A 70777-nucleotide genomic window follows, 5' to 3' on the forward strand; every position below is an offset into this window, starting at 1 on the left:
GTGAAGAGAGAAACAGAGGGAAGGGGGCTGTGTTTTGACTCTTGTGGGCCCTGGGCACTTTTGCTTTGGTGAACACCTTTCTCCATAAAAAGTATTGTAAAATATACTGCATGACTGAATTGGTATAAGGATGAATATGTTGGTATTGTGTGCTAAAACATTTTATTCAACCTAAGATGTCATCTTTCCTCAGCTTTTAAAAAGAAATTAGGACATTTTTGTGTGTTCCTTAAAGTGGCCTGGCTGCTGAGCACTGCACTGACTATATCTGATGGAGAAGACAGACCAGAGAGGGAGTGGCCATTACGTTTTCGGATGGGCTTTGGGTCAGGAGCCACACACACATATAGGCAGGGACTCTTGTTTTGAAGGTATAGTGGCGAGGTGTAGTTCCTAGCTAAAGACAGGAAGAACATGTGGGGTGAAGGTGTCTCCAAGTGTCCTATCAGGAAAACTGCTCAGGAAATAGAAAATGACCTAGCACAGAGAACCATGGAATCCCTCAACAAGGCTCCTCTTCTGATGATCAAAGTATTTTGGACCTTGACTTCATGCCCTGTTTTGTTTTGTTTCAGGGTAATTGATGGCCAAAAGTTGAGTAGCTAAAAGCATACACACAAAATATTAGAGACCAATACATGGTGATACCATTATAACAGGTTTTGGGGTCACATACCCTGTGTCGGGTTCTCTCCTAAGCATATTCCTGGGGTTGGCTAGCTTGATCCTCATACCAGCCCTGTGGGAAAGGTACTACTATTGTCTTCTCTTTATAGAAACAGTGGCACAGATCAGTGAAGCAACTCACCTAAAGTAACACAGCACGTCAGTGGTAGAGTCGGAATTCAACCAGAGGTAGTTTGATCCCATGACTTGTGTTCACAGTGGCTGTACTTTTCAGTACAGGGGCTGAATAAATAGTAGAGAGTGTTCATCCACCTGAGATATTTATTGAACATCTGCTATGATCTAGGCCCCAGGCTAGATGCTAGGGACACAGTAGTGAATGTGACAATCTCTGGCTGCTGGAAGCTTAAAGACTGAGAAGAGGAAACCAGAAACTCAGTGTGATGATACTAGTGGGTCCAAAGAAAGCCCAGGAAGAGACCCCTCACCTAGATTTGGAGTAGGGCTGAAGTCTGGACAAGGTGATGAATAAACAGAGACCTGGAAGTAATGTAGGATTTGGTCGGGAGAAGGGGTAAAAGGAAAGAAAACCATCTCAGGCAGTGATATGGTTTGGCTATGTTGCCACCCAAATCTCATCTTGAACTGTAGTTCCTGTAATCCCCACGTGTCGTGGGAGGGACCCAGTGGGAGGGAACTGAATCATGGGAGCAGTCACCCTCTTGCTGTTCTCATGATAGTGAGTTCTCCCAAGATCTGATGTTTTATAAGGGGCTTTTTCCCCTTTTGCTCAGCACTTCTTGATTCTGCCATGTGAAGAAGGACAGGTTTGCTTCCCCTTCCGCCATGACCATTAAGTTTCCTGAGGCCTCCCCAGCCACGATGAACTGTGAGTCAATTAAACCTCTTTCCATTATAAATTACCCAGTCTCTCAGGTATGTCTTTACTAGCAGCGTGAGAACAGACTGATACAAGCAGGAAAAAAAAATAGCATCAACAGTGGCACCAAGGCCAGAGGTGCCCTGGCTTGTGTCAGGGAACTGCAAGCCGCTCAACCCAGAGGAAGCTCAGAGGGAGAAGCAAGAAATAAAACTCAAAGGGTAGCCAGGACCAGCTCATGAAGGGCCCCGCAGGCCTGCTGGGTCTTTGGACTTTACTCTTTCCCCAGCCAGCAGCGTGGCTCCTTTTCCCCTTCCAGGCTTGGCTCAAATGTCACCTCTCTCGTTGAAACCTGATTAAACTGCAGCCTTCCACCACCCCCTACACTCTACAACCTCCCCCATCATATTTTTCTCCATAGGACGTTGACCATGTGAGATAGGTTTTGGCGGCTCTGCCAGTAGAAGCCCACAAGGGATTGCTGACTCATGTATTGCTCTTCCTGCCTACATCCACTGAACCCACACACCTAGGAGTGCCTGCCCCTTCCAGGGCTCCTCCTCACCGAGTACCCCTCTCCTCCTCAGAACAATCAAGTCTCAGGGGCCAAACAAGCTGTGGAGGGCTGAATAATCCCCCCCACCAAAGCTGTGTCCTAATCCCGGTGCGTGGTGAATACGTGATCTCACATGGCAAAAGGGAATTAAGGTTACTAATAAGATGCCTGTAAAATAGGGGGTTATCCTGGCTTGTTTGGGTGGGCCAGTGTAATCACAGGGGCCCTTCTGTGTGAGGGAGGGAGGCAGATTTGTCAGGGTCAGAGTGACACGATGGAAGAAAGCCTTCACCGGCCATAATAGGCTTTGAAGATGGAAGAGGTGGTGTCTAGAAGCTGGCAAAGGCAGGGAAGGAGACTCTGCCCTGGAGCCTCCGGAAGGAACACAGCCCTGCCAAGACCTTGATTTCAGCCAAGTGAGATCCAGTTTGGACTTCTGACCTCCGGATCAGAAGATGCTGCCTCAACTTCCGGGTGTATGTTCTGTGGCTGCTCCAGGGCTCACAGGAACTCAGGTACTTCCATGTTTGGAAGTCCTTAGACAAGGTGCCTACCAGGTACACTCTTTCCTGCTTAGCGAGCGTGAATCCTCTGAACTGTATGCCAAGGAGCAGCTGTGCTGAGCTGACCTGCACATACCAATCCCACAGTGGGGCAGACGGGGGCTCCAGAGACTGCCCAGAGGCCCGGCTCAGTGTGCTCCGTCCTCCCCACATCTGTCCTTAGTTTCCACTCAGAGACCACAGTGGGCTGTGGGAAAATGGCCAGACATCTCTTTTCGGATCTCAAGTCCCCCATCTGTAGAATGGGGAGCTTGGTACAGATAGCGTCAAAGTGTCCTTCGGAATCTTACTTCCTAGGCCATGCACCGTGGCTCACACCTGTAATCCCAGCACTTTGGGAGTCCAAGGCAGTGGATCACCCAAGGTCAGGAGTTCGAGACTAGCCTGGCCAACATGGTGAAATCCTGTCTCTACTAAAAATACAAAAAATTAGCCGGGTGTGGTGTCTCGTCCCTGTAGTCCCAGCTACTCAGGAGGCTGAAACAGGAGGATCACTTGAGCCTGGGAGGCAGAGGCTGCAGTGAGCTGAGATCATGCCACTACACTCCAGCCTGGGCAATAGAGCGAGACTCTGTCTCAAAAAAAGAAAAGAAAGAAAAGAAAAGAAAAGAAAAGAAAAGAATCTTACTTCCTAACCCTTTGATGAGGAAGATAAACGAGTGGCAAACAAATACATAAAATACGATGAACATCATTAGCCACTAGGGAAATGCAAATTAAAACCACAATGAGATACCCCTGCACACCAGCCAGAGCCAAGTCTCATTTTAAAATGTCGTATTGCAGAGTCCACTAAATTGTGATGGGTTACAGGGAGCCAAAGAAGAGAAAAGGTTTCCCCTTAGAGCCTGAAGATAGAACATTGGAATAACATTAACAAGAGTTTAAAGAAATAACTATGATGAAATTCCCACAGCACCTCATGCAGTCCCATGAAATAAATTCTTGTTCCACTGGATCTCGGATCCGCATTCTCTGCTTTCATGAAGTCATCTGCTTGTGGATTAAAAAAGAGTCCTAGAAATCCTGACTCAGTCCGCTGTTATAATCTGAGAGCTGCTTAAGTGATGTCAGTTCAGATGCCTGTGCTCACAAGTCTATAAAATGCAGACAATTGGAAGTATCTGGTCTAGTCACTTACCACCAGCTCTAAAACTGTTCTTTTTCGTTGATGACACCAACTGCAGCCTGTAGTTTAGAGCAGAACCTTCAAGCAAGCATCAGAGAAAAACAAACACAATCTATAGATGACAGAGACTTCATAGCTGTGGTTAGTTTATTACCATCACCAATAATGTCAGAATGGAGGAGAGTAAACTTCTCTCTTAGGTCGTATCCATCAGTAACCAAGGAGGCAAGCTCGTGAAACCAGAGCAGATTTTACTAAAATGTAATACATTTCATAGTTTCTTTCCAAAATCAGGTATAATAAAACAACATCAATAAAATTCACTTTCCAAATTTTGTCCTTCACCATGTCCTTTCATATTCTAAAACAAACTGACAGTTAGGACAGGAATTCTGCGAGGTTGAAACAATTTTCATAATAATGCCAAAATGTTACTTATGTTACCATGCAATGGGCCCATCACTGCTATTTTCAAAAGAATTCTTTTTTTTTTTTTTTTTTGAGACGGAGTCTCGCTCTGTCGCCCAGGCTGGAGTGCAGTGGCCGGATCTCAGCTCACTGCAAGCTCCGCCTCCCGGGTTCACGCCATTCTCCTGCCTCAGCCTCCCGAGTAGCTGGGACTACAGGCGCCCGCCACCTCTCCTGGCTAGCTTTTTGTATTTTTTAGTAGAGACGGGGTTTCACCATGTTAGCCAGGATGGTCTCGATCTCCTGACCTCGTGATCCGCCCGCCTCGGCCTCCCAAAGTGCTGGGATTACAGGCTTGAGCCACCGCGCCCGGCCACGAATTCTTTTAAACTGCTTCACAACAGTCTGGATCTGTGTTTTTCCTGAGGGTGAAGTTCTGGGCAGTGAGGGCATCGACAAATCGCCAGGGACTTCCCATAAAACACACATTTTCTAAAATATTTAATAATTCGTTAATAACATTTTGTCTATATAACTTTAACCTGGGGAAGGCTGAGCATCTCTTCCAATCTGACAATTCTTCTCATGTAAATCTTATAATAGGAACACAATCAAACAAACCTAGCATCTTTCTTTCTTTTTTTTTTTTTTTTTTTTTTTTTTTTTTGAAACAGAGTCTCACTCTGTCGCCCAGGCTGGAGTGCAGTGGCGCGATCTCAGCTCACTGCAAGCTCCGCCTCCCGGGTTCCCGCCATTCTCCTGCCTCAGCCTCCTGAGTAGCTGGGACTACAGGCGCCCGCCACCTCGCCCGGCTAGTTTTTTGTATTTTTTAGTAGAGACGGGGTTTCACAGTGTTAGCCAGGATGGTCTCGATCTCCTGACCTCATGATCCGCCCGTCTCGGCCTCCCAAAGTGCTGGGATTACAGGCTTGAGCCACTGCGCCCGGCCCAGCGTCTTTCTTTTTATAAGGTGGAAGAACAAATCTCTGCGATTTTCCAAAGCTCCTCTGGGAAATTACTGCAGGTGTAAAAGATCTCCCGAAAATTCCTTTTCATTTTTTCTTTCCTGTCTAATTTCGCAAGGCAACATCTAAAGAGTTGTCAGAGATTTAGATGCTTGATCAACATATGCTCATGGGTGGCTGAGAAACAATCTTTGGCGACTCACTTAATTAAGTGATAAGAAAGCATTTAAAAATAAACAGACCCAAGAGTATTGAAGAGACATACGTCCCCATAAAAACTCGCACACGAATGTTCCTAGCATCACTCATGATAGCTAAAAGTGGGAGCAATCTAAATGCTTATCGCCTGATGACTGGAAAAACACAATTTGGTATACCCATGCAATGGAGTGTCCATCAGCCCTAAGTGGAACAAAGCCCTGATACATGCTCCAACATGGATGGACCTTGAAAGCATTATGCTAAGTGAAAGAAGCCAGACATAAAAGGCCACGTATTGTACAATTCCATTTCTATGAAATGGCCAGAATGGGAAAATCCGTAGAAACAGAAAGTAGATCAGGGGCTGTCAAGGGGTTAGGGGTAGCGAGAGAGTAACAGGAAGCGTGTGCTAATGAGCGTGGGCTTTCCTTCTGTAATGTTCTAGAAGTAAATGGTGGTGGTGTTTGCAAAGCCCAGCAATATACTAAAAACCAATGACCCGTACTCTTTAAAAAGGCAAACAAGATCTCAATTTCTTAAAAAGCCTATGCACACATGAATTGCAAAATAAATAAGTAAAATAAAGAAAGAAGCTTACATACAGCTTGTTCATGAGTGAGGACTTTTTGTTGTGCCCTATTCTAGGGCATTACAAGTTAAACATAAAACACTATTAAGTATTCTGGTATGACACAGAATCTTTGCTATCCAGAATAACCTTTCCTGTTCTAGGCAGTGGTATCCATCAGCAACCAAGGAGGCAAACTCATGAAACCAGAGCAGATTTTACTAAAATGTAATACATTTCATAGTTTCTTTCCAGAATCAGGTATTATAAAACAACGTGAATAAAATTCACTTTCCAAATTTTGTCCTTCACGGTGCCCTTTCACATTCTAAAACAAACTGACACTTAACTAGGACAGGAATTCTGCAAGGTCAAAACAATTTTCATAATAATGCCAAAATGTTACTTATGTTAACACTCAATGAGTCCATCACTGCTACTTTCAAACAAATTCTTTTAAGTGTCTCCTTTCCATTTCTAATGCAGTAAACCTCAATAGCATTAGCCCACATAAACAGAAGCTCTTTGGGAAATCTCAGTAAGTTTTAAGACCGTAGAAAGGAAGGTCATACCTTAAAACGTAGCATTGATTGAGAAAGGAAGGAGGAGAAGAAATGGCAGAATGATACCATCTATGTGAAGTAAAAGTACCTACACATAAAACAGCCACAGTGCTTTGTTAGAGCATTTTTCTAAAGGCGCCCAAGACAAAGCAGAATGATGCCTGCAGTGGGAGAGGGAGGCCTAGGAGTGAGAAATCTCATTCAAAGGGAATAAAACAAGAGGGAGACCTCACGGAGACCCCCTGATCGTGGCCTACCACGCACTGCGGAGTGTGCTTAACTCACCCTCTGCACCAGAGGCTTCCGCCCTCCCTCCCACAGGACAACAGCCCCCTGGATCCTCCGCCCTGCTGCAGCTGCAGTTCCCCAGGACAGAGCTGACGCCATCCAGAGACCCTTCCCTGGGATCCCAGCATCATCTGGGAGGATCTTCTCCAGCAAACCCACACAAGGTGAGGAGCAGGGGCAAGTCTGTCTCCAAAGGAGCAGCATTGCAGGATAGGGAAGGTCGGTGGCAAGGCGAGCATACCGGTCAGTCAGTGGCCACCAACATTGACTAAAGGACTGGGTCAGTTGCAGACACAGAGCAGGAGCGCTGGCCGAAAGGGAAGCACGACAAGCAATGCAGACACAGGCAGAAGGAGACAGAAGTGGACGGGGGACCCACCACACCCTCCTCCTGGTAAGGGCACATGTTCAAGGTGCATGCTTTGGACAGCCCTGTACCCAGGGTGATGGGGAGGGAGGAACAACGAACCCAGCAGCGACACATGAAGAAGCCAGGGTGAAGGGCCAGGAGTCCAGAGAAGAAAGTTCTCTGAAGGCACAGAGTAGTCACAGGGTCCAGTCCCACCGACACTGACCGAAAGGCACATGCTCCTTCGCTTTAAGCCAGCAATGGAGATAGACACTCACCATCAACACCAAACGACTCCCCTGGTTTCCGCGTAACCAGCACTCCTGTCCAGAAACTAGCTGCTTGTCAAAGAAACATACTTTACTATCATACGGTATGGCTGCGACATTGCTCATATGACTTTTTTTGTCATGAGTTGTCATATGACAACTTTTTTTTGAGCATTAGTACAGGCTGTGCATGGTGCTGTGCTCACACCCAGGGGTACAGTGAGGAACAAAGGCAGCCCGACCCCTGCCCGCACACATGAGCCCCATCTGGCGAGATGGCAAATAATCACAGCAATGCTCCTGCCCTCTGGAATCCCACCTGAAACGCCGGCGTCTCATCCTATCCATCCCCTTTGGTCAGCAAGCCCCTCTGTCCCCACTTCGTCATCTTCCCTCTGTCCCCCTCTGCTCTCTCCTCAAGCCCAGCCTCCGTCTCGGCCTAGCTGCTCCCTGTGGCCTTCGTGACCCCCAGCAATCAGCCCAGGACAGGCTTCTGCCTTGGGACTGTCCTCTTTGGGACCAGGGAAATGATTTGTAAGTCCCAGTGCTGAGAGAAGATGTGGGGCCTTCTTCTCCAAAAGTCATCAAACATTAAAGGATTAATAATCATTTAATTAATAATTAAGGCAGCAGCAGAGCATTAAACCAAGCTCAGGGCCAGAAGCCAGCCCTGCCCCCTCTTGAATGTGGAGACAGGAGTTTATCTCCAACCTGGGACCCATTAACATGTCCTGTTGTGAGCAGAGGACGTCGTCAGTCTCATCACTAACTGCTCTCAAAGCAATCCAGAATCTCATCAGCCCCACACGAAGAGCTTGCTGAAATTCATCAGGACAGAAATTGCAAACTGAAATGCAAGGTGAAAGAGAAGCCAGGGTTTTAGATATGAGTTTTAAAAATTAAAGTTTTAAAGAATCCTGCCTGACCACAGAGCTACACCCTAAATCCCAAGAGCCCTTGGCACTGCTGCAGTTGTCCTCGGTCCCCCAAGGCAGGGACGGTGGGACAGGGTGGAGGGTCAGCCAGGGCTTGCTGTGGGCACCCAGAGGGCAGAGGCCTAAGGGCTGTGAGCTGTGCCAGAGACACCACCTTGGGGAGAGACACCTCACTCACCAGGCGGCGCTGGGAGTCCTAGGGGAGGCGACTGCAATGGACTCCCTTTCCACTGTGACTTTCCTTAACCTCTGGTTTTATGAAAATCACTGAAGTCAGGATATTTGCTCAGAAAACAGAATATTTAATCAAGAACCAAGCAGTTAAAAGCATGGCCACAGTCATTGTTAAGAAGTTGCAGACACATAGGCAAAAGTATAGCAGGGGAAAGAGATGGCCCAAGAGGGCAGGGAGGCCACACATCCCAGAGAGGAGGCCCCCTCACCCAGAGCGTGTCTCAACTGTAAGATACAATAAATCTTTCTGAGTTTCTTTTCAAAAGGTTTAGCCTGTTAACTTCCTTATCCTTTGTTCTCAAACTCAACTTTCTTGTTCTTCCTTGGCCCTAGTTACCATAAACAACCTACCCCTTCCCATCAGCTCTAATCAATAACTCACATCTGTTCCCTTGGTTACCTGTACCCATTGTTCCCCAGAAACTGCACATCTCACACGCTCCACCTCTGTACCTCATGTCCCCCTCCTCTGCCATATTTAGGAAAATATGTACAAGTAGCCAATCAGGTCAGCTCAGATTGTGTGGTCCAACCCCAGCCCACGGGGGAGTGACACAGAGATAGGGACTGTTAAGGATAAAAAACCCCTGGTCTCCTTTGTTCTGTGCCCTTGGGATCTTGATTGACACAAGTGACACCCTTCTGCAGAAGTAAATTGCCTTGCTGAGAGGATTAAACTTTTGCCTGAGTGTGGTTTTACTTCCCAGCGCCGAGTATTTATTCCTGGAGTATTTTATATCCAACACAACCAATGAGAGACAGGAGCTGGTGGGTCAATACCCCAGTTTTCGGTGCCATTTGCCATCACTCACTACCCTCATCTCACCCGCCTCACCCTCCCCAGCATCCAAAGCACCACAAGTCAGAAAGCAGTTGAATCTCAGGGTGAGAACAAAGTCTAACACGTCCATTCATGATGAACCCAGAGGGCAAAACACTGTCCATTGTGGTTTAAAAGAGGCGGTCCTCTTTCCTTCCAGATGGAAAGAAGAGGTGTCACTGAACCACAGCCAGGAGAACAAGGGAGGCCCAGGTACAGCCAATGCTCTCCCGAAAATTCAAGAAGAACCTCACACAAGCCTTCAGGAGGCCGTCTACAGCAAGTCATTGTTCTGCAATGCTCTGCCTCACCTGGGGACTGTGCCTGCTGGGGAAGCCCCTCCACTTTGTCCCAGGGCTCACCTGGGGTCTCTCCTGACCTTGCATCTGTGCTTTGCTGCAACCTTCACTTCTGCAGGGAAGTACACAAAAGGTACCGTATCAAAGTATCAAAGAGGAACCAACCCGGTTCCCAAAATGATGGCGAATCCAGGGTCAGCCCAATCATCAGCCCTCAGCATCCCTCCCTGGCTCTCCTGAGTTAGATTCAGGAGACTGGGGTTCCACCTGTGGAGGCTGGACGCGCTTCAACATTGGCTATTCTGTCTGTGTACACAGCAAATGAGAGGACTCAACACTGCTAGGATAATCCACACCACCATCCTCTGTGCAGTGTGCCTGGCTTTAAGAGAGGTATTCTTGGAGGCATGTTTGCAATTGACTCCAAATCTGAAACCCCAGCACTGTGACCACGAAACCCACGGGAAACCAGAATCTCTGTAACAGTGATGACTTTCCACTCTGATTTGGTCTCATCATGCTGCAACCAACAATCTAGTACCATTATTTAGAGAGTCCCAGGATAATAGCCACCTCTGCAGAGAGCTTCTTCAATACCTTGAAAACAGCCAGCAGCATTTCTACAGTAAACACACCTCACCCAACTCTGGACATCTCCGCCTATGTTACCTTTTTCTGTGGCACAACTATGGTATCGCAAAGGTGCTAATTGGAATCTTAAGCACCAAGTTCACAGGACCAGCTGTGCAAATGATGGCCCAGGTCTACATGATCAGAAAGGAGGCTCCAATGGTCGTGCCCCACACCATTGAGACGTTTCTCCTAGAATTCAACTCCATGCTGATTCTTGTAATAGAAAGATATTCCATGTGATACCTGGGGCCCTCAACCAACTTAGGGCAAAAACTAGAACCTGCTTCTCTACGCCGAGGCATGGAGGCGCTCCTAATGTTGCACCAGCTGTGTTTCCAAAGCTTGCTTCTGACGCTCTGTGTCATTCCCGGGACAACCTCAGCAAGGAGGAATTATTATGCTGCCAAACTTGTGACTGAAGGGCTGCCCCAAAGCAAGCTCTGGAGACATCCAGAAAGAAAGCTTCTCCAAAATCTGGAGGGACATTTCTCACTCCTGAGCAGCAACACTTCCATGAACCATATGGAATTCCTGCGGAGATTTTAGAGCAGGTGTATAAGAAGTCAAACAAGATAAGAGCCAAACCATCCATAGAGGATGGTGCAACAAAGCAGCAGCCAAAATCAGTGTTGGAGACCCTCCTGACATCCAGGGCACCAAAAGGAGGTGCCCACGCACTCCCCAGGATCTTTTAGGTCACCTCCGAAATAGTGGAGACTTCAAATGCATCCAACTCTTCCACCTCTGTCTCCTGCTGGTCCTTTTCCATAAGACCCTTCTCCAATCTGTCCCCTGAATGAGGAACTACTAATTCTGAGGCTTGTGGTTAAACAGAAATGTATTCACCACAAATGAAGATTACCTCAAGATCTTGCTCCCCACAAAATCAACCGTTTCATTTTAATTGTAGCTCATATTTTAACTAATAGTAAAGGACTGAAAGATTTATGTTGCACTTAATGCTCTCAAAAACCTTTAGGGTGTGTGTTTGTTTGTTCATTTGTTTAGAGACAGGGTCTCACTCTGTCACCAAGGCTGGAGTTCAGTGGCACAATTATAGCTCACTGCAACCTTGAACTCCTGGGCTCAAGCAATCCTCCCACCTCAGTTTCCTGAGTAGCTGGGACTATAGGGGTGTGCCACTGGGCTCTGCTGAATTTTGTGCCTTGTTTTTTTCCCTCTCTCTCTCTCTTTTTTTTTTTTTTTTTTTTTTTTTTTTTTTTTTTGGAGAGACAGGGTCTCACTATGTTGCCCAGGCTGGATTCCTTTAGGTTTGCATAATGAGAAACACAGTAAGAACCAAGTTCCAGTTGATCAGGCTGTCCCACCAGATTAAGGAACTAGTACTTTATATCCAACGCGGCTGGAGTTTGGAAGCCCTGTTGTCGTCGACTTTCCCTTTAAGCAGTGCACAGAAATAGGAAGACATCAGCAAGGCCCAGAAGAGAAATCTTGCCAAACTTCAACACAGCAAATAATAACCACTTATTGAGGGCTCACCCTACTAGGAACATCACAAAGCAGCAGTTCTCAATTGGGGGCAATTTTGTCCCCTCTTACCTCCCCAAAGACATTGAGCAACGTCTGAAGACATTTTTTATTGGTGAAACTAAGGTGGGGATGAGGTGGAGGGTGCTACTGGTATCTAGAGGGTAGAGCCAGAGATGCTGCTAATCACCCTGCAATGCACAAGTCAGTCTGCAACAACAAGGAATGATTTGGCCCCAGATGGCAAGATTCCCCATGTTGGTAAACTCTGGTCTGAAATAAAGGCTCTTGAAACACGCCCGCGACCCCAACCTCAGGCATCCAGTCTTTATGCCATGATCCCTCTGAACATCTTAGTTAAGCTATTGCCTTTACTCCTAAGGGAAAAAAAATATTTATACACACATACACAGAAACAAAGCTTTGCAATTTTGGGGGGCAAGGTGACAGAGCAGGGGCCTTGCCATCATGGACAAGCACCTCATTTTAAAATTCCTCTTAATCAAAAACTGCCTAAAGCCAAAGGCATCAGCCTAAAGGCTAAGGTCAGCATGATCATAACCCACAAATAACATCTCCAACCAGAAACATTCCAAACTCCCCAACCAGAGACATGCTAGCCCCAAGATAACCCCCTCCAGCTGGGAAGATGCCAGCTCCAAGATAACTAACCTCCCTCCTGCCATAAAGATGTCAGCCCCGAGATAACCTCTCCTCTGCCCAGACACATTCCGACCCTGCTATAAACTTCTTCCTGACCCAAAAACATTCCAAGCTTGTGATAAGCCCCCTCACCCTAAAACCAATATATACTCTTAGTCTGTAAGAGAAAGTGCTCCTGACCAAAATCAGCCAGAAGCCCCTCTCAGGTTTCATCTAAAGTAACCTGTCTTTAAAATTTCATGTTTCTTTCCTCTTTCTTTAACTCTTACACAAGCGTTCATCAATCACTGATGCCCATTCAGGAACACCCTTCAATCCTAGACACCCAGACACTTTTTCTTTATCTCACTCTGTCACTCAGGCTCGAGTGCAGTGGCATGATCTCAGCTCACTGCAAACTCCACCTCCTGGGTTCAAGCGATTCTCCTGCTTCAGCCTCCTGAGTAGCTGGGACTACAGGTCTTGATCTCCTGACCTCCTGATCCACCTGCCTTGGCCTTCCAAAGTGCTGGGATTACAGGTGTGAGCCACTGTGCCCAGCTGAAGTCAGGTACTCTTTTTTAGCAAGTATTCTCATTTAAAAAAAAAATCTTTTTAAATAAAAAGAACCCTGCTCCAAAAAAACCATTTGCATGTATGACCTCATTGAAACCTCAGAGCCATCCAACCAGGTCAGGACTACTCGAATTGCCATGGACAGAGAAGAAGACTGGGGCACCAAGGGATTTAGATAACTTTTCCAAGGTGACACAGCCAGTGAGTGGCAAAGCCACAGGAATGCCACCCCACCCCTTCCCTGGCCACCACCAGCACTCCAGGTTCTGACACCCTGTGGCATGGAATCGCACAGTGGGATCCCAGCTGACCCAGGATGCTCCATCTCCACCCTGGCTTTCCATCTGGCCCACACAGGTGAAGTGCAAAGGTTGAGCTCAGAGAAACCATCAGAGGTACTATCACACTGACCTCATCAGTGACAGTCACTCTCCTGGCCAGATGCGTGGGTGTGGATGTGGACGACATCAGGCGTGGAACAGAGGCAGTGCACTCCTCGAGCCCCAGGTGTTTGCAGGAAGCCAACCACGCCCTGACTCTCTCCTAGGTACAGATAGGCCCAGGTGCAGCTCTGACAGGCTCACCACTCCCGGGTAGGAAACCTCCGGAACTTGGTCAGCTCCTCTTAATCAGCCCCTCTTCATCTCCAACCAGGATCACCAGTCTGTCAGGCCCCTTCCTGTGCTCCTCGGGAGGCCAGCAGTCTGCCAATATCTGGAACTTAATGAAATGAGAGTAAAAGTGAATCCCTGAGGTTGCCTTATTTTTCCTCCACTGAACCTCTTTCCAGTTCCTTCAGTCTCTCTCTGCCTTTGTTTCATAGCAAGAGGCTACATTTAGACCAGGTGAGCTAGTGATCACACAGGAGTCGAGCTTGCTGTCCTCCTCTGGCTGGACACTATGGCCTGGAACTGACTCCCAGCTCAGGAATTTGAGCCCAGGAAGCTTATCCTCTGTCTTCACATGCTAGGAGTCACCCTTTTGGTCTGATTGCTGTTGCAAACCACGCAATACAACACCTGCAACTCTGTCGGAAGCCTCTGACACTCAAGAAACTGCATTCACCCAGACTGCATTCAGAGGTGCATGTGTGCTGGGATTACAGGCATGAGCCACAATGCCCAGCCAAAACATTATTTTATAGCTAAGCTCCCCACCCTCATGCTGTTCTTTTGGGTCCCCTCTTTTCCCAGGACAAACCCCATTCAACTCTAATGTGCATTCTGTCTCTGGATATTTCTCACTCTTACAAGTCAGTCATATAGCCAGGACCACTGTGTCCTGATGTCTAGTGTGTTTGACAACGAACAGAAAAGGGATTTGGTGATTTTATTTTATTATTTTATTTTATTTTATTTTGAGACTGAATCTCACTCTAACACCCAGGCGCAATCTTGGCTCACTGCAACCTCCACCTCCCACAGGCTCAAGTGATTCTCCTGCCTCAGCCTCCCAAGTAGCTGGGATTATAGGCGTGCGTCACCACATCCAGCTAATTTTTTGTATTTTTAGTAGAGACGGAGTTTCACCATGTTGGCCAGGCTGATCTTGAACTCCTGACCTCAAGTGATCCTCCCACCTCAGCCTCCCAAAGTGCTGGGATTACAGGCATGAAGCATCGCGCCTGACTGGAAAAGAGATCTTCCTGTCCACAGCTGGGCCCTATTCAGGTTCATCTCTTAGGAGGGTACTAGCTCCTTTCCTGGACTGGATCTTGTCCCCATGATTGAACAAGGGTGGCTTTCAGGAAGAGGATGGGAAAAGTCCAGCCCAGAACCAGGCCCTACAGCAGAAGGCAAAAAGAATAAAAAGGTGATTCCCTTGACTCTGGCCCCCTAAGAGCAATGTGAGCCCCCAAAACCATGAGTCCAACTCCCTGTTGTCTGGAGAGCAGCACCACAGCCCAGGATGGCTTGGGGGATGCACTGGATGAGGGAGAAGTGGGCCCACAAAGGGAAGATGAATGTGTCAAGATCACACAGCCAGGCAGGACACGGTAGGGACTAGACCTGTGCTCAAGGTACTGGGCGATTTTGCATTTCTGAATGGGCAGCAGCAACAGAACCTTCCTACTCCTCATCCCACTGACAGCAGGCTGTGTGCATGGATATGTCCTTGACTCTGCACCTAGCACAGAGGGAAGCCAGCCAGCTGCGGACAGTCAAGCCCTGGGGCTCTGAGCTGCTCCATTGCATCTGGGCCATCCTGCACCGGGGTGGACAGTTCCCAGTCAAGAGGACGAAGACTGGGAGACCCGACCTGGGAACTCTACGTGGCGCCAGAGGGCCCCCTGCTGGCTGACTGCCAAGCAACCCAAACCTCACGTCTGCATCTAAGATTTCTTGTGGCTGCCGCCCAGGAGAGTTGGGTTGGCGCTGGGTTCAGGGCACACCTTCTCCTAGGAAGTTTCTCCTGGACCCGCTCTCTCCAACCTCTATCTCAGCTGCCGACTACAGGGCCCCCTGCTGTTCCCAGTTCCTGGCCCACCCAGAGTTTTTCCTACTCATGTGGGCTACCCCCAGGACACTGGGAGTGAGGCCCTTGTTTAAGGAATCGTCTTCAGCATCACGGCAGAGGAGGAGCCCACCCATATCAGGGTGAGTGCTGGGGTCTCAGGGAAGCCCGTCCACCAATGGCAGCGACATTATTTTCCTAATTGTTCTGCGATTCCCGTCTCTCTTGGGAATGGGGCTTGCGCTCTGTGAGTGAACAAGGTGGCCACAAGGGGGCAGCAGAGACAAACAACTTCGCTTGAAAACCATTTGCTCAAGTTCACCCGCGAGGTAGAGCAGTTCCCAGTCCCGGCTGCAAACTGGATTCACCTGGGGAGCTTTAAACACTACCGATGCCAAGTTCCCACCCCTACAAATGCTGGGCTAATGTCCCTGGGGTGCCATCCTAACATCTTTTTACAGTCTCCCAAGGGAAACTTTAATTTAAAATGGAGAAGGGAGTGGAGGAGGGAAGGAGCGACCTCTCAGGCCATTCTTCTCTCGGGCTAGGGCTGAGGACCACTGGGCTAGACCCTTGTTAATGCAAAGCGTGGCTTAGGGACCACCAGCATCAAGGTCACCTGGGAGCTTGTTAGAAATGAGGACCTGCCCCAAACCTACAGAGTCAGAATCTGCAATTTAACAGATTCTCCAGGGAATTCATGTGCATATTAAAAGTCTAAGAAACTTATGATCCTCGTTACCAAAAAGGCACTAGGGAGGTCCTGGTCCAATGCCATATGTACAGTCTGTGGATACAGAGATTAAAGCCCCAAGGGGAGGTGTCCCTTTGCCCAAGGTCATTGGCCATGTATTCAGTGGGATGACACAGACCTGAAGACCCTGACTCCACTGCACCTTTTCCCACAGCACCCTGCTCCTCCAACTCAGAGGTGGGCCTGGGCACAAGAGGGCAGGAAATGGTGGCAGGAGTTTGGTGGGGTCTTTGAATTTCCCTGTTAGCACATGTCCCATGGGGATCCCAGGGATAGCTAAGATACCATCCCTGGCTCAAGGAGCTTCTATCCTCATATCTAGCTCCGGACAGACACACGTGGTATCAGCCAAACACAACCTCTTATCTTGAGTCACGTACTAGAACCATCTCTAAATCTAGGAAAACAGAAGAGGGAGAAAAAGACTAGTTTGCATACGTAGCCAGGAAGGCTTCCTGCAGTCCAGGCGGTGCAGGAGGAGGGTGGGTTAGGTTTCAGGAGCTAGTGGAGGGAAGGGCTGCATTTCAGACCAAAAGACCAAGATGAATGAAGGGTATTGATATTCAGGAAAGGATCCACATGACCAGGGTATAGGTAAGGGCTGGGCAGTTGTGAGAGATAAAGCTGGGATGGGACAGGGGCTCAGGGCACAGACCAGACCCTAAAAGCAGGCAGAGCACTTGGCCAGGTAGAGTGAATTCAGACCCTGGGCTGGAGACCACAGAGGAAAGTGTTTGAGCCAGGAGAGGAATCTGGGCCTGGGAAAGACCTTCCAGCATCAGTCCTGTCAGGTGTTGGAGATGATGAAATGAAGAGAGAGGCTATAGGAACCCTCATCCTGAAGCTCACTGAGTACATGGATCAAGGCTCATTCATCTCAAGGTCACCAGCATTTGCCAGAGCATTAGCCCCTGGAAGGTACCCTGCAAATGACCATCTCTAAGGGAGACCAGCCTGTAACCCAAGGACGATTTCATTCTTAAGGTTCAGGCCGGGCACAGTGGTTCATGCCTGGAATCCCAACACTTTGGGAGGCCAAGGCAGGTGGATCACTTGAGACCAGGGGTTTGAGACCAGCCTGGGCAACCTAGTGAAACCCTATCTCCAAAAAAAAAAAAAAAAAAAAAAGGATATATATATGTATATATATATATCCGAGTGTGGAGGCACATGCCTGTACTCACAGATACTTGGGGGGCTGAGATGGGAAGATTGCTTGAGCCTGGAAGGTAGAGGTTGCAGTAAGTCAGGATCGCACCACTGCACTTTGGGCTGTGTGACAGAGCAAGACCTCATCTCAAAAAAAGTAAAATAATTAATAAATCAATAAACCTTAAGGTTCAGAACAGGGAAAGTAGGTCATACTCTTGGGACCTTGAGCTTGTTACACTGTGGGGTGGGGATGACCATAGACATTCCCCCGTGAGATTACAGTGAGACTCACCTGTGATAATGCGTGTTACCTACCTGGCATCTAGATGAGGCTCAATGTCATAGCGACTCCATTCTACCTGTTCTTCCCAGGGCTTCCGTGACTTTGCACCATCGTAGTATTCTCTGGAGCCCCTTGAGTTTTTCCTTCAATCTCTTCTTGCCTCCTAATTAACAGCAGCATTTATTGAGTGCTTTGACCATATTAAAACACTTTGCACATGTGAACTCATTTGGTCCTACAGTCATGCCTTGACATGGGTTTGATTCATTCCCCATTTTTTTTTTTTTTTTTTTTTTTTTTGGAATAGAGTTTTGCTCTTGTTACCCAGGCTGGAGTGCAGTGGTGTGATCTTGGCTCACTGCAACCTCTCCACCTTCTGGTTTCAAGCGATTCTCCTGCCTCAGCCTCCCAAGTAGCTGGGATTACAGGTGTCTGCCACCACACCTGGCTAATTTTTGTATTTTTAGCAGAGACAGGGTTTCACCACATTGGCCAGGCTGGTCTCAAACTCCTGACCTCGTGATCCGCCCGCCTTAGCCTCCCAAAATACTGGGATTATAGCTGTGAGCCACCGCACCCGGCCCTATTCCCCAATTTAAAGATGAGAAAACTCAAGGGCAGAGCTGGCACATGAGCATAACAGGGACTTGAATCTGATTATTGGCTCAAGCACCCCTCTCCTAACTACTCTTTCTCGTGGCCTCCAATGTGAGACTGCCCAAGACTCTTGCCAGCTGCTCCATGACCCTCAGGCCATGCTCTCCCTCCATAACTCCTTCTCTGACACTTGTGGGAGCAAATCTCAAGTCTTTGTTCTGAGCCTTGGTCTTCTCCTTTGACCAACACAGCCACATGTCCAGAGACCAGTGGGCTAAATCCACATGGATGTCTGTCTTCCCCTGAAACCCAACCAGCCCCAACTCTAGTCTGAGCCTTGGGCAGCTTGCCCTTGGTCCCTCCACTAGAGTACTAAGTTCATTCTCTCCGGAAGTCTAGTTCCTCAAGGCCTTGCTGGTTTTCACCCAAGACTGTGGGATCCTGGAGGGCAGGAATCTGTCCTCAGGTGCCTCTCATAGCCCCAAGCACAGTAAGTGCTGGACTTACCTCTTCTCTAGCCAGCATCCCCTCCCAATTCACATATTTCAGCTCACAGTGCTACCCTCCATCCCTTGACCCATCCCTCTCCATCAGCTGCCTCATCCCTCAATGGTCCTCTCTGCTCAGAGCCACTTCCAACTGCCTCTTAGATTGTTCACTTCCCCACATTCCACCCCACCAACTGCTCCTCCCGGCCCTCCAGCAGGCTCAGGTGAAATCCAACCCCACCCATTTATTTTATTTATTTTTTATTGTATTTATTTATTTATTTTGAGTCAGAGTCTCGCTCTGTCGCCCAGGCTGGAGTGCAGTGGCGTGATCTCTGCTCACTGCAAGCTCCATCTCCCAGGTTCATGCCATTCTCCTGCCTCACCCTCCCAAGTAGCTGGGACTAGAGGTGCCCTCCACCACGCCTAATTTTTTTTTTTTTTTTTTTTTTTTTTTTTTTTTTGAGACGGAGTCTCAGTCTGTCGCCCAGGCTGGAGAGCAGTGGCCGGATCTCAGCTCACTGCAAGCTCCGCCTCCTGGGTTCACGCCATTCTCCTGCCTCAGCCTCCCGAGTAGCTGGGACTACAGGCGCCTGCTACCTCGCCCGGCTAGGTTTTTTTTTGTATTTTTTTAGTAGAGACAGGGTTTCACCATGTTAGCCAGGATGGTCTCGATCTCCTGACCTCGTGATCCGCCCAGTCTCGGCCTCCCAAAGTGCTGGGATTACAGGCTTGAGCCACCGCACCCGGCCAATTTTTTTCTTTTTTTAGTAGAGACGGGCTTTCACTGTGTTAGCCAGGATGGTCTCGATCTCCTGACCTTGTGATCTGCCTGCCTCAGCCTCCCAAAGTGCTGGGATTGCAGGTGTGAGCCACCACACCTGGCCTATTTATTTTTTGAGACAGGGTCTCCCTCTGTCATCCAGGCTGGAGTGCAGTGGCATGATCATGGCTTGCCGCAGCCTCAACCTCCCTGGCTCAAGTGATCCTCCCACCTCACCCCCACCAAGCAGCTGGAACTAGAGACGTGCACCACACACCTGGCTAGTTTTTAAATTTTTTGTACAGATGCAGTCTTATCATGTTGCCCAGGCTGGTCTCAAACTCCTGGGCTCAAGCGATCTTCCTGGTTCAGTTTCTAAAGTGCTTGGATTATAGGCATGAGCCACTGCGCCCAGCCTACCCCTTGAAATTTAACCATACTTTGCCCCTATTCAAGCTAGTTTCCAGTGTGTGACTTTCCCAATGAACTGGAAACTCCTTGGGGGAGGGAACTGTGTCTACGTATTTTTGTCCCCACAGTACTGTCCCAGTAACTGGCATATGTTTGAGGACAATTTTAATGTGTGTGTGAATTGTCCAAGTCTTTTCTCATTTTTCTGTTGAATATTTCATCCTCTGTCCCTCAATTTTTAAGAGTTCTGTATATATTAGGGACATTAGCCCTTTGTCTGTGGTATGTGTTACAAATATTTTCTCTCAATTTTTCAGTTACTTTGGTGTTCTGTGGTTTGGGTTTATTTTATTTTATTTTATTGCCATGTCCAATTTGCCAGAATTTTATGTCATTGCTTCTGGATTCTGAGTGATGCTTTCAAATCCTTTCCTTACACTGAGGTTAAGAGGAACTCACCCATGGACTTTTTCCCCCAAGTACTTACAAGTTTTCATTTTTTACATTTAAATTCAGGATCCATTTGAGTTCATTCTTATATATTCTCTGAACAATAGATCTAATTTTATCTTTTTTTAAAAGAAAAAAAGACTACCCCATTATCCCAGTACCATTTATTAAAAAGTCTGGGCCAGACACGTGGCTTATATCTGTAATCCCAGCACTCTGGGAGGCCAAGATGAGTGAATCATTTGAGGTCAGGAGTTTGAGACCAGCGTGGCCAACATGGGGAAACCCCATCTCTACCAAAATAAATAAATAAATAAATACAAAAATTAGCCAGGGGTGGTGGTGCACACCTATAATCCCAGCTACTTGGGAGGCTGTGGAACAAGAATCGCTTAAGCCCAGGAGGCAGAAGTTGCAGTGAACTGAGATCATGCCACTGCATTCCAGTATGGGCTACAGAGTGAGACTCCATCTCAATAAATAAATAAATAAATAGTCCATCATTGCCTCTGAGATTTGACATGCCACCTTTATCATATACTAAATTCCCATTTGTACTTAGATCTATTCTGTACTTTCTATTCTATTCCATTGGTCTGTCTGTCTGTTCATGTGATCAATGCCATACTGTTCTAATTACAGAGTCTTTATAGTTTGTTTTAACAGCCCGTAGGGCGAGGCCCCTATTTTGTGTCAATTTTTCCCTGGCTATTTCAGCATGTTTATTTTCCATAGAAACTGTAGTATCAACTTACCAACTCCATGAAACAAAGCTTGTTGGTATTTTTATAGCAATGGTATTCAATTTATAAATCAACTTGGGGGAAAAGGGGCATCTTGATGTTGAGTTGTGATAGACAAAAACAAGGGATGTCTTCCCACTCCATGTGCTTTTGTGTTTTCCAGAAGTGTTGAAAAATTTTCCCTTTATAGATTTTGCACATTTCTTACTAAGTTTATCCCTAAGTATTTAATCATCTTTGTTGCTACTATACATAGTGGAGTGCTGCAGGGACCACAGCCTTTGCCACTTCCCTCTGGAGGCTATAGCTCACCAGGAAAAAGGCTAGGGACACAGGAGACCCCCACTTCAGACTCCTCTCCTGCAGCTGCTGCCCCCCCAGGCCAAGGAATAGCCTTCTCTTTTGGAAGGGAGCACCCAGAACAGAGGCCATCCAAACCTGAGACACAGGGGGACCATATCCTCCTCACCAATCTAAGAGGCTTCCCCAAAGACCCCACCCCCAGCTTTTGCAGACCCAGCCTAGTGCCTGGGCTTCAGCTGAGAGGCCAGGAGTATATTTTCCTTCCTGCCCCAGAGACTGTCAACTGACTCCTAAAAATGTATCTGAAGGAATGAGAGACATTCTAAATACACTGTTCGACTCTGAACAAAAAGATCAAAAGTTCAGGGACATTCTTTGAGGCCATCAGAGTACAAAACAGAAATCAGTCAGAGGAAGAGTCTGGGTTTCAACAGATCAAATTAAGTTCTAGTGAGGAATCTGCTTGTTAATTTGGAGTCAGGATAACAAGAGAAAACAGAGACAATGTGAAATATTACCAAACCATATGTGAGATTTAATAACACTTTCCAAGGTAAGAAGAGCTTTAAAGAATTTAAATGCAAAGGAGACACATGGATCTAACTTCTGTCTTGCTTGGGGAGAACATATGAGGCTTCAGAATTCCTACAGGAAAAAGAGACACAGAGATACCAACGTGCCGCCTTTAATGACTTGATCAAATGCCATGAGCAATCTCAGAGAGTCCTCCAAGTCCTTTTTTGCCAGACACAAGAAAACGCCCATCTAAAAGATCACATTACACCATGAGAAGCGCCAGCAGGCCAGTAAAGTGATGAGACGCAGTTTCAGACAAGATGACTTTGACAGTCTTCGTTAACCACGATGGGGAAAAGCACAGGCTACTTCCAGGCAACACAGAAAGAAGTTGTGTCAGACAAGCAACATCTGGAAGAACAGTTTATATTTTTTATTTATTGAGGTGGAGTCTCGCTCTGTCACCCAGGCTGGAGTGCAGTGGCGCGATCTCGGCTCGCTGCAACCTCCACCTGCTGGGCTTAAGCAATTCTCATGCCTCAGCCTCCTGAGTACTCAGCCCAAGATTGCCGCTCTGCTTCCTGTCATGACGCCACTTTCCCCGCGCATACACAGCATCCTTGCCCTTCTGTCCTGTGCCACTTTGCGGGGTTGGTGCTTGCCACACTTCTTACAGGAAGTCTGGAAGGCTTTAGGAACATGCACCACATTGCAGTAAATCAGCTGAAAGAAGGTGACTATCCACTGCATGAGGCCAACACTCTCCTGAAAAGATCAACGTGCATCTGCACAGCCATGCAGAGCATGAGCAGAAAATCACAGCCCTGCAAAGCAAGGTGACTCTGGAAGAGAAAGAAATGGAAGCGAGATGCAGCCTTCCAAACACATTTCAGAAGAGTATCCACGAGGCAGGGGCTGGGAGAGCAACTGCCACAGTGAAAGGTAACATTGACTTACTTTGTGGCACCAAGCCTCTCCTGGAACATCAACCTAAAAACCACAGAGCCTTAATGAAGGCTGTCAGCAAACGGAATCTCCAAAACCAGTTTGCTTAGCAACGAAAAGAACAGGAAGGGAAGTGGCAAAATCTTTCCCCCAAAAGAAAATAACCAAAACTCCAAGACCTGGATTAAAATGAGAAAAACAAGAAAGGCCTTATACAATCCAGAGTTGCACTCTGAACAAGAATGCCCATGAACTCTCCTTCATGGCACAGGATGTTCAAAGAGCTCTTGCCAGTCGGGTGCGGTGGCTCACGCCTGTAATCCCAACACTTTGGGAGGCCGAGGTGGGAGGATCACCAGAGGTCAGGAGTTCGAGACCAGCCTGACCAACATGGAGAAACCCCGTCTCTACTAAAAATATAAAATTAGGCCGGGCGCGGTGGTTCAAGCCTGTAATCCCAGCACTTTGGGAGGCCGAGACAGACGGATCACGAGGTCAGGAGATCGAGACCATCCTGGCTAACACGGTGAAACCCCGTCTCTACTAAAAATACAAAAAACTAGCCGGGCGAGGTGGCGGCGCCTGTAGTCCCAGCTACTCGTGAGGCTGAGGCAGGAGAATGGCATGAACCCGGGAGGCGGAGCTTGCAGTGAGCTGAGATCTGGCCACTGCACTCCAGCCTGGGTGACAGAGCGAGACTCTGTCTCGAAAAAAAAAAAAAAAAAAAAAATATATATATATATATATATAATTAGCAGGGTGTGGTGATGCATGCCTGTAATCCCAGGGAGGCTGAGGCAGGAGAATCGCTTGATCTCAGAAAGCAGAGGTCGCAGTGAGCCAAGACCACACCATTGCGCTCCAGCCTGGGGCACACGAGCGAAACTCCGTCTCAGGAAAAAAAAAAAAAAAAAGCTCTTGCCACAGAGCAGGTAGGTACTACCAACTTGAGACACGTTTCAGGGTAAACACACCGAGGAAGGGAGACTCTTCAATCAACCGTGTCCCTCAAAACAGCCCTGAGAAGCAACAGTCATGAGAGACTTCCTATAAGACACCCTCAATCACCAGTTTTGGCCCCACCCTCATTCCCACACCAGGTTTCCTCCCACTACCGCCAACCAGCCAACCCATGGGGTCTTTCTCTTCTTGCTGGAGGAGCCCAGTGTAGACTGGAGGCCTCAAGACTTGTTCCTAGGGCCATCTGAGACCTCCAGTGCAGTGCATACCTCCTATTAGATACAGCTGAGGCCCCACCAATACATGCAAGAAACCCTTCTCCTCTAAAAAGTTGGTGTCACAGGCCACCTGTCATTTCCATGAGTTCTATGATCACACCAAGACAACGGTGTCCACCCCACCAGGGAGACCACTGTCCTAACTAGGAAGACTTCCTGTGTCGCCTCTTCCTCCCTCTGTGGTTCCCTTTAGATCTTCTCAAGATAATACAATCTATGTTTTCTCCAAATAAGAACTACCTTTTCCCCAAGAGGGTATATGCAGACAACAATCTGAGGTTTGGAGTTTTAAAAAACTCTTGACCACTATGTAGACTACTCTCCAAACTGTTTCCTCCTACAGAATAACCCATGTCTTAGTTTAGCTCCTATCAGCTCTGTAAGCATAAATGACTTAGAAATTAACAATAGCTTTCCACGCAATAGGGCTCCTGCAATGTGGTGCATGTTCCTAAAGCCTTCCAGACTTCCTGTAAGAAGTGTGGCAAGCACCAACCCCACAAAGTGGCACAGGACAGGAAGGGCAAGGATGCTGTGTATGCACAGGGAAAGTGGCGTCATGACAGGAAGCAGAGCGGCAATCTTGGGCTGAGTACTCAGGAGGCTGAGGCATGAGAATTGCTTAAGCCCAGCAGGTGGAGGTTGCAGTGAGCCGAGATCGCGCCACTGCACTCCAGCCTGGGTGACAGAGCAAGACTCCACCTCAATAAATAAAAAATATAAATAAATAAATATAAAAAGTTCATCACTGCCTCTGAGATTTGACATGCCACCTTTATCATATACTAAATTCCCATTTGTACTTAGGTCTATTCTGTACTTTCTTTCCTATTCCATTGGTCTGTCTGCCTGTTCATGTAGCCAATGCCACACTGTTCTAATTACAGAGGCTTTATAGTTTGTTTTAATAGCCCATAGGGCTAGGCCCCCACTTTGTGTCAGTTTTTCCCTGGCTATTCCAGTATGTTTATTTTCCATAGACACTTTAGTATCAACTTACCAACTCCATGAAACAAAGCTTGTTGGTATTTTTATAAGAATGGCATTCAATTTATAAATCAACTTGGAGGGAATGGGCATCTTGATAATGAGTTGTGATAGCCAAAAACAAGGGATGTCTTCCCACTCCATGTGCTTTTGTGTTTTCCAGAAGTGTTGTAAAATTTTCCTTTTATAGATTTTGCATGTTTCTTATTAAGTTTATCTCTAAGTATTTAATCTTCTTTGTTGCTATTATACATGGGGTTTTCTTAAGTCCTCTAACCTAAGTATTGTTTGTGTATATCAAGGCCATTGATTTCTGTAAGCTGATTTTCCAGAAAAAGGCTAAAACTACAAAGGAGATGGTGCCGAGGCTTGAGTGCTGAGCCCAGCTGCAGATCTAAGACAATGCTGGCTATGAGGACATGCAAGCATTTTGAACTGGGAGGAGATAAGAAGAGAAAAGGCCAAGTGATTCAGTTCTAAATTTATCTTTTGTTTTGTTATGAAGACAATAAAATCTTGAGGTTATGTTCACTTCAAAGAAAAGAAATGTATGATGAATTTTACACTGTAAATAAATCCTTTTTTGTGGGTGAGTGGCAGGCATTCCTCAGTTATCCTGGTGGGAACCATGGGAATATAACAGACGGGCCTGGAAGCCGCTCCTACTTCCTAGCAGAGGGTCTTGAGAATAACTGGACCCACTCCATACCAGGTGGTGAGGAGAGAGGGCTCAGCCAGGCCAGGAGGGATCCTCCGGCTCTAAGTGGCCGCAAGTCAGTGATCAGTGACAATCAGTAATCAGCCACTGCCTTCCCGTGCTAGGCACATTCTGTCCACTCTATAATATAACCTCCCTTCAGTAGCCCAGTGAAGTAGATTCAGGTATGATCACCATTTTATGGGAACAGAGAGGTTAAGATACTTGTCGAAGGACTCACAGCCATGCATGGCAGACCTGGGGATGAACAGATCACTCCAGCAACTGCACACAGTTGTTTCCAGGACTGACCCCATCATTTCATAGAGAAGAAACAAGCCCAGAGAGGGAAGAGACATTCTCAAGGTCACACAGCCAGTCCAGGTCTCCTACGCAGGGCCCTTTGCATCCACGGCCATGTATTGAGGTGTAAGATGCAATGCAAGGCTTCCCCCTGGAGGAAGGGCCAGAAATTGCAGACAGCCCTACCAGAGGCCCTGGGCAGCTTCACTCTGCATGATGGTGGATTTAGTGATCTGCCCCAGCAGGTTCTCCTTTTTTCTTCTTTTTTATTTACTTTATTATTTTATTTTATCACCCAGGCTAGAGTGCAGTGGCACCATCTCGGCTCACTGCAACCTCCGCCTCCTGGATTCAAGTGATTCTCCCGCCTCGGCCGCCTGAGTAGCTGGGATTACAGGCATGTGCCACCACATCCAGCTAATTCCTTTGTATTTTTAGTAGAGACGGGTTTCACCATGTGGGCCAGACTGGTCTCGAACTCCTAACCTCAGGTGATCTGCCCGCCTCGGCCTCCGAAAGTGCTGGGATTACAAGTGTGAGCCACTGCGCCCAGCCTTTATTTTTTGAAACAGGGTCTCTGTCACTCAAGCAGGAGTGCAGTGGCATGATCTTAGCTCACTGCTGCCTCAAACTCCTGGGCACAAGTGATCCTCCTGCCTCAGCCTCCCAAGTAGCTGAGACTACATGTGCATGACACCACACCCAGCTAACTTTTTTTTTTTTTTTTTTTTTTTTTTGTAGAGATGGGGGTTTCACTTTGTTGCCCAAGCTGGTCTCAAACTCCTGGGCTCAAGCAATCCTCCTGCCTTGGTCTCCCAAAGTGCTGGGACTACAGGCGTGAGCCACTGCATTGCACTCCTGTCTTACTAGTGCCCCACTGTGGAATCTTCAGGACCCTGTTGGTGAAGTCATATCAGGGGCCCCGTATACACAAGGGAATTTTTCCTCTCACTACATGACTGAAATCATTGACTCTCTCAAGACCTACAGATTCAAGTTCCAGGAAGTCCCTAACAAAAAAGAAGAAAGAAAGGGTCGAGTGCCATGGCTCATGCCTGTAATCTCAGCACTTTGAGACCCCCTGTCTCTACAAAAAAAAAAAAAAAAAAAAGTTTTTAATTAGCCAGGTGTGGTGGTGTGCACCTGTAGTTCCAACTACTCCGGAGACTGAGGCAGGAGGATTGCTTGAGGCCAGGAGTTCAAGGGTGAGGACTGCTTGAGGCCAGGAGTTCAAGGGTGAGGATTGCTTAAGGCCAGGAGTTGAAGCCTACCGTGAACAGTGATTACCCTGCTGCACTCCAGCCTGGGTGACAGAGCTTGAGAGCCTGTCTCTCAAACCAAAAAAAAAAAAAAAACAACACCTAGAGAGAGATGGCTTTCCATGTCAGAGACATTGGGATGGATGCAATAGAGACAAAACCTGAGTGAATGGCACTGTCTGTCCTCACAAAAGTTATGACTTCTTGGATGTCTCAGATGCACAATCTGGTGAGCAGAGAGCTGGGATAGGCCAGGGAAAGGACCAAATGCCAGCCAAAGACGGGCGCAGGGGCCACCTCTAATCCCAGCACTTTGGTAGGCCAAGGTGGGAAGATCACTTGAGGTCAGGACTTCGAGACCAGCATGACCAACAGGGTGAAACCCCATCTCTACTAAAAATACAAAAATCAGCTGGAGGTGGTGGCACATGCCTGTAATCCCAGCTCCTCAGGAGGCTAAGGCACAAGAACCACTTGAACCTGGGAGGCGAAGGTTGCAGTGAGCTGAGATCATGCCACTGCACTCCAGCCTGGACAACAGAGCAAGACTCTGTCTAAAAACAAACACACAAATGTCAGCCAAAGAAGTGAGGTCTCCTCACAGTCGGGATCATATCTGAGCTGAGTGTGAAAGGTGAACGGCTTCAGGCATAAAGAAGACAGTAAGAAATGCCTGGGGAGACAGAGAAGGCATGGCCGGTGCCTTTCTCACTGGTCTCTGTTCCGGCTGCCTCCCCTCCACTCCTCCCTCCCTGCGCACCAAAGTCCTGGGGCTGCTCTAATGGCCGACTCCTTCCGATCTTCCACTGCTTCCCCCCTCCCTGTTGATCATGCCAGCTTCATCTCACAGCCACCCCTGCACCTGGCATTGTCCATGTCTCCTGTTCTTACCATGCGCCCAGCCTCACACACCCACCCCTAACACTGAACGGTCAGATCTCTGCTTCCTACATAGAACTGTCTACAATCTCCACATTTCACAAATCAATACGCAAAAGCTTCCTCCTGCATACATGCTGCAAGGGATTCAGAAAACTCCATACCAGCCTCTGCCCCTAAGAAAGAGAAGCCAGCTCAGGGAAAGAGGAAAGGCACAAAGAAGTAGCAGAGAAAGAACATTCCCTGCTAGTTTTAGGCCACTGTGGCAAAGGGAACCCAGAAGGAAGGGGTTTTGTGGACGACGAATGCTGGAGTAGGGCTGGGTAAGTGGGAGGATGGCAGGAAAGTTCTGTACGGGTCCGTGGAAGCGCATGGCCTGTTTCATCCGGGTGGGAGAGTGTGGGTTGGCCTTGTCCTTGCAGGGCCCTGTGGAATATTTCCCCAAAGGCTGGGGGAACCCACTCAAGGTTAGGAGTGGGGACATCTTGAAAAATGTGTTTAAAGGGATTGCTAAAACTAACTACATTCCTTCCCTCTATAGCTTCTCTGGCTGAGCAGCTTTTCAGAGCACCTGGGAACTACCCTTACTGGGGATGCTGCCTGTTCATCAGCTCCCCAGGGCAGTGTGTGTATGACTCCAAGATGAACAGGAGGGGAGCCCCAAATTCAAGGCTGGCTAGTGGCAGAGAGAACCACACCCAGGACACAGACTCCGGGCAGTGCTTTCCTCCCTTCACACTCTCCCTCCTGCGCTGAACCTGGAATGGAGACAGCAGCAGAGGGTGACTTGGGGATGGGATCCAGAGCCCCCCTTTCCCCATACCTCTGGGCATGTGGAATGTGGCCCGCCCAGGGGTGGCTCAGATCCTGTCACTGGATCGCAGAGGTCCCAGCCTAATGGAGAAGACAGGACTGACACACAGAGAACAATCGAGAACCCTCTCAAACCCTGGGATGTGCTAGTCACCACGTGCCCTAGGAGATCAGAGAAGGAAGAATCAGAGTGACCACTGTGCAAGAAATCACCCGAAACCAGTTCCCAAAGGAGCACCGAAACCCGAACAGAAGAGCAGGTGTGTGCGTTGGGGGTTGGGGGTAGAAGAGACTAGTCCTATCAGGTATTGAAATATATGATTGGTTATCTGGTGAAAACAAGCAAAAATGCCACAAGGGCTTAGAGAATGAGTAAGCTGGCAAGTTCAACGTCGTCATCTTACCCAGGATGGTTTTTGGGCAATGGGATGGGGTGAAGACTCCCTGTGACAGTAACTTTCCTGAAAGAGTGAGGAGTGAATCTTGAGATGGGGAGAGTTCCCTCCACCCACCCATGCACTCGCCCATCCCTCCCCACACCCTTTATTCCTGTCATCTTTTCATGTGACAATAAATTGGAGAGCCCTGCTCGGAGCGAGCAGTGCGACTCTGCTGCCCTTCAAAATGAGAGGCCCATATGTGTAACCAGGAAGCAAGAGTATTTGAAAAATAAGAGAGAAAAAGAAAAGCGCGGGATGCAGAAGGAAAGGAAAGGAAAGGGGAAAGGAAAGGGGAAAGGAAAGGGGAAAGGAAAGGGGAAAGGAAAGGAAAGGAAAGGAGAAAGGAAGGAAGGAAGGAGAAAGAAAGAATTGGCAAGTCCGAGGCAACCATGACTTCTTCCCTCCATTTGCCGACTGAATTCACGTCCAAGAATCTTCTGGAACCTTCCCTCCCTGCTTCCACCTCACCCCACCCCGACTCCAGGGCCTGGGCCTGGAGATTTCATACCCCAGACCCCTTCTCCGCCCTCCTGCCCGTCTGCCACGCCCTCCTGCTCCCCAGGGCCCTACCCACCCCTCGCTCCGGGGTCGCCCCTGACGCCCACCCGCGGCTGACGTCGCACGCTCCAGCCTCAGTCCACCCTGGGACCCTGCCTGGCAGCCACGCGAGCCCATCTCCAGCCCAATCAAGCGGCTGTCGCCCTGGAGACTGAGGACCCCTGCTGGGGTCACCCCTTGCAGCCTCCTCTCCGGTGCTCGCCTGTCCTCGCCATCCCCGCCGCTTGCACCAGACCCAAGCGCTCGTCCTCCGCTTCCCCTGCACCCCGGCCTGGTCACACCTCGGAGCTTGTCCCCACCTGGCCGTGCCCAGAGTCTGCCCGCCAGGCATCCCACACACACCGCAGGATCTCAGCGCCTCTCGGTGAGCTGTGGTGGCTCGGGTCCCGGTCCCCACGAGGCTGCGCTGGGGACCGGCAGGCAGCTTTCTTCCCTGCGCGGGGCTCGTTCCCTGAGCTCAGGCGGCTCCGTGGCCGCCGCAAGAGCTACCTTCCCACCCACGTGTCCCCAGGTGTGCGCACAAGCCCGGGATGAGACCAGGGGCTGCTCCCTGCAGAGGCTGACCTTGCAGAGGCAACGCTGTGAGCCCAAGGGGCTGCAGGCGTTTTATTACGAAAGGTAGAAACCTTTGAGGCCCTTTGAGAGAGCAATCAGAGGCCCTCTTAGCGCAGTGGGCAGCACGTCAGTCTCATAATCTGAAGGTCCTGAGTTCTGAGCCTCAGAGAGGGCACCTGTTTTGTTGTGTACGATGGCAGCAAAGATGCTTGGAAGCAGCCAGAAGCTTCTAAGCAGCCAGAAGCTTCTAGAAGCAAAGCACTTTGGACCATGGGCAAAGAGTAGGTGTTCCTGTCAGGGACCAGAGGGTAAGGATGTGTCATCACCTGAAAGCCAAGTGTACAGAAGCAGGGGACCCCGCCACAGGGCTGCATAATAAATACATTGTTATGTCAACTCGCAAATGGTTCAACCTCGCTCATAACAAAAGAAACTCAGATCACAGCCACAGGAACGGCTATTGTCCCCTCTCCCAGGAATTAAAATCCACAAATGAGGCCAGGTGCATTGGCTCACATCTGTAATCCCAACACTTTGGAAAGCCAAGATGGGAGAATAGCTTAAGCCCAGGAATTTAGAGACCAGCCTGGGCAACATACTGGGACCCTGTTTCTACAAAAAATAAAAATAAATTTTAAAAAAGAGCCAGACGTGGTGGCAACTGCCTCTGGTCCCAGCACCTCTGTGGTGGGAGGATCCCTTAGGTCAAAGCGGCAGGGAGCCATCATCACACCACTGCACTCCAGCCTGGGTTTAAAGACAAGACAAAACAAGACAAGACAAAACAAAACAAAACAAAACCCTCCACAAATGAGAAAACACACACTGTTGGCGTGAATGTAGGCAAATGGACACTAAGCGCTGCTGAAAGCTAAATTGAGCCAATTCCTCTGACAACATCTGTGAAAATCAGTCTCCTAGACCACTTCCAATCTGTTTTCCCCGACCTTCCTCGCCTAGGAGAAAGGCCTTGTCTCCACCCTCACTGCAGACCCAGCTTCCAAGAGCCAGGAAGACCCAGGCAGTCAGCGCCCAGCCTCAAGAGATCCAGGAGAGGGGGATGGGGTGTGACTTAAATGACAAGCTCTGATTCTATCTCTAGCTGAATCCTTCTGTATTCTTCATTACAATACCTTCTAATTATTTTGTAGTTTATTCTCTATTAGTTATTTAGAAGTATATTTATTAATTTCCAAAATAGAAAAATTCTAGTTATGTTTTTATTATTTATATCTTAATTGCATTGTGGTCAAATAATACATTCTGTAACAGTTAAATCCTTTGAAATTTATGGCTCAGGTATATGGTGGTTTGTAAATGCTGTGTGTGTGGGCGGGGTGGGGGCTTATTCTGTAGTGGATGTATGCCTTGTTCTAAGTTTTCTAATCATGTTATTCAAAGCTTCTGTACCCTTATAAATTTTTTGTCTATTTGAACTGCTGGTCACTGTGAGATATAAATTTGTCTTAATTTGTTGATTTTTCTTTTTGTATTTTGAGGCTACAATAACAACTACATAAAAATAGAATTATTGTGCTTCCTGATGAATTGAACCTGAACTGAACACTTATTAAATGTTCACCTTTATCTCAAATATTTTTTGTTTTATATGTTGTCTAATATTAACATCAACTTTCTTCGATTTGTGCAGAAAGTATCTTCATTATGCCGTACTTTCTGTGCCCTTATGTTTTAATGTATCTTTCAAACACAGTTGTGATTTTTTAAATTGTTATATGATCTCTACAGATTAATAGGAACATTTAAACCACTTACATTTAATGTAATTACTGCTATATTTGGATTCAAATCTATCATTTCAGTAAGCTTTTCCTTTTCAGGTTCTTCTTTGTTCCTTTTTTCCTTTTCCCTCTTTTTTTGGATTATTATTATATATTATTCCAATATTTTACCTCTTTGCTTGGAAGCTATACACTTGTTTAATATTCTTTTAGCAATTAACCTAGAGATTACAATGCTACTCCTTGATTTATCAACACTGCTATTAATTAGGACTCTTATTTCCAGAAAGCATTTTAAAATTCTTGTATTCCCACTCCCAATTATTACCCTCCCAATTTGTGTGTCTTTATTTTTAATTCTCTTGGACATAGGAGTGGAATTACTGAATCATATGGTAACTCTATGTTAAGCATTTTGAAGAACTTCCAAACATTTTCAAAGTGACTGCAACATTTTCCAATCCCATCAGCAATATATGAGGATTCCAATTTCTCCACATCATTGTCAACACTTGTTACTGTCTTTTTTACTCTAGCCATCCTAACAGATGGTAAGTGATATCTCCTTTGGGTTTGTTTTCTTCCATGCAATAGTCCAAAGTGAACAACTTATCTCGATGTCTGACTCATGGACAGAGGCTGCTTCTACCCTGTGTTTCTGCAGTGCCCTGGGGCCTCCACATCATTTGCCTTGAGCTGGTAGAAGTGGAAGGAGACCCTGGAGGGAAGAGTCCTACTTCTTTAGGCCTAGCCCAAAGCTGACACATATTATTCACTCATGATCCACTGGCAAGAACTAAGTTCCTGACAACATCTACATGTTGCAAAGGATGGCAAACTTGGCCCTTGGCATTGCAGCTTCCTCCCAGGGAAAACTCTAAGCCATGAACTTCAGTGGGCAGCTGGCAGTCTCAGCTATACAAACACCAAGCCAAAAAGAGGATGCTGATGGAAGAAGACTAGAAAGCAGGCCTTATGGCTTTTTTTTCCAGGAGCTGGGGCCTTTCCAGCCCAGTGAAGCCCAGATAAACTACTACACTGTCACATTTTCAAACATGAGGAAACTGTCCTGAAACAGTGAGCTACGTAGCTTTGATTAGCACCAAACACCAGAATTAGCATCAGGACTTTTAAAAAGTCAAATACAGTGAAGTAGCATGAAGCAAGGAGCTTCTCCATCATTGAAATTAGGCACAAAAAGGGAACCTGTCCCCAGAACATGGCTAGACCAGCTCTAGGAGTTTTACCTGAGTCAAGAGTTGAGCATTGTTGGTCTATCTATCAGTCTGAAAGTTGGTACGCGGTCTTACATTTCTTGAGCTTTAAGATTCCCAAAACTCCCCACTTAAAAAAAAAAGTTTACAAACAAAATTAAGTCTGGTCTACAATTCCTTCCCCACCCTGGAATTTGCTGAAGGCATAAGCAATCCATCACAATGAGTTTGTGACTTGAAAGAAAGGGACACATATCCAGGCCATTTTGCTTTCTGCTTTGCTATTTTATTCATTACAAAGGGATCTCAAGTTTCCCACCAAATCCCAGAAATCAGTAGTAGAAAGATAACAAAGGAAAAAGCTCCAAGCCATCTGATTAAAATCTGGGAGTGTGGGCTGAAAGCGGGGTATTGGAGGGGAGGAATGACCTGCCACCCAAGCTAAAGCAGAGGGGATGGCAGGTGTTAGAGGTGTCCAGCACCCTGAAGCCATCCTCACAGCCAAACCAGCCCAAAGACTGGGTCTTCACTGGCAGGACCATGCCATGCCACCTTTAATACAAGAGCTGGTAGACCGTGGCACTGCTTTTGGAGCCCATGACCAGATACTGGTTGTCAGAGGATACGTCACAGCACAGGATACCTGAAGACTCCTCTATCTAGATGGATGGAAGGGCCAAAAAAGGGATCACATTTGGGGCAAGGATTGGGCCAGACATGGAGGCTTCATTTAGGGCTGTTTCAAGGCTCAGTGTAGACCTAAGGCTCAGGTGGAGGACAGGGCCAAGTCTCAGGGCTCAAGGTGACTTGGGAGTTCATAGGATCTGAAATCCTCTTTCCTCTACTCTGTAAAATGGCCCTGGGTGCCATCTCAGAGGTGTTTTCCAACACCCACTGGAATCCAACCAACTGGGACCTGGAGCTATAAGCTACGAGTGCCTGGGTTCAGGCATCTCTCTGTGTTCAGTACCTGAAACAACTTTTGTAGAGAAGGTGCCTCCAAGCCACTGAGGCGCGTATCTATCGCAGTCACAAAATAGCTCCCTGGTGAAGGAACGAACAGATGAGAGGCCAGAGACCAATCCTGCATTCTAGTTCCAGCACTGTCCCCAACCAGACTAAGGGCAAGTCTTTCTCTGCCTCAGTTTCCCTATCTATGAAAATCAGACACACAACCCAAGCCATTCCCTTATCTGCCCCCACCCTCCTACCACACACAGGATCATGGCTATCACAGAACAACAGAACAATCGGATTGGGTTCATGCCTCTTCAGTCTGCCTGCGTCTTCCGGCTAACATTCTGTGCAGGATCTCCCATTACGGAGGGAGCCAGAAAAGGAAAGGGGGGTGAATAGAGAAAGAAGAGACGACAGCAAGTCCAAAATCGGACACCCAGAGGTGTCACCTGGCTTCTTACTCACCACAGGAGGCAAACTTGAGGCTGTGGTGACGGGTGTATTTTTTCACGAGAGCCTTAAACTGCTCATTCCGACGAGTGTGAAGGAATGCGATATCACTTGTTCTCAAGCCCGCCAATACCCATTCTTCACCGGGGTCATGGGTAATGCTGAGGATCTGTTTGTGGAAGCAGGTTTGAGGTCAGCACTCAAAGTTGCCAATGCCATGCTTTGTGCCCACCTCTCAAGCTCACACTCCCACCCCTGCCTCCATGCATCACTCCACTGCAGGTGGCATTCTGCCAGTGGTGGCCAGCCAGGCACCTCATTCTGTAAGTCGTGTTGGTGCAGCCTCTGGTAGTTCCTCAGGTCCCAGGAATACAGGGTGGTGTCTTCACCTCCTGTCCAGAATATATTGCCGGTGATGTCCACACATCGCGACCCGTATACAGGAACTTCGTGCTTCCTGGTGGGTGGAAAAACAACTCAGACGGTCACTGAGTGGTTTGGGCGCCCGGGAAGTTTCAGGGTCAGGAAGCCCCTAGGACTACCCCAGATTTATCCTCTACACTGACTCGCCCAGCCCTAACGCAAAGAGCCCTAATGCAAAGAGAGGAGAGTGAGCCTCACTGGCAAGCCCTCCCCCAGGTACACCTGAGTGGCTCTGGAGGGAGGTCATACCTGATCAAGATTTGGTTCTGCAAATCCCAGATCTCAACAAATCCATGGAAACAAGCCAAACAGATATGGGCATCAGAGGAGACAGCCAGAGAATAGCACGTGGGGCCCGTTGAGGTCAGCCGTGCCCTGACCTGGGGGGTGGGTGCCAGGTCCCAGAGAGTCACGGCCTGGGATGCACCCCCTGTGATCAGGCTCTGCTCATCAGGGAACAGCTTGCAGGTGACAACACAGTCCTGGGGATCCTGTAGGAAGGGTTCACACACTGGTATCCCCTCAGGGCACTGACCCTGGGTCTCAAATCAGAGGCCCTGTCAGAGTTCCCTGAGTCCTGCTTTGGATCCCCCTCACCTGCAAATCCAGCTGGGCCTGAGGGGCCTTGTTCCCCGCCTGCAGCGCACTCTCATCCCACACCCTGATGTAGCCAGAGCCACACGTGTACACATGGTGGGTTGAGCCGCTGATGGCCACAGCGTAGACTCTCTTTCCATGGAGGAGTGTGCCAACCTTCCAGGAGCCGTGTGGGGCCCTCTTCTGCCTGACCACAACTTCATCTGGAATGGGAGGCTGGGCAAGGAGAGGGTGGGTAGCAGTGGCCCTGACCTGCTATCATTAATAGGACAGTCCACCCCTGTCTTCCAGGTAGATTCTTAACCACCCACCCGTCCATCCACCCATCCACCCATTCACCCACCCAACCGCAGAACCTGGCCCCTGGTTCCCAGGGTCACAGCTCTTAAAGAAATGACACTGAGCTGAAGACCCTACTTCTCAGGATGGGGGAACAGGGAACATAGCTCAAAAGCAGCAGGAGCCCAGGACACCCCCCTACCTATGGGAGAGAGAGTGAAAGTGCGGACACATGGTTTCTTGATTGGGGGTAGGTGGGAAAGGAAATATCCTGAGTATGAAACAAAACGAGACACTTACAATTGCTCTGAGCAATGACAGGACTTCTTCACTGGGAGGGGAAGAAGAATAAGGCTGGCCTGCAGGGAAAGAGCAATGCCGACCTGCTCAGAGTCCCACGCTTCAGGGAGGAGGCTGCTCTGTTGACGCCAGGCCCCCGTTCCCAGTCCCCCATCTGGGGCCCAGCTTGGGGGACCACATGCACCACCATGACTGGTACTCACCAACCTCAGAACCCAGTAGGAAGCTACGACACACGGAGAGAGGGAGGGAGACAGAGCGTGAGCCACAGAGCTTCCTGCTGGGATCCCCTTTCCCCAGGCCAGTTTGCCATCCCCACCCAGTCGTGTTCAAGCAAGACCTGCTTGGGCTGGACTCTGCTGCTTCTCCTAGTTGTGCCTCAGGGAGCCCAGCGGCCTGGAGCTCAGATCTACCCAGGCCCTGGAGGTGCCACTGCTGCTGGGTCACCGTGCTTGTCTCTTGATCAGCAGGGCTGTGCTGTATTGGGGGGCCCGGGGGCTGCCAGGGCACTCCATACAGACTGCCCAGTCGGTGCTGCACTTGTGGCTCAGGCTGAGAGGAAACGCCAGAGCTTTCTGGTACATCCCTCCTCTCCTCTGGCTCACCATCAGCCCTGAGCATTCTGAACGATGCCTCTTCCTTCTTGCCCCTCACGTTCTTAGATCAGTGAGGTGCCTGGACCACCTGGTTCTAGGTCTTGAGAAACAGACCCGCCAAACAGATCCCGGGTTCCCAATGTGTCCTGATCCCCTGTAAGGTGAAAAAAAAGGAGAGGCAGCTATGCGCATGTGCTCTGTAGGGTCTCTTTAGAACGGGCAGAGAATGCCTCCTTTGATGAAAAGATTCACAAGACTGGTTGCCAACTAACTTTTTCTATTAGGTGTTGGCGGCAATGACGTTAAGGGTGAAAGCGTCATACAGGCACTTTGAGATGTTAGAGCCAGGCATTGAGTTTTTCCTTTTATGCACATGGACTGCATTTCTGGTCATTTAAAAATCAAACTCACTGACTGGGCACGGTGGCTCATGCCCGTAATCCCAGCTCTTTGGGAGGCCAAGGCAGGCGGATCACGAGGTCAGGAGTTTGAGACCAGCTTCGCCAACATTGTGAAACCCCATCTCTACTAAAAATACAAAAATTAGCCGGCCCGGTGGCACATGCCTATAATCCCAGCTACTTGGGAGGCTGAAGCAGGAGAATCATTTGAACCCAGGAGGCAGAGGTTGCACTGAGGTGAGATCGCACCACTGCACTCCAGCCTGGGCAACAAAGCAAGACTCTGTCTCAAAAAAATCAAACTCACCTTTTCATCGGGCTGTACATATTTCCAGTGAGGGCTCATACCTAAGCTAAATAAAATATAAGGCAACAGGAAACTCCACACACACCATGTGTCTCTCACCTCCTAGACGGGTTGGAGGAAACCCCAAGAGACCATGAGAATATAGGGTATCCTACTTGGACGGGGCAAGGCTATCTAATGATGAAGTTGGCTTGGAGGTGATTACTATTTCCTACACTATGGGATAATTCTGAGAACTGGCTACAATCACTCAAATAGAATACTCGGCATTGTACAAGGCTAGTGGTAAACAATCAATGGAAGATAGTACACTTATTTGAGGCCTGTGTCAGGGACCAGAGCTTTGAAGATTTAAGCAGACCAAACACCCTCCCTTCAGGAAGGCTCCTGACCAACAGTCAGCCCTAGGAAGGCCCTGAAGACACCCAGGGTTCTAGGAACAGAGCATATCAGGAGCCTTAGGGATGGGACAAGACAATGGGTGGGGAAAGGATCTTCCAGTAAGAACCACCAGTTTGACAGCCAGGCTCAATAGCTGCCTCTCAAACACCCACAAACTCTATGGCAAGCATCGGCGGGGGGCCCAGGCTGCCTGCCCTTGGGAAGATGCAGGGGAGAGTTTTACTTCTCTGTGTGTTTGGCCCTGAATTAAATGCTTTACATAGCTGATCTCATTTTATGCTCACAACTATATGGGCCCCATTTTATAGATTTTTTAAAACTGGAGCTCAGAGAGCATTGGGTCCATGATCAAACTGTGAGAAAACACAGAGAGGAGGTTCGAACCCTGTCCTGCATAGCTCTAAACCACCTCCTTTCCTACCTCCCTATTAGAAGGAAGGCAATATCCACTATTATTACCAATGCAGTGACCTTTAACCTAGTACTTCCTCTTCTAAAAATGTACCCTAGAGGTGCACTTGGATATATGCAAAATAATAGATGTACCAGCTGGAGAACAGCAGCATTGTTTGTGACAATGTTGGAACATTGTTTGTTTGTTATAACCTTTGCAGAGCCAAGATTGCACCACTGCATTCCAGCCTGGGATTTGGCAGATGACTGGCCAAAGCCCAAATGGCCATGGGAGGGGACTGGTGCAGTAAGTTAGAGTATAGTCGTATGGTAGAATAGTATGCAGCTATTAAAAATAACAAGGACACGGCTGGGCACAGTAGCTCACACCTGTAATCCCAGCACTTTGGGAGGCTGAGGCAGGCAGATCATGAGGTCAGGAGTTCGAGACCAGCCTGACCAACAAGGTGAAACCCTGTCTCTATTGAAACTACAAAAATATGCCAGGTGTGGTGCCACGCACCTGTAATCCCAGCTACTGAGGAGGCTGAGGCAGGAGAATTGCTTGAACCCGGGAGGCGGAGGTTGCAGTGAGCCGAGACTGCGCCACTGCACTCCAGCCTGGGTGGCAGGGTGAGACTCTGTCTCAAAATAAATAAAATAAAATAAAATAACAAGGACACATACATTGATATAGAATATTCCAAGATGTATTAATAAGTGGGTGAAAACTGCAAGGTTCAGAAAAATGTGCCAAAGGTGCAACTTGTATGTAAAAGAAAAATGGAAATTAAATTTATCTTTGTACATAAGAAATTAGAAACAGTGGTTGCCTTTCAGAGATGGAAATTGGCAAATAGGAAAGAAGCATGGGAGGGAGATTTGTCACTGCATAACTCAGTACCTTTTCTGCATTTCTGGATATTCAAACCTATGTTAAAAATGGTTGGATCTGGAGCCTTTCTCATCTTGCCCCAAATGTTGATCCTCCTGATTCTTAGTTGTTTAAATAATTTAACACACTCTGCCTGACTTGCATCAGGCTCCTCTAATTGGAGACACCAGGACTGAGTATGGAGCAGAGAAACTCCCAGCAGAGACCACCACTGCTCAGACCCCCTTTTGCAGGCTACATAAAGCTTAAAAGCAGTGAAGCTATTTAACCAGGGCTTCAGACTCCAAATTCGCCAGAATTTCACCCTAAGAATAAAACAAGGCTTTCTAGAAAGAGCAGGAAGAAGAGTCAATATCACCGATTCCCTTCTCTTCTCTCTCCCAGAGCTAGGAACACAGAGATCCCCACCGCCTTACCAGACAACTCTCTTTCCAAAGCCCCCAAAATGCTGGTGCTGGGGGCTCACTCAAACCCCCATGGCAGGAAACTCACCTCTGAAGGAAGAAGGTCAAACCCTAGACATGGGAAGTCAGCCAGGCTAAGACCCAGCCAGGCATAAGAATTCCCACCCCCTCTCCCAGCCCCAGACCCTCCCTTCCACACCCAGGTGCTGCCCCTATCCTGCGGTGCTGCTGTTTTTAAACGTGGGCCTAATGGATCATCCACCCCTGGGTCAGAACCTCAGTCAGGTATCCTGGCCCTGAATGGCTGTCAATCAATCACCAGGTGTTGTCACACAACCAACCCAGCTGAGCCAAGCTGCTGTTGGTGGTATCTCAAGTTAACCTGTGAATCCTTGAATTGGGGGTAGTAAGACAGGGATCCACCAAGTATTTTCATGGCAGAAGGCAAGATAGAGGGAGACATTTTTAGGGCGATACGTCTTTGGACTGGATTCAAACCACCGTACAAGAGCCAGTGTCTGTGCAAAGATGAGGAGTTGAGTTGAGCTGTTCGCCAGAGCCAAGAGTCAGATTCTCAGCTCCAGGTGAATCTCCTTTGCCTGAGAAGGCTGATCTTGGCCTGAAGCCAATAGTGGGTGATTGTGGGAGGGACATGGGGCCATTTTCCTCTTCCTCCCCTGATCTGGTCCCAACTTGCCTGGCTCTGGGCCTCCCATCTTTTACCAGTGTCCCTGAAAGCAAAGACTGAGGAACCCTCTCTTTTTCATGGCTGTCTCAGCCAGTGGTTCTTACATTGCAGCACACACCAAATCCCCTGCAGGCCTTGTTAAAAGTGTGGTGGACCCATTCCCAGAAATTCTGATTCAGGGCTGGGCACGGTGGCTCACACCTATAATCCCAGCACTTTGGGAGGCCGAGGTGGGCAGATCACTTGAGGTCAGAACCAGTCTGTCCAACATGGTGAAACCCTGTCTATACTAAACATACAAAAATTAACTGGGTATGGTGGTGCACGCCTGTAATCCCAGCACTTTGGGAAGCTGAGGCACGTGGATTACCTGAGGTCAGAAGTTTGAGACCAGCCTGGCCAACATGGTGAAACCCTGTCTCTATTAGAAATACAAACATTAGCTGGGCATGGTGGTGAGTGCCCGTAATTCCAGCTACTTGGGAGGTTGAGGCACAAGAATTACTTGAATCTGGGAGGTGGAGGCTGCAGTGAGCTGAGATTGCACCACTGCATTCCAGCCTGAGTGACAGAATGAGACTCTGTCTCAAAAAAAAAAAAAAAAAAAGAGAAAGAAAAAGAAAAGAAAGGGAGGGAGGGAGGAGAGAGAGAAGGAAAGGAAGAAATAAAGAAGGAAGGAAGGAAAGAAAAGAAAGGAAGAAGGGCAGGGAAAGAGAGGGAAGGAGAGGAGAGGGGAGGGGAGGGGAGGGGAGGGGAGGGGAGGGGAGGGGAGGGGAGGGGAGGGGAGGGGAAAGGAGGGAAGGGAAGGGATTTTGATTCAGTAGGCATGGGGTGGGGCCCGAGACTGTGCTTCTAACAAGTTCCCGATGCTGCTGGTGATGCTGCTGCTGCTGACACCAGGCTGGGGACCCGCATCTGAGAGGCACTGGGGGAACCCTTTGGTCTGATGGTCCCTTTCTGGAAGGAGAGGAAGGGGTGATGAAGCTGGACCTCTTTCCTCCTCCACTCCTTGCTTTTGCCTCCATTCCCTGATCACCCCTTTTCCCCTACTGAATCTACTCTCTCCTCTCCTCTGGCTTCTTTCTCATTCATTGGCTTCCTTCTTTTGAAGAAGTCCTGAGATGGCTGCTACTTACAGAGGAATCTTTTACTAACCCTGATCCCCAATTTCCAAAGCTCTCCGTCTCTCCCTTCTCCCCTCCACCTCACTTACACACCCCTTATCCTCAGAACATCTGTGGCTGCCTATTGCCTTCAAGATAATGTTGCTGGAAAAAGAGGGTCCTGATCCAGACCCCAAGAGTTCTTGGATCTCATGCAGGAAGGAATTAAAGGCAGGTCCCAGAGCGCAGTATGAAAGAAAGAAGTTTATTAGAAACCACTCTGTTGTAGAGTGGAGCATCCTCAGAAACCAGGAGGAAGAACACACCATCTTTTGTTAGTGTCTCTACTTATAAGAAACCATAAGCAGTGGCCGGACACAGTGGTTCACACCTGTAATCCCAGCACTTTGGGAGGCTGAGGCAGGTGGATCACCTGAGGTCACGAATTCGAGACCAGCCTGGCCAACATGGTGAAACCTGTCTCCAGTAAAAATACAAAATTAGCCAGGCGTGGTGGCATGCCTGTAATCCCAGCTACTCGGGAGGCTGAGGCAGGAGAATCACCTGAGCCCAGGAAGCGGAGCACTGAAGCAAGATTGTGCTACTCCACTCCAGCCTGGGTGACAGAACGAGACTCCATCTCAAAAAAAAAAAAAAAAAAAAAAAAGTAAAAAGAAAAGAAACCATAAGGAGCTGTAATTAAACTTGGAATGTGCAGATGTGCTCGCTAAAGGTAAGGGCTATTGGTGCTATCAATGACCATTAACCCTTCAACCTAAACACACTTGTTAACATTACTCTTAATTAAAGTGGGCTGTGTTCTTAGGACACCTGGACATTCTGCAGGCTTAGTGGGAGATGCTCTCCATGGCTATAAATTTTCTGTAATTATAATTGATGGTCAGCTTTGGATGTGGCTATTTTCAGACCATAAGCATTAAGCTGCTCACTTCAAGAATGGAGTCACTTTAGTCATGTTTTATTAAACCAGAGGCCTGGTAAGCAAGGGTTCCTCTAACAATAACCCCAACTCCTGAGCCTGGTATGGAAGATCCATCCCCATCCACTCGTCCCTAGCTTGTACTCTGTTTCCACCAAAGCTCACTCCCAATGGACTGAACTGTACATTTCCACACTCATGCTTTGCTCATGTGCTTCCCTCATACAGGAATACTGTTCATTGCCCACTCATGGGTCACATGTATGATTCCATTCATGACATGTGTCACATGTATGTTTCCATGCACTCTGGGCCAGGCTCGTGCCAGGTACCAGGGACCAGACATCGGGCTAAGGCCCAGCCCAAGTCCTTGAGGAGCTCCAATTTGAGAGTAGGGATGAGGGGCCACATACACATAAATCCCCATCCTGACACATGATCCATTTCTGGTGCATTCTCTCTTTTTTCATTCTCATAAGAAACACAACAGTGAGGCACACAAAGCACGGGTCTTATCCCCAAATTTGGAAATGGGATAATTAATTTGAGGGCTCAGTCCCTCAAAGAGACTTGTCCAAGATCTCCCTAAATGGGCAGAAGAGCAAGCTAGGCTACAAATCCGGGCCTGTAGGACTTTTTAAAAATGTGTGTTTATGAGCGACCCTTAACACAGGGGTTCTTTATTCTGAGTGTGAATCCTTCATCAGACACTCGTGTGACAATGATCTCCTGCCAGTTTGTGGTTTGCCTTTTAATGGTGTCTTTGGATGAATAATTATTCTGAATTTTGCAGCCATAAAAAAAATGAGTTCATGTCCTTTGCAGGGACATGGATGCAGCTAGAAGCCATCATTCTCAGTAAAGTAACAGGAACAGAAAACCAAACACTGCATGTTCTCACTCATAAGTGGGAGCTGAACAATGAGAACACATGGACACAGGAAGGGGAACATCACACACTGGGGCCTGTCAGTGGGTGGGGAGCAAGGGGAGAGAGAGCATTACGACAAATACCTAATGCATGCAGGGCTTAAAACCTAGATGACAGGTTGCTAAGTGCAGCAAACCACCATGGCACATGTATACCCATGTCACAAACCTGCAAATTCCGCACATGTGAGAAAAAAAAAAACTGAAAAAAAATTCTTAATTTTAATTCTACTGTTTATCTTTTATGGTGAATTCTTGAGTCTTATTTGGGAAACGTTTGCAGATCCCAACATCATGAAGCTATATGCTCCTTGGTTTTCTTCCTGAAGCTTCATTATTTTACCTTTCATATTTATGTCTATGAAATTCAGGACATTGGCAATATCTGAAATAGATTGCAGGGAAAACAAAGGACACAGGACAGCATCCTGGGCCTAAGCAGAGGCAGCACGCATGGTGGTGAGAACCCCAGGCCTGCCACCTCCAAGCAGTATGAGCTTCGATGGATTACCAGCCGCTGCCTCAGTTTTCTCATCTGTGAAATGGTGTTGACAAGATTAGATCCTTCCTGAAGCTGTAGTTAGACCCAGAGGTTAATAAGTCCTTTGACTACGCTGGATTTCAAGTAAACGCTCAATTCTTAGACAAGGTACAATGAAAAATAAAATTTATTCTTAAAAAGTAAATGCTCACTAAGGATTGGAAATTATCTGGGGCTTCAGAGGAGAAAAAGTAAAGTGAGGCTGGTGAGAGGGCCCTTATAGTGAGTGAGGGCAGTTCCTAGAAGATATTTCTAGAAGGGGCATCGGGTATGGATCATGGTTGGCAGGCCTTGTCTGAATTCTCGTAGTCTACTCTCATAGCTGTCCTGGGAGGGAAGCTTACATTTAAGCTGACTGAGGTGCAGAGAGTTGAAGTAATTTGCTCAAGGCCACACAGCAAGGAAGTGGTGGAGTTAGGGTTTGAGCACAGGCCTCCACAACCCCACATGGCCCTCTACAGGCTGCAGGGAGAGGAGCGGAAGGAACTGAGCCATTTGCCTTCAACAATCTGGACAGGGCGGCTTCTGTACACTCTTGGGCCAGACACTATACACTGCTAAGAATGGAAGTGTCCGATGCTGAAAAGACATGGAAGTGGGTTTGGGGGACATGGGGGTAGGGGACTCAACTGACACATTTGAATAAAAGTGAAAATGGCAGCCCAGCACAGTGGCTCATGCCTGTAATCCCAGCACTTTGGGAGGCCAAGGTGGGCAGATCACTTGAGGCCAGAAGTTGGAGACTAGCCTGACCAACATGGTGAAACTCCATCTCTACTAAAAATACAAAAATTAGCACGTGGTGTTGGGCACCTGTAATCCCAGCTACTCGGGAGGCTGAGGCAGGAGAATCGCTCGAACCCGGGAGACGGAGGTTGCCATGAGCCGAGACCGCACCACTGCACTCCAGCCTGGTGACAGGGTGAGACTCCGTCTCAAAAAAAAAAAAAAAAAAAAAAAAAAAAGTGAAAATGGGGACAGCCTGAGGAGTTGCAAGAGTCAGAGAGCCGTGGTTCTTAAACCCAGAGGCAAGTTAAAGGCAATTGGTGCTTTAGAAATAACCAGATGGAGAGACAGTGCATCCTGTTGTCCCTTGGCTGTGGATAGAGGGACCCAGCTTGAGCTCAGGATGTGCCATAGCTGAAATTCAGGTGTATGTGGGCAACAGGTGGGACCCTCCCTTGACCAAAACTGTCAGAATCAGGGTAAAGTTGATTCCACGCAGAGAAAGCAAACAGGGCTGATGATAGTAATCAAACACACCTGTGCCCCTTCCCCACCACCTTTCCATTCCCGTGGTCAGTTGGCACAGTCTTACTGACCCCGCTGTGCTGGGCACTGAGGAGACAAGGCTGGGCCCACAGTGCTGACCATAACCCGTGTGGAATTCCCTCTTTGAGGGAAACTGACCATTGAACTGGAGATTACAAGTTAGAATGGAAAGTGACATGGTGGAGGAGGGCTGTAGAGGGGCAGGGTGTGTGAGCCCAGAGAAAGTCACATAACCTGGAAGTGAAAGGTGATAGGGAGTAGGTAAGGTCGGAAGGACTCAGCGGGGGAAGCAGGGTAGCAGAGAGCATAGGAGAATGTTCCAGGCAGACAGAAGGGCAGAAGCAAAGGATTGGATTTTAGCAGTTAGGAGAATTTTCTAGGTGCTGGAGCACAGAGGGTGTGTGTTTTGGAGGCAGGGTGGGCAAGAATGTGTCCTCCTTTCCAGAGAGATTTGGAAGGCATTTGGGGGTGGTTCTGAGCTGGGGAGACATAATCAGAGTTGGGTTTCAGAAGAAGGACTTGGCCTGTTCTTCTATGGATCGACTGTGGGGGAGGGAACAATACTGGAGGCTGGGACCCAGCTAAAAGAAAGATGCTCCACATCACCAGTCATCCGGGAAATGCACATCAAAGCCACATGCAATAGATAACTTCACACACCCCAGGATGGCGATGACAGCCACCAAAACCACAGAAAATCACAAATTTCCGTGAGAATGTCGGGAAAGTGGAACCCTCCTATGTTGCTGATAGGAATGCCACGGGGCAGCCACGGTGAAAAACAGTTTGGTAGCTCCTCAGAGTTAAACATCTGACCCAGCAGCTCCACTTGTAAGTATATGCCCCAAAACTGGAAAACAGGGACTTAAACATTTCTTGTACAGCAGTGTTCACAGAAGCATTATTCACAATAGCCAAAAAGAAACCACCCAAGTGTCCACCAACTGAAGAATGGAACAAAATGTGGTGTAACCATACAATGAAGCATTACTCAGCCATCAAACGGAATGAAGCTCTGATACACGCTACCACAAGGGTGAACCTGAAAATATTACGCTACGTGAAATAAGCCAGACACAAAAGGCCAATACTGCATGATTCTATCTACATGAAATATCCAGAAAGGGCCAATCCTTAGAGACAGAAAGCAGGTGAGTGGTTGCCAGGGGCTGGCAAAGGGGAGTGGGACGCCATTGCTTAGTGGGTCTGGAATTCCTTTTGGGGTGACAAAAAAGTTCTGAAACTAGAGGGTGGTGATGGTTGTGCAACATTGTGATGTAACTAATGCCACTGAATCGTACACTTTAACATAGCTAAGATGAGCTGGGTGTGGTGGTGGGCACCTGTAATCCCAGCTACTCGGGAGGCTGAGGCAGGAGAATCACTTGAACCCGGGAGGCACAGGTTGCAGTGAGCCGAAATCCGGCCACTGCACTCCAGCCTGGGCAACAAAGTGAGACTCCGCCTTAGAAGAAAAAAAAAAAAAAAAAAAAAAAAAAAAGCTAAAATGTTAAATTTCATGTTAAGTGTATTTTACAAGAAAGACCCAAAACCAGACATGGGGTCATGAGTTAGGGGTCCTGCAAATCCCAACAGCATTTTTCCTTCTTCCCCTTTAGCTAGGAAACTCCAGGCAGTTTAGCTGGTGGTTTTCTTCCCTTTGCTCCCCTAGAAGAGCCACTCAGCTGCAGGTGCCCCAGCCCGGAGGCTATGGGCAGCTGTAGTCAAATGGCGGGTGGGGGCCCAGCACCTAGTGGGCCAACACAAAGGCCAGAGATGGGGTCATCTGGGCAGAACTGCGACTGTGAGCCTCCAGATCTTTGAGGGCTGGCGCGCCCTCTGGCGGGCACCTGGAAAGGCAATGCATGGCCAGGCCCCTCCTCGCTGCTCCCCTAGTCCCTGACGCTTCCTCCCACCTCCTCCCCCCCTGTCACGGGGAGCCCCAACTCCGCATTCCTTGCCAAGTATGGTGGCCTTGCCCTTCCCACAAGCACGGTGGCGTCTCCCGCATCGTGCATTGCTCTTCCCACCTACCTCGCGTCCCGTCCCTGCCATGGGGAGCTTGCATTCCAAGTCCTGCATTCTGATTTCTGTCCTGGGTCCATCTCTTATCTCCCCAGGGACCTGTTACCAAAGCCCCCTGCTCAGTCACTCTCAGGAGCCCGCCGGCAACTTTCCGCCTCCCCCACAGTCCTCGACAGCAACTCTACAATGTGGGCCTCAGAACAGGATTTCACTCGATTTGTTTTGTAAGAAAAGGGTACTTTTTGTTGCTGTTGGTAGAGACAAGGGTCTCACTGTGTTGAAGCTGGTCTTGAACTCCTGGCCCCAAGCAATCCTCCCGCCTCGGCCTCCCACAGTGCTGGGATCACAGGCGTGCGCCACCGCGTTGCAATGGCTGCACCAACTGCTCAGAGCGTCCTTGGGATTCTGGACTGCAGGGCGCGGCGTGCGCGGCCGGGCTTCCTAGGTCAGGGTCTCCGAGGTCATCTCCGCCCGCACAGACTCCCATGCCCCCACGCCCGGAGGATCCACGGGAAGCTTTCCACCAGGAGCTCGGCCCCGCTACCCCAAGACTCCGGCCGTGGGCAGCTGTGACAGAGCTACTCCTCTGGGTCGGACGGGGTCGAGCCCTCGCTTGGCTAGCGCCCCAAGGCCTGGTTTTTGGATTTTCCTCCCGCGCTCCCGGAAAGCGGGCAGGGGTGCAGCGAGCGCGCCGGCCGCCAGGGGGCACCAAGGGCCGGGGGAGGCAAAGACTCCTCTTGGCTTCTCCACCCACCGCGCAGGGCGCAGACCTCCGGACGCAGGGCGCCGCTCCCCTGCCCGCTTCCACACCGAGGCCGGAGCGGAGGCCCAGGGTCAGAAGCGCGGGCCCACGACCGACGCAAGGGCAGACGGGCCCTCGGGCGCTCACGCGCAGTCTCCAACTCCAATCGGCCTCGCCGGCGCCAGCACCTCCGCGGGAGGCCCCAGCCTGGGAGCACGTGGGCCGCGGGGCTGCGGGCCGATGGCGGGGTGGGGACCAGCAGACGCGCGGGGATCCACGGCAGAACAGCCCCTTACCGTGGCGGGGGCGCTGGGGTCCCTCGGGGCAACCAGAGGACACAGGCTCGGTGCCGCAGGGCAGTCGGGAAGGCTTCCTGGAGGCTGGGCTTGAGCCGAGGGTGGGTGGGATTTCGGTGCCTGGTAGGGGGTGGGGGCCACGCCTCAGGAGCATTGGAGCCACTTGGGGAACAGGCGGCACAATGGGAGATCCAGAAGGAGGAGAAAGCCGGAAAGCGAGCAGAGGTGGCCCAGACCGTGTAGGGGAAGCCTCTGAGACCCTGGCCGGTACAGGATGTGCTAAGGACCACCTGGTCTGTAGTGAGTCTCCGGGCCTGCGAGCTAGCGGAAGGGGCTACAGGGATCCCCGCCTTCCCCCAGGCTGGGGTGTTCCCCAGGAGAAGGCCAAGGTTGGCCCATGTAGGGTTCCCCAGCAGGTGGTCAAGCCCTGGCCTGTGGACGGGGCCTGCAGACAGTGCTGGAATGGAATGGAGTGCAATGGAATGTGTCCGAGGATGTCCTCATCCTCTCCAGGCCAGAAGATGACAGATGTGCAGGAGTGGAGATTTCAGAGACAGAGAGAACAGGAGAGAATCCAGAAGCCTCTTCCCAGAACCCGCAGCCCCTGCAGAGAGAGGACCCCCAGGCCTCCGGGAGGCTGTGCAGATGACACAGGAGCTCTGCTCCTCAGCACATGGACGCCCTGCTTAGGCCTCTCACCAGGCTCTCCTCTCTACCTGCGGGTGCCTTGAGACAGGACAGCCATGTTTTCCTTTGAGCTTCCATTTCTCCTCCTGACCTGGCCAGAGCAGGCCCAGGTGTTCTCTGAGGTCCCTTCCAATGTGACAGGCTGAGGTGGGTGTGTGCACCTTGTACTGCAGGGACAGAACTTGCAGATCCCGACTGAAGGAGAAAGACTTTAATCCTCCCCCTTCCAGGCCCAGGGCTCCAGTTAAGACAAGCAGAAGTGCTATTGTGCGGGGTACTGGAGTCTCCTGTGCTCAGGTTTCTTGCTGTCCTGGTAAGGCCTCCACTGCACCCACATGGCTCAAGACTGGTGTGGTGAACACCAAAGCTACAAGGTCTCCTGGGTGGTGGGGTCACGTGACTTCACGAGACTTTGCAGGTGTCTGACTGCCTTCTTCACCCTCTGGTCATTGGGGTCTGAGCAGATGACCTGCCCTGGACAGTAACAAGTCTATGGAGAGGGAGAAAACCATCAGAGTCCTGGGACCATCCCCACCCTGCACTGACCAGGAGCTTGAGGCCCAGGGTCACATGGGACATTGATGGCAGATCTGAGATATCAGGTTATGTCCTCTGGGAGTCTCAATCCTCCATGAGTCCGAGCCTTGACCCTGCCACTGCAAAGAAACTGTGGACCCTGTGGGAAGCCAGGGCTGCAGGACTTCTTGTCCCTCTCTACGGACTGTCATGTCTCAGAGACCTGCAGAGCTGTCCATCAACTGGAAAGGCTGGGGTGAGCCCTGGCCTTCTGAACTCTCCTCTGGCCCTGGTGAGAGACCACATCAGCCCCTGGTTTGCTGCATGACCAAGGGGTCATCCCATCCATCTCTGGGCCTCAGTTTCTCGAAATGTAAATCCAGGACTTGGACCCCGTGGCCAGGTCCCTCCAGGGTCTCAGTGCGTGGTCTGGAACAGCCCAGAGGAACAGGGCTGGCTGGTCAAAGGGAAGAAGGAAGAAGAATCCTGCTCTCCCCTCTCCCCAAGGTGTGGTCTGGGGGCTCCAGGGGCTGCCTCCTCCCATGCCCAGCTCCCAGGATGCCTGGGGTGGGGCAGACTTACACGATGGCATCCCTAGGACACTCTACCGAGGTCCCGTGCCACGTGACAACCTTTCGGATAGGAATGGCTCCTTTGAAATACTCAAGGCAGCACTCCTGGCCAACACCAGCCCTCGAGCTGCAGAGAGCTGGTGCAGGACTGTCTGTGTGAGGGTGTGGCCTGCAGGGTGTACCATGTGTACCACTAGGTGTGTCTGTGGATGTGGGGGTCTGTGGGGTACTCCCTGTGTGTGTGTCTATGTATGTGAGGGGTCTGTGTCTTTGTCATGTGTGCATGTGCATCTTATGTGTGTCTAGGGGTATGGGAGGGGTCCCTGTGTGTCTGTGTGTGTGTGTGTCTGTGGGGGGATCTGTATGTGTGTGTGCATGTGTGTCTGTGTGTGTGTGTCTATGTATGTTGGGGGGGTCTGTGTGTGTCCTTGTGCGTGTGCCTGTGTGCATGGGTATCTGTGATCTATGTGTGTCTGTGGATGTGGGGGTCTGCAAGGTGCACTGTGTGTGTCTATGTATGTGGGGGGTCCATGTGTGTCCATGTGTGTCTGTGTATGTGGAAGTCTGTGGGGTACACTGTGTGTTGTGTCTGTGGGAGGGTCTGTGTGTGCATCTTGCTTGTGCCCATGGGAGAAGGATTTGGGGACCTCCTGCATGTGTGCATCTGTGCATGACTGTACATCAGATGTGCACGCACTCAAACCACCACCCCCTTCACCACCTCTGGGCCAGGCTCCGGCTGAGCCTTTCCCGGCAGCAAGTAATTCAGGCCTCACAACCATATCTGGGACGCAGGTTCTCTATTACCCTGTTTTACAGATGATCAAATGGAGGCCCAGAGATGTGAAGACACTTCAGACCTCAGTTTTCTCATCTGTGTAAAAAAAAAAAAAAAAAAAAAAAAAAAAAAAGATATCCAAAACTTGGAAATGGGCAAAATGATTATGTTGCTTTTAAAAGTATATAGTGTACATTTTCTACGCATTTCTCCCCCAGCTGTCCTCGGACTCTCCCAGGGATAAAATTCAGTTTGACTACCTCTGATTGGGGCCCCGCCCTTTCACAGCCCTGTGAACTTAGAGCAAATTCACAGCAAACTTAAGGGTGGGACATCATTTGTCTGATTGAGAAGATAACCCAACCTCCAGTCCTCACCCTACGTACTTCTTCATCTGGCTGTTCATTTGTATCCTTTACAACAAAATGGTAATTGTAACGTGTTTTCCTGAGTTCTGTGCACTGTTTTAGCAAATTACTGAACTGGAAGAAGGGGTCATGGGAACCCTCAATTTTTAGCCATGTCACACAGAAGCATGGGTAATCTGGGGACCCTTTACTTGTAACTTGTGTCTGAAGTGCGGGGCAGTCATGTGGAACTGAGCCCTTAACCTGTGGTGTCTTCAGTAACTCTGGAAGTGTCAATTGTTAAAACTGTAGGACACCCAGTCGGTGTCTGCAGAGAATTGGAGAATCGTGTGAAAAACCAACACATTTGGTATCAAAGGTCTTGTGAAAAGCAGTTTTTCTTTACTACCAGTAACAGGTGATGACCCTATTTTCTCCATACTCAGTTATACTGTCCTGGTGTCCACAAATAGATTCTGCCGTAGGATTTATTGAAGGAAACCATCACCTAGAAATGGACTTTTACTAAAAATTGTTCAAGGATTCTGGGACAATAAGTCCTCATCTTAACATGCAAAAAGAGGGAGAGAGAGAGATTTCAGATTTTTAAAAATCCAATTTCTAACTTCTTGAAGACTCAGATCTATTTGGCATTACTGGAATTGCTTTGCTGCCTATCCAGAATTTGCTACAGCTGAGTAGAGGCTGCCTTCTTTAGGTAGGACATGCACTCTTCAATTCTCCACCCTGCCTACTCCTTATTGTCACTGAGCAGCCTCATTCATCTATCTGACTTTGAGGACATTTGAGTATCCCTGGGCCTGCAGGAATGCTTATGAGGATTTGGAGTTTGCTGGTGATGGTTAAGTCTCATTTACTAGCGATTGCTTTTCTCCTGTTTTTATCTGTGGCATGTCAGAAGACCTGGAACATGAGGATCTGAAGAAACAATGATGCTCCCAGTCCAATTATCTTAAATAACTGTCCCACATTCAGAAAACCTCCAGTGGTTTTGAACCTCATTCTAAACTAAATGCAGACTAGCTTCTGTTCTAAGGAGCCTGGGGGCCAGAGACAGCATATGCCTTACAGAGCTCACAGGTGGGCATGGTGAGGAGAGAGTGTGTGGCACTTGGGGGATGGCAGAATTTATCTTGTCCTTTCCTTGCCTGTGTTTTCTGGTCCCTTTCTTACTACTTACTATTGGGCCTGCTGTTCTCCAGCTTCCTGAGAGTTAGCTTGCCTGCTCCTATTATTGCTTAGAATTTTTTTTTTTTTTTTTTTTTTTTGGAGACAGAGTCTCACTCTGTCGCCCAGGCTGGAGTGCAGTGGCATGATCTTGGCTCACTGCAGCCTCCGCCTCCTGGGTTCAAGTGATTCTCCTGCCTCAGTCTCCTGAGTAGCTGGGACTACAGGCATGCACCACCACGCCCGGCTAATTTTTGTATTTTTAGTAGAGACAGGGTTTCACCATGTTGGCCAGGATGGTCTCGATCTCCTGAGTTCGTGATCCGCCCACCTCGGCCTCCCAAAGTGCTGGGATTACAGGCATGAGCCACTGCGCCCGGCCCGTTGCTTAGATTTTTTTTAAGTGTTGAGAGATTCCCTTCTAAAGAGTATCTTGAGGCTTCCAAGATTTTCATCAGAGACCTTGAAAACCATCAATGACACTGGGAATCCAAGGCAGCCACCTTCCTTCAGGACCTGAAAAGCCATGTATTTATGCAAGAGTTCCAGTTATTACAAAATAGAAACGCTGTAACATGCTATCTTGTTGACTATATTTTATACTTACATAAAGGGCATCTATAGTAAATGTCATTTTTGACAGCTGCATAGTATCCCATGTATGCATATATAACAGTGTAATATGCAAAAAAACTTACTAATTTTCACTCCTTAGAGTACTACCAAGACTGAGTATCTCTTCTTAACAGTCATTTTTTTATATCTGTTTAAAAGCTGCCTGTTAGTGTCAGTGTCTAAATTACTTATCTTTAGATATTAATGTTTTAAGACACAGAGTCTCACTGCCACCCAAGCTGGAGGGCAGTGGTGGTCATAGCTCTCTGCAGCCTCAAATTCCTGGACTCAGGTGATCCTCCTGCCTCAGCCTCCCAAGCAGCAAGGACTGCAGGCACACACCACCATGCCTGGCTAACTTTTTTTATTTTTTGTAGTGATGGGATCTTGCTATGTTGCCCATACAGGTCTGGAACTCATGGCCTCAAGCAATCTTCCCATCTCAGCCTCTCAGGTCTCAGCCTCCGAAAGCACTGAGATTACAGATCTGAGCCACCATGCCCAAATACTATACTTTTATATCACAAATTTTACAAAAGTATTTCCACATTTTGTGCTTTATCTTTTAAACTTTAAAACAAAAACATATAGGAATATTTAGTTTTGAGTAGTCAATTTATCAGTACATACACTGTGGCTAGTTTCTGACTTTCATCTAATGCTTAGAAAGGTTTTCTCAATTACATGAAAATTTAAAATGTACTCATATCTTTTTCCTTTTTTAAATAAATCTTTATTTTTCATCTTTTCAAAAGTAATACATGCTTGTTGTCAAAAACTAAACAAATAAATTAATGTGGGTAGAGTATCTTTAGTATGGGTTTTCCTATCCAACAACAAGGCTTCTCTCTCTCTCCATTTATTCAAATTTCCTTTCTAAGAAAGTGGCTCCCAGTGAAGACTTAAATTTCTCCATACAAGTCCTCCATAACTGTTTATTTCTAGAAAATCTACTTTTTACTTTTCTTGATGCTGCTGGGAATGAAATCTTTTCCTTCATTATATTTTCTAATTCCTGTTGGTACAAAACAAAGCTATTTAATTTTGGCTGTCTCTCTTTAAGTAGTCATCCTTTCCTGATTAAAAATTGAATAGAATAAAAACTCTTTCCATATGAAGACTCTGCCATATTCGTTCCCTCTTGGGGGTTTTTCAATGGGTGAATCTGATGATACTTGATCCATTTTGGCATTAATCTTGAGAGTTTTCTACATCTTTCTCATTATTAGGATTTTCCTTCATTATGGACACTCTGATGCTGACTGAGCTGGAAGCTAAACCTGAATGCTTTCCCACACACACTACACATATAGGGTTTCTTCCAAGTGTGGACTGTCTGATGTATAATGTAGTCAGAACTAAAGCTGAAGCCTTTGCCACATTCCACACATCTGAAGGGTTTCTCCCCAGTGTGGCTTCTCTGATGCCGAATTAAATGGGCATTAACATGGAAGGCTTTTCCACACTCCTTACACTGAAAGGGTTTCTCTCCAGTGTGAATTCTCTGGTGCACAATATAGTTAGAACTACAGCTGAACGCTTTCTCACATTCCATACATTTGAAAGGTTTCTCCCCAGTATGTATCCTCTGATGCCTAGTTAGTTTGGCATTGATACTGAAGGCTTTCCCACATTCCTTACATTGATAGGGCTTTTCTCCAGTATGGATTCGGTGATGATCAAGTAGGTTTCTTTTAGAAGTAAAGCATCTCCCACATTCATTACATTCAAAAGGTTTCTCCCCAGTGTGAATTCTCTGATGCCGCATTAGTTTCCCATTAACGCTGAAGGCCTTTCCACACTCATTACACTCATAGGGCTTCTCCCCAGTGTGAATTCTCAGATGCTGCCGAAACTGGGAGTTACACCTGAAGGCTTTCCCACATTCATTACACTCATAGGGTTTCTCGCCTGTGTGAATTCTCTGGTGTTGGATTAACTTCCCTTTGACACTGAAGGCTTTTCTACATTCAGTGCATTCATAGGGTTTCTCACCTGTGTGGATCCTCTGATGCTGAATGAGTTTTGTATTATTATTGAAGCCTTTTCCACACTCTTTACACTGATAGGGCTTTTCTCCTGTGTGGATGCTCTGATGCTGCCTAAGCTGGGAGCTGCACCTGAAGCCTTTTCCACATTCATTACATTGATAAGGCTTCTCTCCAGTGTGGATTCTCTGGTGCTGAATTAATTTTGCATTAACATTGAAAGCTTTCCCACAGTCATTACACTCGTAAGGTTTCTCCCCAGTGTGGACTCTCTGATGTGTAATATACGCAGAACTACAGCTGAAGCCATTTCCACACTCCTTGCACTGATAAGGCTTCTCTCCCGTATGGATTCTCTGATGCCTACTTAGGCTTCCATTAACACTGAAGGCCTTCCCACACACCTTACACTGATAGGGCTTCTCCCCACTGTGGATTGTCTGATGTGTGATATAATGGGAACTGTAGCTGAAGCTTTTCCCACACTCCACACATTTGAAGGGTTTCTCCCCACTGTGAAGTCTTTGATGCCAAATTAATTTCTCATTAATGCTGAAAGCTTTGCCACACTCCGAACACTGATAAGCCTTTTCCTCAGTGTTGTTTTCTTGATGTTGATTAAGTTGAGAGTCACACCTAAAGGGCTCCACTAATTCTTCACATTTGAAAGGTCTTTCCTCAGAATTAATTATTTCATGCTTAACGAGTTTTGTATCAAAGCTGATGGCTTTCCCCAATCCTGTACACCCAGAGGGCTGCACTCCAGTGATGGTATGACACTGATAGGAGTTTGAACTTTGACTAAAAAAACACTCCTCCATGGGGCTTGTCTCATCTTTCACTGTTCCATCAATGGTGTTGCTCTTCTCCTTCTTTATATTTCCTGTTGAGTAGACTTCCTGTGGTTTCTCTAGAAGAGAGGCTTCTGAAAAGTCTGTTTCCTGGGAAAAGTCCCTTTGAAGTTCAAAAGATACATTCTCTTTTCCTTCATACATTTCCTTTGTCAAATCATTGTCAGTCTGAATATCTACTATAAAAAACAGAAAACAAAATCTCATGTAAGAACCATGTTAGAAAAAAGAAGAGAACTGTGCTATAAAAGACCATAATAATCGGGGGCTCCTTAAAATCATCAGACTAGGTCAAAAAACCTAGGGTTTCTCCATAAGGTGGAATAACTAATATGTAACTAGTAAAAGAATACAATAAATCCATACATGCTGACATAAAAAGATATCAAAGATACAATCAAATGGAAAAGCAAGTTGAAAAACCGGTATATAGAATAGATTTTCATCTGTGTAAAGAAAAATATAAAAGGCAGATATATATACTTGTACATATCCAGAAAACTTCTAGAAGAATCCATAAGAAACTAAACAAACTAGCATAGCAAGTTTGGTGGACTTGCTTCCCCACTTTATACACTTTCTGTACTGTTGAGTAGGTGTCAATATTATAAAGCAATGAAAGTAATGATTAAAAAAAAAAAAATCACCAGTCTCACTGTGCCTAAAGCAAGGCCATTGTAGAGAACATAACCAATCACATGAAGGTTAAAAGTGACAGCTAGGCGCGGTAGCTTACACCTGTAATCCCAACACTTTGGGAGGCTGAGGCAGGCAGATTGCCTGAGCTTGGGAGTTGCAACCAGCCTGGGCAACACAGTGAAACTCTGTCTCTACTAAAACACAAAAAATTAGCCGGGCATGGTGGCACGCACCTGTAGTCCCAGCTACTCAGGAGGCTGAGGCAGGAGAATTGCTCGAACCCAGGAGACAGAGGTTGCAGAGAGCCAAGTTCATGCCACTGCACTCCAGTTTGGGCGACAGAGCGAGACTCCATCCCCCCCAAAAAAAAAAAAAAACAGTGACAGCAGTGGAATAAAATTCTAGGTCTTGTCCACCAGATCAGCATTCTTTAATCCACCATGCTTTTCTACACCCTGCAGTTTCTTCTTAGTTGTTCCTATGGCACTCAATTCCTTACTTTAAAAAAAAAAAAAAAAAAAGAAAATGCTGAAGAAGGAAAAGGCACAGGATCCAACAGGATGTGGCAACTTGGGGGATGACAAAAGTCAGCAGCACCAGGGAGCAAAATGGAAATAATTTTGTTTCTTTCCTTAGAACGTTAACTGTGGGCTTTCCAAAATTCCTCCTTCAACTTCATTTCTACTTTAGACAGGTTCTATTTAAGGGTCATCTCATCCAATCTCTTCCTATTCCCCTCCAAATACTGCATTAACCTTGCCTTTTCCTTTCACTTCTTCCTCCAATCCTGAACTTGATCATTCCCTAGAAGTCTTTTTATAATACCAGTAGTCTTTACAACTAGAACTACTGATCTCTGCATTTGTTCCCACCTTTCTCAAAAGCTGAGTCCCAAAATGCTGCCTCATATTTTTTCATCTTTCATCACTCCTCAACCATATGTAATATGCCCCCTGCCCCAATATTTCATAATTGCTCTCAAGCCCCTCCAATTGCCTGGATTCCCCATCAAGCACTTTCTAAATAATATTGGTCTCTTCCCAACTAAAAAAATAATACTCATCTGTTGCTATAGACTGAATGTTTGTCCTCCCCACAAATGCATACTCTGAAATCCTAACCCCTGATGTGACTGTATTAGGAGGTTGGGCTATGGCAGAACCCTCATGAATGGGATTAATGACCTTAAAAAAGATCCCAGAGAGCTCCCTTTCTTGCCACCATGCGAGGATACTGTGAGAAGATGGCTGTCTATTAGCCAGGAAGCAGGCCCTTGCCAGAAGGAACCTGCCTGCACCATGATCTTGGACTTCTTAGCCTCTAGAACTGTATGAAATAAATTTCTGTTGTTTATAAGCCATCCAGTCTATGGCAGTCTGTTATTGTAGCCCAAACTGACTAAGACATCTATTCTATCAGATGTCTAGTCATCCTCTCCAGAAGTCTATTCCTGTTTTGCTGCATTCTCACCAACACTGAATATAATTTAATTATTCTCAATATCATAGGTGAAATCTCTCTCCTTATTTTCATTTTCCTCTCTTGCAGTGAGGATGGCCATTTGACACAGTTCCAGCAAACAAGTCTTAAACAGGTATCACTGAGTGGGCTTCTGAAGATTTTTAAAAAGAAAGTCAACACTGCTGCCATGGGCCTCATGCCCTTTGCCCTCCCTTCTGCCTGCCTAGAGCCTGTTTGATTCCTCATCCCAATTAACCCACACACATTGACTACATTAATCTTTCTATCCCCAGCTAGGACCATGATGGGCTTCCTGGAAAAGTCAAAGACTTCAGGACAGTCAGCTGCCTACAGGACAAAATACAGGGTCCTTTGATTAAGGACCTCACAATATCACTTTTTTTCCTGTATTTGTCAAGCCCATTATATGGCAACCTCTCCATTTCCAAAGCATGCCTTCCTTGGTCAGGTATCATCTGATGGAATGATCAAAGGGAATAAAAACCCACAGAAACCACCTAAGAAAAGTGAAGACTCACTGAAAAATGGAAGAGAATCTCACAGACCCTAAAGGCAAGAAATAACAGGGGGCCTCGGGGGAATGAGAAGTCATTTGGCAGCTACTCTGCTGGCACCAATTGGAGCCCTGCTCCTTCAAGTGTGGTCTAGTAACCAGAAGTACTGGCATCGCCACATCACTAGGGAACTTCATAGAAATGCAGACTCCGCACTTACTGCATATCTGTAAGACCTCAGGATTCATTTACACATTCACATTTAAGAAGCAAAAATCAAGAGCACTTCCTCCCTTCCACATTACCTTCCCTGTGTACAGCTGTCTTCCCCAACACCAAAATAAAAATATTGAACTGAGCATGCACTATAAGCTAGGCACTTGATATGTGTTATCTCATTTAATCCTCAACCCACAAGACTAGTACTATTACCTTATTTTATTATTAACCCATTTTCAGAGATGAGAACACTCAAATAACCCACTCAAAGTCATGCAAATTAGGAAGCAACACAGTTGGGACTGGACCTCAGAAAAGTCTCCTCTAAAGACTGTGCTTTTAACCACTTCTGTCTGTGTGAAAAGGCTGTTAATTCTGTATCCTCCACACTATGTGAACAATGCTTAGAAATGCCAAGGAACCCCCAAATTACTGAGTCCATTAATTTTGTCTGAGAAAGGCACGATTCCAAAATTAGAATTGAAAAGAGTCAGAATGAAGGGTTTGAAAAAAGATCTGTTCTTGGAATTAGACAACAAACTTTGAAGACAGATAAGGACTACCTATCTCTATGAATCATCAAAATTTACTTAAACTTTACTCCGTATGACCGGCCAATAAACATAGTATGTTTATATGTTGCTAAAGTTGGCTTTATGCCTCAAGTGCTAAATTCCAACAGAATGGGAAATATGTACCTTCCTTACCAGTCCGGAGGCCCCAGAGGCCTGTTCCTGCAGCCAGTGGAGATGGGCCCCCCAGCTCACCTCCTCCCTCCAGTTGTGAGATCACAGCAGGTTTGAGAAGTGGAAATCCTGGTTTGGGAGAGGTAAATAGGAGAAATAGATGAATAATCTCCCACAGATAAATTCCTAAGCCTCTTCTCAGATTGTCTCAGCAATGGGGAGAGAAGGTAAGAACCCCAGGAGGTCCCAAGCCTCAGGACTATAGGAAAGTACTGTGGGGCTTAGGAAGGACTAGAGAGACCTTGGAGACGTCTAAGGCTTTGGGAGGTAAGTGTGGGGGTTGGGAGTGAAGGCTTGGGAAAGTGTGGGAGCGCCTGGGAAGGGCCCAGACTGTAGGCCTAGGAGACCTCATGCAGGGCAAGCACGGAGATTCTGCCCGAAGGGATACCACTTTTCGACCTTGGCCTGAAATATCCAGAGTACACTGAGATCCTTGAAAAGACTCAAGATAGGTAAGATGAGGGGGGAACTGAAGATGCCACTGTGGAACAGAAAGTCACTGGATTCCAGTGTTTCAAGAATATAGCTTTCATGGGTTGGATCAACAGTGCATACCAGTTCCAAGCAAAGTCCTATATAGGCCTACAAAAGGCTTGGCGTTTGCCCCTGCCAGTAACCTCTTAGTCTAGGAAATTAGGAACAGCTCTGGGGTTCTCACTCAGTAAAGGATTACCAGAGATCCCCCCAGTAACCTGTGAGGGAGAAGCAAGCCAGGAACCCCAACTGGCAGAGTCCAGGTTCCCAGGGGAGAGAGGACTTACCCAGGGAGGCCACATTCCCATAATTCTCCAGCATCACATCCCTGTACAGGGTCCTCTGTGCAGGGGACAGACCATCCCATTCCGCCTGGGTGAAGTACACAGCCACGTCCTCAAAGGTCACCAACTTCTGAAACAACAGGTTCCTGCTGCCCTAGGGCCAATTCCATGGCTCAGGCCCTAAGTGAGGGGCAGAGGGCAGTATAAGGGCTTGGGGAGGGTACTTGTGAGAGCACAAAACATTAACAACAAGGGAAAGACCTCAGAAAAAACATCGAGAAAGTAAATTACAGAGTATCCAACTTCTCCCACAGCAGGGAAACCTCATGCCATTTTTCACACGAATAAGAGGTAACATAAGACAGGCTGAAAGAAAAAAAATTTCCATAAGCAAATTCTCTAAAGCCAACTCCACTCTTTTAGATAAGCTGCTCCCTCTCGGCAAACTCGGGGCAGATCCACCAGCAGTTCCCACACCATTCCCCTGAGGTCTTGGCTCCCCTGCGCCTAACCTCAGCCCTGTTCCGCTGCCCACCCATCGCCCTCATCCTCACAGCTCAAGCCACCCCCAAAGATCAGCCACGGTTTCTGTCTCATTCAGCCCCACCGGATTCCCCTCACACACGCCCTAACAAGGGGCTGTGCAGCCTCTGCTTGAGCACCTCCAACCATGGATGCTCCATGCTGCCCAGGCTGTGGGGTCTTCCTGGAAAGCCAGAATTTTCCTTACCCTCTCCTATTCAAGTCTCATCCTTTCCAACTTCTCCGAAAGCTTCACTGTTTTTCCAAGAACATTTGGGAAAGCAGGGAGATCGGCCTTCCCACTGGCCAGCTACTCTCCCCTTTGCATCACTAAGCTATGTGGTTGGCACAAGCTCCATCACTCAGGGATGCTGCGTGTCGCTCTCAGGCCCAACCACTCCTCCAGCCTGTGGCAGGCTCACCCTCTGCCCACCTCAACCTGCTCTAACAACCATAGGGGCTCACTGGCAGGGATCTGCTGCTCAACTGTTCTCTGCCAGGATGTGTCTTCCTGGAGTCTACTGACCTCCACCCAACAGCAATTCTAGTCCAACCTCTAGGTGTTTCTGTGAGTCTTCTTTGTGTGACCTTCAACAAGTAACCTCTGTGCACAAAATACAATGTCTTCACTGTGTGCTGCCACCACAACCCCAGTAAGTTGGTACTTCCTTCTGAATTTACACCTCAGCTGGGGTCAGAATCATCCATACAAGAAACCCCAGTCAGAAACCTGGGAATTGTTCTTGACTTCCCACCTTCCTTATTACCATGAATCCTTTGACTCTCTATGTCTGAAAGATTTTTTTTTTTTTCTTTGAGATGGAGTCTCACTCTGTCACCCAGGCTGAGGTGCAGTGGCGTGACTTCAGCTCACTGCAGTCTCTGCCTCCCGAGCTCAAGCGATTCTCCTGCCTCAGCCTCCTGAGTAGCTGGGACTATAGGCATGCACCACCACACCCAGCTAATTTTTCTATTTTTAGCAGAGACAGGGTTTCACTATGTTGGCTAGGCTGGTCTTGAACTCCTGACCTCAAGTGATCCACCCGTCTTAGCCTTGCAAAGCGCTGGGATTACAGGCGTGAGCCACCATACCCGGCCATGATTTTTCTCTCAAGCATTACTTGAATTGGATCCCTCTTTAATGATGGCTTTCCTTGATGAAGCCCATGTCACAGGACCAGTGGGATTCTTCTTTGTGAAGTGGTCACTGTGCTTTTGAATCTTCCTTACCAGTTATTCCATACACATCACAAATCTGACCAAGTTAACATCACTGGTTCCACAGCTGCCTTATGGCTGAGCAGTTCTGAATCACATAACTCTGTGATCCTGGGCAAGTTACTCTACTCCCCTTTTCCCTCTTCTTTTTAGGTGGAAAGAGTACAACACAGCACTTATCACAGAAGGTGGCTGTCAGGACCAAATGACCGTACAAAGGGCTTAGCATGGCGCCTGGAGCATAGTAAGCCTCCAACGATACAACTGGTGTGACTGTGGCTATGACTGTTCTCAACCTGTAGTCCACGGAAGTCCATGGAAGTCCATGGATGAGCTTCAGGGGATCCGTGAAGTCCCTGGAAGTGTATGGAAAATTTGGTTTGCAGGTTTATTTTTCTGCAGGACAGGGTGGAAAGCTCTTCTCAGATACCTAAAGTCTGCATGCTAAGCTTTGAAAGCTTCACAAGGACAATGAGATATTTCATCCCATGTGACTCTCTTCCCCCTCCCTTGACTCCACTCCCTGTGACCTTCCCTTACCCCTGAATTAAGAGGCACAGCCATCCTTCTCTGATCAGGTCCTGCTATTCCTCTTCCCTACATCCCCACCACAGATAGTCCAATCCTCTGTGACTGTCCTCCACTCACACTCCTGCAAAGAACATCCTACAGGGGCAGCTTCCAAGTCCCCATTCACCCAGAGCCCTATGCTGGGGGTGCTCCTGTAGAGAGGAGCAGAGACCCTCAGTGTGCAGAAGACCACCACCCTCCTGCTCTCCTGCTCACTCTCCCGCTGCCTCCACTCGCTACTGTCCTGGTCTTTGCCACCCTCCCCATACAACACCTCTTTCCCGTAAGTTCCAGTCCAGCAGGTGGAAGCAGCTGTCATCCCGAGGCTCACCAGCTCCCCTTCTCAATGTTTTTCAATCTGAAACTGCCCAGAGGAAGAGCTGAAGGACCAACAGCTCACCTGGGGCCAGGCTGTCAGGTGCATGGCTGCCATCCCCTGGTCCCCCTCTCAGAGAAGGACTGGAGCTAAGGAGAAACACAACGAGAGACAAGTGTGAGGCAAGCCACCCCCACCAGAGCAACACAGCCCCTCACGGAAAATGCAAGACACAGGCAGCTTGCATCCAAATAAGAGTGCGAACAGGAGCTGCCCAAGAAGGGAGTGATCTGTTCACTGGCTCAGTGCCTAGGACTCCAGGCTATGACACTGAAATTCACTGCCAGGAACCCTAGGACTTTACAATTCTGATACATATCACACACACAGAAGAGTGTATATATAAAATTAAAAAATAATAAGAAGAAGAAGAGTGCATATAAAACCTGCTGGGCACGGTGGCTCGTGCCTATAATCCCAATACTTTGAGAGGCCAAGGCGAGTGGATCAGTTGAGCTCAGTTCAAGACCAGCCTGGACACATGGCAAAACCCTGTCTCTACAAAAAATACAAAAATTAGCCAGGAGTGGTGGCACGTGCCCGTGGTCCCAGCTATTCAGGAGTATGAGGTAGGAGGATCACTTGAGCCTGGGAGGTCAAGGCTGCAGTGAGCCAAGATCACACCACTGCACTTCACCCTGGGTGATGGGAGTGAGACGCTGTCTCAAAAAAATAAAAAATAAAAATAAATAAAATAAAATGTAGGCAGAACCTAAAAATAAAGCAAAGAGTCATGTATCAACAATTCAGTTCAAGAAAAAGGACAATACCAAGATCTTTGACTTATTTCTCTTTCTCAAAACAAGCATCATCTTCAGTATCACAGCAGGAGAAGCTGGGCTGGCTGGGCTGCAGCCCCAGTACACAGGCCTGGGGAGTCAAGCCTCAGGGAGGCAGCACCTGGAGAAGAGGGAAGCTGCCCCCCAGTATCCTGCCCCATTTCCTCAGAGCTCTGAATGTCTTCAAGAATCCTAACACCTCTGGAGAGGTCTTGGGAGCTGGAAATTAGGGACCAGGCTGTTTCCCATACTTTCCAGTCTTCTGATAGTGAATGAGCCAAGGCCTGCAGTTCTGCCTCAGCTCCTGAGAGAGGAGATCACTGTAGCAGCCAGTCCTGTGACCCAGCACCTCTTGTTCACTGTATTCAAAAACATAGGGACTGGTGATTTTCTGACTTTTACTGCCCTTAAAGTCATTCTTGAAATTACATTTTCCTAAAAAATATCATCCATTTCTTCCAGGATTTCAACTTTAAAAGTACAGAGTTGCAGAAAATACTGGTTCATGATTCTTTCCATTTCCTCCATATCCAGAGCTAGTTTGCTTTTCCCACTTCTTCTTTTGAATATATGTGCTTTCTAGACCTTTTTAGTCCCTGCCAAATTCATATGTTGAAGCTCTAGCTTCATGAGACAAGTGACTGTACTTGGAGACGGGGCCTATGAGGACGTAATAAGGATAAATGAGGTCCTAAGGGTGGGACTAAAGGTCCTAAGGTTAAATGAGGTCCAATAGGGCTGGTGCCTTTACAAGAAGGAGAGACCCAGAGCCCACACACCCACTCACCCCCTACCTCCCCCATGTGAGGACACAACGAGAGGGCTACTATCTATGAGCCAGGAAGACAGCCCTGGCAGGAACCAAAATCAGTTGGCACCTTGATCCTGGACTTCCAGTCTCCAGGACTGTGAGAAGTAAGTATGTTGGTGAAGCCACCCAGTCTACGGTATTTTGTTACGGCAGCCCAAGCAGACTAATACAGTTAGGCTGAGCAGTGGTTTACTTATTTTAATGTGGTTTCCTTTTGTTTTCAAAGAACCAGCTTTTCTAGCTGAGCAACACTACTTTCTTCTATTTGTTTTAAATTCACTAATTCTGCTGTCTTAGTTTCTTCCTTCAACTCTGTAAGGGGCAGTGTAAGCACCACTCCAAACCTCTTGTCTCGTCCTTAGTCCAGTTCTACAGAGGCCTTAGCTTTATGAAGCTGCAACCTACAGGAACCTTCACAAGCACCTATATCACCTATACCTGGTTCCTGCCCTGGGGCTTCTCTAGTGTCCTATGTGGGACACCTGTGGACATCTGCTGGGCCCTGAAGTGCAGGGGCGTAAACACCTGTGGGACCCCCTTGACCAATAGCAGAGAGAAACCAATGAATAAATGTTTTCCCCGTCAAGCCCCCAGCGGGGCAGCCTTAAGACTCCAAGGCTCCTCAAAGGCCCTGCAAAGCAGAGCCTGTTGAGGGCCGAGCATACCAGTGCATCCTTGTACCAGTTCTCCCATCTCTGTTTCACTCCCCTTGTCTTTCACTCTGCCCCTGCGACCACATTTCTAAATAAATTCCTACATACAAATCTTTGTTCCAAGTTCTGCTTTTGGGGAAACTTAAGACTACAAAAGGCTTTTTTCCTATTGACTTACTCATTTATTTTTATTCTTTCCTGTTTGGCAATTAAAACCGATAAGGCCACAAATTTTCCTCAGGATACACTATTTGCCACATTCCAGAGGTTTTTATAGTTCATGTTTTAATTACTGTTTTATAGTCAGTCAGCAATTCTGTTTTGTCTCTGACCTACTAATTGCTTAGGATCATTTGCTGTTGCTAATTTCTTCTGTTTAATAAGTTCTGGCTTTATTGCATGCTGGTTATATAATTCAATCTACCAACTTCTACTTTACACATTTTTCAGGATTTTTTTGTGACTCGTGTCCCTTTAAAAAAATATATTATCTGGTGTTTAAAGAGAAAACTTATTCTGTGATGGGAGAATATACAACTCCATTTTTAGATAAACCAACTCTACCAGTTACATATGTAGTGTGTGATAGGTACCCCACTCAGCTAGTCAAGGGTGTAGAGTCAAGGGTGCATACCCGCTGCCTGAACCTTGAAGGCCGGGCAGTGAGTCAAGACCATGGGGCTCAGCAGAGGAGCAGGTGTTTGCAAGAACGTAAACATCCTAGAAAGTATTGAGAACCTACCAAGAAAAGTCTCTTCGTTTAAATGCAGTAGACAAAGAGCCAGAAAATTCTCTTAAAAGTACTTAGAGACGAGGGGCAGCACAGGTCTCTAAAGCTGTCCTGCTGCCATCCAGGAGTAAGTATGTAAGTACTGATAAACTCATCTACTTGCCAAGCTGGACTTGTCCAAGGCATTCTTTGTTCTCTTGGCTCCCTCCCAAGGGGAAAGTTTTTTTTAAATACGATTCCGGGTTTCTTCCTGTTATGACATTATACAAATTTTCTACATAATCCTTGATTACTTTTACCTAATTAAACCAAGATGGCCAGTGAAGAAGCAACTCTCACAAAACACTGAGCTCAGATGTGTCATGAGCAAATCCTTTCAATGTTTCGGAAATGAGTAATTCTAACACTATGTAAACCGTAGCAGAGCACAGCAAAGTAAGTTTCCCAATTCTTTTTATGGTGCCAGCACAATACTGATGCAAAACTATAGACTAGTCTCATTTATGAATTCTAATGCAAAAATTCTATCAAGGAATAGACTCCAGTAGTTCATTAAATACATCATGAGTAAGTAGGATTATCCCACGAAGATAAACAAACCTCAACGTTAGGATACTAATTAGTATATTTTTCACATTAATAAATCAAAGAAAGATAAACCCACTGTCCATCTCAACAGATACCAGGCCAGGCACGGTGGCTCATGCCTGTAATCCCAGTACTTTGGGAGGCTGAGGAGGGCGGATCATCAGGTCAGGAGATCGAGACCATCCTGGCTAACACGGTGAAACCCCGTCTCTACTAAAAGTACAAAAAATTAGCCGGGCGTGGTGGCGGGCGCCTGTAGTCCCAACTACTGGAGGCTGAGGCAGGAGAATGGCGTGAACCCGGGAGGCGGAACTTGCAGTGAGCCGAGATCGTGCCACTGCACTCCAGCCTGGGCGATGAGTGAGACTCTGTCTCAAAAAAAAAACAAAACAAAAAACAAAACAGATACCAAAGGTGTTTAACATAATTCAACATTTGTGCCTAATTTTAAAAATTTACATCCTAGAGAAACTCTCATACATAGGAGGTATGTACAAAAACGTTATCAGCACATTTTAATAACAAAACACTGAAGACAACCCACATGTTCACTGAAAATACATCGATAAATTTCCATAGTTTTTACAATGGAACATTACCCAGAAGCTACACACAGAAAGAATTTGGGAACTTAACATTGAATTATTAGAGTCCCAGATGACTTATACAAACAATGGTGCCATTTATATGAAGCTCAAAAAAAAAATTTTAAGTACATTGCTTACAGATACATGCATATGTACTTATTTTTAAAAATAATAGGGCTACAATTAACACAAAATTCAAGATAACTGTTACCTCTAGGGGTCGAATGGGTTGAGGAGGAGGAACACATTGATAAATTCAGCAGTACTGGAAATCTTTCTTAATTGAGTGGTATGTTCATGGATGCTTTTTATTACTATATATATAACATATAAATATATATTTTAAATAAATATATAAACCAGCAAGGATAGGGTGAAAGTAAGGACCCAAAATGTAATACAAAGAACAGCCAATGTGCCTAACTATACTACAATGAACATAACCACACCTAAGTGGTAGGAAACAAAAGGGATAAGCAAGTTTGGAAAACAGTATTTTGACTAAACACCGTAAGATTAAAGACAAAAAGACCTGTATTCAAGTACTGTACTTTAGGTAGTAAATTTGCTTTTCATGGGGGTGTGAATTAGCGATTCTGAAACTATTAAATATATTCTAAAACTGAGTGAACTCGTAACTACGTTGTAGAAGTCATTCCCAGGTCATTGTCACCCCAGAGCCGAGAGAAGTAGGGCTGAGTTACCTTTTACGGCCGACACTGCTCCAGGAGACAGTGTCCTCCAAAAGCCGGGTTTCTGCTGCCGGGTGACTGGGAGGGGCTCTGCGCTCCCACGCGGCCCTAATTCTTGACCCTATGTCAGGAGCCTGGGAGCACACGGTCCATACTTGGGATGCATATAGGTTAATGTTCCCGCCAGACCTCAGCATGTCAAACGACTTGTGGTATCACCTCGGGCCGCTTCATGCCCGCAAATATTCCACCCTTTAGCTGCACCGACACATCTTCCCCCAGCTGATCAAGTGCTAAATGCTCGGGGCTTCGTGGATGGGACAGCAACATGGGTTTCCCCTACCAATGGGCGCAACCTACTGAGCCACAAAGCCCAAAGCTGGAGTCGAGGAGCGCGGAAGACCACCCCAGGCCGCCGCCCTGCTCCCTCTCCCAGCCTGGGCCTCCTGGCAGCGTAGGCCACCGGAGACCCAGCTGCACCCAGGGTGGGAGTGCATCTCAGCCAGACCCAGAGCCTGTGGGACAGGGCACGGCCCACGGCGCCCAGAGCCCTGCACTCACCTCCGCAGCGGGTTGCTCCCCGGCGCTGCCGGATGTGCGTCACCAGGCGGCCGGGCCTCTCTAGGAGCAAGGTCTCTCCGCCTCGGCGGTGGTCACGCCCGGCCAGCTGTGGCCGCAGCCCGGGCGGCTAGCTCAGGTCTGGTCCACGCGGACTGTTACCCCTGGGGAATGGGGCAGGTAAGAATTAGAGCCAAGCAGTGACCCAGCCTGGGGAGGTGAAGCTGCAGGTGCGGCCACGTGTGGGAGTCTTGGAACTGGACCAGTGGATGGCGCGCTGTCACTCACACCCACTGCCCCCTTTTGCTAACAAATAGTTTGTAATGTCCATCTTATTCTCGTGACCTGATACTCATACCTAATGGCCTAGAAAATCATACATAACATACACACCTACATATTAAAAACTAACGTTATGCCTTAAGTGTAATGAAAGAGAAAAAAAAAGAGGAATGTCATCTGTCACATACTTCAATGTGTTTGGTCTTGGCTGCCGCAGGAGACCTAGGTCGCCTTTATACATAGACGTTGTCTGAATGCCACAGCCACAAAGCTATGACTTATATTGTTTCAAAAATCACAAAATTGTGATCCAAAATGGCAAACACGTTTTGGTGAAGTTCTGAATGAAACACGGGACAATCGTCTCTTGATTATACAATAATTACATTCCTGGAACATCAGTGTATGTTAAAACTGTGCAAAAATACATGTTTATCCAGAAAACAGGTTTAGATTCAGATAATTTAGACATAGAATTTTCACCTACCTGAATGTTCAAGACATTTGAAAGTGTGGGCCGGGCGCGGTGGCTCAAGCCTGTAATCCCAGCACTTTGGGAGGCTGAGACGGGCGGATCACGAGGTCAGGAGATCGAGACCGTCCTGGCTAACACGGTGAAACCCCGTCTCTACTAAAAAAATACAAAAAAACTAGCCGGGCGATGTGGCGGGCGCCTGTAGTCCCAGTTACTCGGGAGGCTGAGGCAGGAGAATGGCGTAAACCCGGGAGGCGGAGCTTGCAGTGAGCGGAGATCGCGCCACTGTACTCCAGCCTGGGCGACAGAGCGAGACTCCGTCTCAAAAAAAAAAAAAAAAAAAAGAAAGTGTGAACATTTTTTCAATGGGGAGGACTGTCCTGTACATTGCAGGATCCTGGCTCCCATCCACAACGCTAGTAGCAACGTTACCACTGACACCAAATATAACAAAATACCTACCATAAAATTCCAAAATGAGCTCTGGGGAAAGGCAGACAGTACTAAAAGCCACTGGATTGAACGACCCTTAAATTCCCCACCCCCTCACACACCCCGCAACCCTGGTAAGGTAGGCTTTTCTTCCTTCCAGCACCGATCCATCCAACGCTGCTGGGAGACCGGTATTTGGCTTCCACTTGCCTCTGTGGCCTCTTATCACTCCCATTCATTCCCTGACTCCACTTCAGCCCTGCATGCTAAAAGTGCTGTTCTCTAAATCTAGAATGCCCTTCCCTTCCCATTCCTACCCTCCATCTTGACTGTTACTGGAAGTATGAGCTCAAATTCCATTTTGCATGGGAAGCAAGCCTTCCCTGATCATCCAGAATAAGGCAGGACACTCACTTATGTGCCATCACAGCATTGTGTATTTATTTAATGGTGATAGCTTATTTATATGTCTGTCTTCTCTGGTGGCTTCAGGGAACAGACACTATGTCTATCTTGTTCAACATCATCATACTCAGCTAGAGAATAACCTGACAGAAAGGAGAGCAATAAACATTTGTTGTTGACAATGGTCCAAAGGCTCCAGCCCTAACTCTTAGGCAGAAGCCTACTTTGTGTGTCCCCAAGGGTAGGATATATCTTATGCCTTGGACCATGACAGTGACCATGGCCAGGTGCCCTTCTCTGCCTTGGCCTGACCCTGATCTTCACTGTTTTCCAAAATGAGCTCATTAAGAAAATGACTGGGCAGAGTAATAGCTGGGGATTATGTTGCTCTTGTCAATAATTTCTGGTTTTCACATCTTTCTGGGGTCAGAAATCAGGAGTGAGGACTTGTTGAAAGAAATAGGATGGAATCAGCAGATCACATAAATGCTGGCCCCAAATGTTTGCATCACAAACCCATTGCATAATTTTACAGATGAGAAAATAAAGCTCTCTAAATAACCACAAAACTCAAACTCTACTTCAGACATGTCAGAAAAATGAGATAATAATGCACAAACCAAATTTCTCTCCAGACGGTAGGTCTGGAGAGATGGAGATCAGTTCTCGTCTGTCAACCCCTGTTCTTCCACTCTTATATGGTTACAGAATTTCTAACAAGGAACGTAAGAGGTCAGGGAA

The 70777-nt window shown here is 47.7% G+C and overlaps 2 protein-coding genes and 1 long non-coding RNA gene across 6 annotated transcripts; all 3 read right to left on the bottom strand.

The window, feature by feature from the left end:
* Window positions 1-13618: 13618 nt before the first annotated feature.
* LOC115895164 lies at window positions 13619-30639 on the bottom strand. Its single transcript, XR_004055328.1, has 3 exons — window positions 30326-30639; window positions 17669-17799; window positions 13619-13713 (listed from the first exon to the last, which is right to left on the bottom strand). It is a non-coding gene; the product is annotated as an uncharacterized LOC115895164 (long non-coding RNA).
* Window positions 30640-34091: 3452 nt separating this feature from the next.
* On the bottom strand, window positions 34092-37191 carry TLE7 (TLE family member 7). Its single transcript, XM_030924465.1, has 9 exons — window positions 36884-37191; window positions 36747-36769; window positions 36544-36602; window positions 35965-36180; window positions 35617-35858; window positions 35260-35401; window positions 34960-35113; window positions 34508-34581; window positions 34092-34196 (listed from the first exon to the last, which is right to left on the bottom strand). The coding sequence occupies exons 1-9, from the start codon at window positions 37162-37164 to the stop codon at window positions 34092-34094; spliced, it is 1296 nt and encodes a 431-aa protein (XP_030780325.1). The 5' UTR covers window positions 37165-37191.
* Window positions 37192-53891: 16700 nt separating this feature from the next.
* On the bottom strand, window positions 53892-63395 carry ZNF23 (zinc finger protein 23). 4 transcript variants are annotated; one of them, XM_030924987.1, is made up of 5 exons: window positions 63069-63395; window positions 62395-62454; window positions 60362-60488; window positions 59553-59669; window positions 53892-56199 (listed from the first exon to the last, which is right to left on the bottom strand). In XM_030924987.1, the coding sequence occupies exons 1-5, from the start codon at window positions 63099-63101 to the stop codon at window positions 54407-54409; spliced, it is 2130 nt and encodes a 709-aa protein (XP_030780847.1). In that variant the 5' UTR covers window positions 63102-63395; the 3' UTR covers window positions 53892-54406. The 4 variants fall into 4 exon arrangements, with proteins under 4 accessions (XP_030780847.1, XP_030780845.1, XP_030780849.1 ...); XM_030924985.1 differs by having other exon boundaries at window positions 62943-63395; XM_030924989.1 differs by lacking the exon at window positions 63069-63395 and adding an exon at window positions 62943-62969 and having other exon boundaries at window positions 60362-60538.
* Between the last annotated feature and the right edge of the window lie 7382 nt (window positions 63396-70777).

This window comes from Rhinopithecus roxellana, chromosome 20 (genome assembly GCF_007565055.1).
Source record: "Rhinopithecus roxellana isolate Shanxi Qingling chromosome 20, ASM756505v1, whole genome shotgun sequence".
Lineage (NCBI taxonomy): Eukaryota > Metazoa > Chordata > Mammalia > Primates > Cercopithecidae > Rhinopithecus > Rhinopithecus roxellana.

Coding starts and splice junctions, on each gene's coding strand:
- ZNF23 (XM_030924985.1), bottom strand. CDS start 62,987: ATGACAGCTGCTTCCACCTGCTGGACTGGAACTTACGGGAAAGAG. Junction 60,489..62,394: donor TGGACTTCCGTGGACTACAG/GTTGAGAACAGT, acceptor CTGTTGTTTCAG/AAGTTGGTGACCTTTGAGGA. Junction 59,670..60,361: donor TGGGAATGTGGCCTCCCTGG/GTAAGTCCTCTC, acceptor CTCCCAAACCAG/GATTTCCACTTCTCAAACCT.
- TLE7 (XM_030924465.1), bottom strand. CDS start 37,164: ATGCTCAGGGCTGATGGTGAGCCAGAGGAGAGGAGGGATGTACCAGAA. Junction 36,603..36,746: donor CCTACTGGGTTCTGAGGTTG/GTGAGTACCAGT, acceptor CTTTCCCTGCAG/GCCAGCCTTATTCTTCTTCC. Junction 34,582..34,959: donor CCTCAAGTTTGCCTCCTGTG/GTGAGTAAGAAG, acceptor TTCCTTCACCAG/GGAGCTATTTTGTGACTGCG.